Source organism: Gymnoscopelus braueri (genome assembly GCF_963280865.1).
Source record: "Gymnoscopelus braueri genome assembly, chromosome: 8".
NCBI lineage: Eukaryota > Metazoa > Chordata > Actinopteri > Myctophiformes > Myctophidae > Gymnoscopelus > Gymnoscopelus braueri.
The window spans coordinates 26,268,803-26,340,891 of NC_137609.1; the positions used below are offsets into that span (position 1 = coordinate 26,268,803).

At 40.8% G+C, this 72,089-nt stretch overlaps 6 protein-coding genes across 6 annotated transcripts in view; 2 read left to right on the top strand and 4 right to left on the bottom strand.

The window, feature by feature from the left end:
- LOC308090745 (sodium channel regulatory subunit beta-4-like) overlaps window positions 1–91 on the bottom strand; it is an 18,131-nt gene extending 18,040 nt beyond the window's left edge. Inside the window, exon 1 of the mRNA XM_080436009.1 lies at window positions 1–91. This exon is cut by the window's left edge and continues 439 nt beyond it. The gene's annotated coding sequence lies outside the window, so the exon portion shown is untranslated.
- Window positions 92–8,421: 8,330 nt separating this feature from the next.
- LOC308090262 (myelin protein zero-like protein 2) lies at window positions 8,422–15,267 on the bottom strand. The gene is made up of 5 exons (XM_080435339.1): window positions 15,029–15,267; window positions 13,203–13,372; window positions 12,856–13,066; window positions 11,941–12,109; window positions 8,422–9,725 (listed from the first exon to the last, which is right to left on the bottom strand). The coding sequence occupies exons 1-5, from the start codon at window positions 15,069–15,071 to the stop codon at window positions 9,575–9,577; spliced, it is 744 nt and encodes a 247-aa protein (XP_080291465.1). The 5' UTR covers window positions 15,072–15,267; the 3' UTR covers window positions 8,422–9,574.
- Window positions 15,268–25,680: 10,413 nt separating this feature from the next.
- pafah1b2 (platelet-activating factor acetylhydrolase 1b, catalytic subunit 2) lies at window positions 25,681–38,357 on the top strand. The gene is made up of 6 exons (XM_080435340.1): window positions 25,681–25,885; window positions 27,904–27,985; window positions 28,989–29,078; window positions 30,628–30,744; window positions 34,234–34,356; window positions 35,579–38,357. The coding sequence occupies exons 2-6, from the start codon at window positions 27,905–27,907 to the stop codon at window positions 35,858–35,860; spliced, it is 693 nt and encodes a 230-aa protein (XP_080291466.1). The 5' UTR covers window positions 25,681–25,885; window position 27,904; the 3' UTR covers window positions 35,861–38,357.
- Window positions 38,358–43,396: 5,039 nt separating this feature from the next.
- Window positions 43,397–44,553, top strand: apoa1a (apolipoprotein A-Ia; the record flags this gene model as incomplete). Its single annotated transcript, XM_080435338.1, has 3 exons — window positions 43,397–43,439; window positions 43,564–43,708; window positions 43,882–44,553. The coding sequence occupies 3 exons, from the start codon at window positions 43,397–43,399 to the stop codon at window positions 44,468–44,470; spliced, it is 777 nt and encodes a 258-aa protein (XP_080291464.1). The 3' UTR covers window positions 44,471–44,553.
- A 4,007-nt stretch (window positions 44,554–48,560) lies between these two features.
- Window positions 48,561–55,425, bottom strand: LOC308090266 (transgelin-like). The gene is made up of 5 exons (XM_080435344.1): window positions 55,162–55,425; window positions 49,805–49,992; window positions 49,494–49,665; window positions 49,167–49,269; window positions 48,561–49,032 (listed from the first exon to the last, which is right to left on the bottom strand). The coding sequence occupies exons 2-5, from the start codon at window positions 49,982–49,984 to the stop codon at window positions 48,870–48,872; spliced, it is 618 nt and encodes a 205-aa protein (XP_080291470.1). The 5' UTR covers window positions 49,985–49,992; window positions 55,162–55,425; the 3' UTR covers window positions 48,561–48,869.
- Window positions 55,426–71,707: 16,282 nt separating this feature from the next.
- LOC308090260 (gap junction delta-2 protein-like) overlaps window positions 71,708–72,089 on the bottom strand; it is a gene marked incomplete at its 5' end in the record, with an annotated part of 16,385 nt that continues 16,003 nt past the window's right edge. The window contains one exon of the mRNA XM_080435337.1: window positions 71,708–72,089. This exon is cut by the window's right edge and continues 640 nt beyond it. Within this exon, the coding sequence (XP_080291463.1) occupies window positions 71,886–72,089 (204 nt within the window). The 3' untranslated portion in view covers window positions 71,708–71,885.

Here is a 72,089-nt window from a genome sequence, read left to right on the forward strand (position 1 = left end):
AGTAGTTTGAGTGTGCATGTGCAGGCACGCATGTGAGTGCACATGCAGTGATACGCAAACTACATACAGTATGTTGCTTCCTTTCCTCGAATGCAAGACATGTATGGCCGGCTGTGAGCGATGAGTCTCGTGGAGACGTTACAGCAAGCGGTGCAGAGTGCTGAACAGCACGGCAGAGGCTCAATGCGCACAGTCAAGGAGAATCCTGCCAGCCAGCTAGGCAGTGATTTCACTGCAGAGACCGGCACATTGCAGCGCCAAGGTAGGGCAGGAGACAGCCAGAAAGAGAGAGAGAGAGAGAGAGATACAGAGAGAAAGAGAAGAAGAAGAGAGTGAGAGAGAGAGAGAGAGAGAGAGAGAGCGAGAGAGCAAAAGAGGGAGAAAGAGAGAGAGAGAGAGAGAGAGAGAGAGAGAGAGAGAGAGAGAGAGAGACACAGAGAGACAGAGAGAGAGACAGAGAGACAGATAGACAGACAGAGAAAGACAGACAGACAGACAGACAGACAGACAGACAGACAGACAGACAGACAGACAGACAGACAGACAGACAGACAGACAGACAGACAGACAGACAGACAGACAGACAGACAGACAGAGAGAGTACAGCAGCAGGTGACCTTACAGACAGGAGGCGGCCGCTTGTCTTCCTGGACAGCAGAGCCCCAAACGATGCTGACTCTTCCTCCTCCGCATGTCCTTCTGGCTGTCTCTCAACTTTTCCCGTCCCTTTCCTTTGGCTCTGTGCCACCGCTCTCTCCTCCCCCTCTCCTCTTCTCCTCTGCTACCCTCCCGCTCTCTTTCCCCTCGCCCCCAGCCCCTCCGTTTCTCCTCCATCACCCTGTTTCACTCCTCCTCCTCCTCCTCCTCTCTGTGGTCCCCCGCCTCTCGCCTGCCCCTTACAATCGACTCACTGGGGGTGTGTATGCAGACCGAGGCACTTTTGAGTGTTTGTGAGGATCAGAGAAAGTTCTGCAGTGCAGGCTGGGGAAGGGAGGTATAACACAGGCCCAGTGGCCCACAAGACATGCAGTCTCATATTTAAACAGTGCATAAATATGTCGAGTACACTGGTCAAGTCTCAATGTTAGGGCCTTTGTGAAGTCCTGCCACTCATTCTATCAGGTTTTGTAGCACAGCATAGCAGAATTCCACGTAAAGAGGGCAAATTAATCTCTGCTAGTTATTTTCCATATTCTCTCCGATAACTGAACGTGGGAGAACATGTTTCTGTTTCCCTGCAATGTGAATGTGACTTTGAAAGCTGTTCTTCATCACCACTATTCCAATTGCTTCCCTGTCACTCTGCACTTATCCTTCACTGTGATAGATACACGACTTCAGTATCCTGTGACTCTGCATTTCTCTCTCTCTCTCTCTCTCTCTCTCTCTCTCTCTCATCCTCTCCCCTCTCCTCTCGGTTTTTACATTGCTATGGTAGACAGGCAGACAAAGATTGTATCCCTGGCTTTTCCCTGAAAGGTGAGCTATAGCCAGAGTCATATTCTCCTAGCTAAGGGAAATCAACAGCCACAAGCCATAGGCAATCTGAACGTGTGTTTGTGTGTCTAGGTATGTGCAATACTGTATGTGAGACATTTGAGACAGAGGAAGGTCAAACTCAATAATAATCAAATATAATATACTCCCTTGTGATAAGCGTGACACAGCTGGAGGAGACATTAACATAATTACATTTTTGTGGATGACGATGTAACTCATCGTCATCCACAAAAACACTGGCCCATTTCCTTCCCGTTGTGTTGTATCAAAGCATTAGTCAACAAATGCTGACTGTTACTGTCTGTGTTGTTTATCGAACACAAACATAACAAAGGAATTGCTTAGCTCAGTGTTCCTGGAATTTATCAGGTCCATTTAGCTCTGATTAGTTAGGAAACTTTAAAGGAACACTTCACCTCAGTACAACCTTTTCTCCATTTATCAGTCCTCACTATTGCTCAGGATGGTACCATACTATGTCTATTAGGGCAATGCGTCGAGGTGCCCCTGAGCAAGCAGGCAAGCAACCAGAGAAGCCTAGAACCAATGCCTCCGCCTCAGACCTCAGGATTCAGAGAATTCTTTGTCTGCTCCTCAGGCCGTTTTTAAAAATGTTTTTATTCTCGGGGTCCGTAAGCACGTAAGATTACCAAAAATAGCCAATCTACCAAGATTAAAACACGCCACGCTACGTGTTTTGAGCTTGAAGATAGGCTATTTTCCAAACATTTTGAAGAATCTTGAATCTCTTTTGAAAAGAATGTAATAATAAAAAAAAGAATAACAACACAAATCGTCCCTGGCACAAACTCTTTTCAGATGGCAGTCAAATATAAAATGTGGGGGTCCTTGACATGAAAATGTTTGAGAACCACTGTTACACAGAATAGGAGAAGGTAGGGTCCCCTTAGCCCTGGTTCAGAGCGTTAGTGAGTTAGGGAACTCACTAACGCTCTGAACCAGGGCTAGGGTCCCCTATGACTTGCAACTTTAAGAAGCTGAGCCGCTGGTTTAAGCTGACACTTACTGTAGTAGGAGCCAGCTGCCAGCGCCAGCCAGATAAGCATAATTTCACTTCCAATGCAACTACAGTGCTTTTTCTCAGTAATCTATTATTCATAATCATGGGGCAAGTTATTTCCTGCCTCTTATATGTGGGAACCTATGAGCTGGAAGCTGATACAATGGTTTACTAATTTGGAGTACATAGTTTGTTTATTTCTTGTCTTGTTTGGCCTGCATTGCTAGTCATAACTCAAATTGTGAATACATATATAAATGTGACAGAGAACCCAGAATTGGCCATTGGTTAGAATGTAGCAATGAGAGGCCATCAAAACACGCGTTACAATCATGACCTGCTTTAAATGAAAAAAATAACTGTTTGTGTGCTTCCAATGGAAAAAATAAGACTACGGTAATGAATTAAATACCAGACAGTATACATGAAGCTAGATAAACAAAATATAAAGAGTATAGAAACAAAAAACGTGTAAAAAAAAGAGTACAGGAATTAATTAAGTACAAACTAGAAAAAGTGCTCCTCGGAGCACAGGTCTCCGCCAGGTCAGGTAGGTTATTGTGGGCCAGCAATGTCGCCAATCAGGATGGAATATGAAAAATCGGACTGATCCTTCTTGATCACTTGACTATAGAGATAATGTGTATCGATTTGCGTGATGGTTGGATAACATTTGTAGGAGTAAAATCAGCCTCCTGGTGGCGCTTTAATAGGGCAAAGTTAAAAGGGTGGCATTTGTTCCTCAACGTAGTGCGAATGTGCGTGCAAAGTTTCACCGCAATCAGCCGCTGCGTTCATGATTTGCGGCATTTTGTTAAAAATGGGCCACTCCAACAAAATGTTGGAGGTAGTCCAACATTTTAAACACAAAATCATAACTTGCATTTTTGGGCCATTATATATGGAATCATATATAAAAAATAGCCAAAGATATTCAAGATTTTTCAAATGTTTTCAAAAAGTTGCAAAAATAGCAGAGTTACAAGCTCACAACCCGTCGATGTGATGGGTTGTGAGCTTGTAGATCAGCTATTTCCACTATTCGCTATATCGTTATAGGGCTTGAAGGATACTTCACCCAACAAATGACTTATTTTCTATCAATTACACTCGCCATGAAGCCTTGAATTCATGGAGATCTTTTAGTTTTTGTCGCATTCCTAAGCCAATAATTTGATGACCGGGTGGCTGCTTAGTAGGAGATCTTTGAGTCTCCTACCGGATAGACTCCATCAAATAATGGGCCTAGGAATGCGACATAAACAAAAAAATCTCCATGAATTCAAGGCTTCATGGGGTGTGTGTAATTGAAAGAAAATAAGTGATTTTTGGGGTGAACTACTCCTTTAAGTGGTTAACATCCCTGAAAAACGTCCCTGTGTGTGTGTGCGTGCGGGGAGTCTCAGCTTCTGTCAGATGTAAGAAGGGGGGTTCCACAAAAAAAAGGTTGGGAACTACTGTAGTATATAGGCCACATTATATGGTGTGTGTGGTGAACTACTTATAGGCTATAATATGGTGAGTGTTGGGAACTACTGCAGAATAGGCTACATTATATGGTGTGTGGTGAACTACTGCTGAACTACTGCAGTATAGGTGTGTGGTGAACTACTGCAGTATAGGCTACATAATATGACATGTGTTGGGAACTACTGCAGTATAGGTTACATTATATGGTGTGTGGTGAACTACTGCAGTATACATTACTGCAGTATAGGCTACATGGTGTGTGAACTACTGCAGTATACAGTAGGCTACTGTACATTATATGGTGTGTGGTGAACTACTGCAGTATACATTACTGCAGTATAGGCTACATGGTGTGTGGTGAACTACTGCAGTATAGGCTACATTATATGGTGTGTGTGTGTGTGCTGAACTACTGCAGTATAGGCTACATTATATGGTGTGTGTTGGAAACTACTGCAGTACAGGCTACATTATATGGTGTGTGTTGGGAACTACTGCAGTATAGGCTACATTATATGGTGTGTGCTGAACTACTGCAGTATAGGCAACATTATATGGTGTGTGTGGTGAACTACTGCAGTATAGGCTACATTATATGGTGTGTGGTGACCGGTGACAGCAGGCTAAGCAATTCAAACTCGTACGACAAAGTATAAATCAGGCTTACGAAAGGTAGAGGGTGTGGAGCTCTAAGTCAGAGATAGTGTGTGGAGGCTGCCAGTACTTGAGTAAAAGTATTAACACCACAATGTAGAATACTCTGAAACAAGTAAAAGTCCGGTATACAAAATTAACTTGAGTAAAAGTACAAAAGTATTGGTATCAAATTATACTTAAAGTACCAAAAGTAGTACTCATTAGGCAGAATGTCCCATTTCACAAGTTTTCGAAATGTATAGAATTCTTTTGAAAATAGCAGATCTACAAGCTCACAACGTGTCGCATCGTGAACTTGTAGATCGGCTATTGCCAAACAGCCGAAGTATATAAAGTGCTAAAGTGGTTAATGTATGTTTTGTAATAATAATCCAAATCTGCAAAGTAACTAGTAACAAAAGTTTTCAGATAATTGTAGTGGAATAAAAGTACAATATTTGGATCTGAGATGTAGTGGAGTAGAAGTAAAAGTATTGACAACTGGAAATACTCAAGTAAAGTAAAAATAATACCTCAAAATTGTACTTAAGTACAGTAGTACTTGAGTACATGTACTTAGTTACTTTACACCACTGGAGGCTGCAGGCTCACTGCTCTGCTGTCTGTGCTCCTCCACTGGAGTATCATTGCAGCAGTGGTGGGAACTCTTCCAGAACTGCAGGAGAAAAAAAAAAAAGAACAGTGTTTTGCTGCAGAAAGCGGGGGTGCTGCAGACCTCTGCAATATTGGAACTACAGGAGGAGGCTGCTCATCACTACACCACATTCACATACAGACACTGTATCTACACATGTAGTCCTACAGTATGTTGATGTCGTTCACAGACGACATTTAGCCACACCTTTAGTTTTTATAATATGCGCACCAGACAGACACACACACACACACACACACACACACACACACACACACACACACACACACACACACACACACACACACACACACACACACACACACACACACACACACACACACACACACACACACACACACACACACACACACACACACACACACACACACACACGTTGGTATTACTATACTTGTGAGGACATCAACATTTTAGGACAGGGATTTTATGAATGCCATTTTTTTTTAACATTGTGATTTTTAACCCTAACCATAAATAGCTGTAGATCTGCTATTTTCGGTGCACAACATCTGAGTATAAATAAAGGCATAACTCTAACCCCAACCCCTAAATCTAATCTCTGAATGTCTAATCCTAACCCCAGCCGGGATCTTTTCCTAATAATTGTAAGCTTAACTCAAAAAAGAAATAATTTGAACCAGGAAAATTGTCCTCACAATGTCTATTTCTCAAATTCAACTAATTATACTTATGGGGACATTTGGTCCTCACAAGTATGGTAATACAAGTACACATGCACACACAGAGGTGTCATCTGCTACTACTGCAGCAAAACATCTACTGCTCTAATGGGGGAGAGAGATGGGGAAGCGCAAGGGCAGCACATGATTTAATCCAGCATAAATTCATACATGTGCAAACAAACACACACACACACACACACACACACACACACACACACACACACACACACACACACACACACACACACACACACACACACACACACACACACACACACACACACACACACACACACACACAGAGAGTACTACTCTAGCCAATAACATCTAAAATTGAAATGTGGCTTTTTGTAGAAAATCAATATAATATGGTTTACCAGGTGGCCTATTCACTCAAATGTCCGCAGCATGCACAGCAAACACACACTCACGCTCACGCACACGCGCACACACACACACACACACACACCCTTGAACTCTGGCACAAATCCCACTCAAGTGACTCACTGACTCAGTAACTATCAGACAGGATAAAACAAGGCAGGGACATACATTATCAGTAAAGACAGAACAAACTTGAATAAAACATGTCAAAACACCTATTATTTACTTATCATGCTCTCTTGGGCTATTTACTTTTAGAGGTGTAGGCTCTGTGCATAATGTAGTCCCAGGAATAGGAGATGGGTATGCCCCCTTCTGGAAACCCAGCACTACAGTTATGCACAGAGCCTATTCAGACTGACTCCGCTTATTCAACGCACATCTCTACATTCCATGCCACTGTAATACAGAAATACATATTTTTACTTGTAGTGGTTCAAATCAGTGGTGTAAAGTAACCAAGTACATTTACTTAAGTGCTGTACTTAAGTAAAATTTTGAAGTATTTTTTTACTTTACTGGAGTATTTCCAGTTTTCACTACTTTTACTTCTACTCCACTACATCTCAGAAGCAAATATTGCACTTTTACTCCACTACAATTTGAAAACTTTAGTCACTAGTTACTTTGTAGATTTAGATTATTATTACAAAACATACATTAACCACAATTTGAAAATAGTCGATCTACAAGCTCTCTGCAATTTTCAAAAGATTTTTATACATTTGAAAACTTGTGAAATTGGACATTCTGCGTAATGAGTACTTTCTACTTTTGGTATTTTAAGTACATTTTGACTTTTACTTGTAGCAGAGTATTTTTTACATTGAAGTATTGATACTTTTACTTAAGTAAAAAAAATTGTACTTGAGTACTTTTCCACCACTGGTTGAAATAACTTGCATGCTAGAGATGTTTTTATTACGCCAAAGGATCATCTTTGTCTCCCTGATCCAGAGAGTTAATAGAAGGCAGCTTGTGTTTCACCTGAACAAAGTCCTGTTGTGCCAGGCAGGCCTCCACACGTCACAGGGGCAGGCCTCCTCATGTCACAGAGCAGAGACGTCATCACTTCTCCACTGTGATACAGCAAGCACTGCTTCCAATATGTGGTTTCTTTAAAAAAAGAGCAGTTAGCACAAAAGCATGGACAATATGCAGAAAACATTTCTTCTGATGAAGACTGATTAGAAACAAAACAGGGTCAAACACAGTATATATAGATATTGAAATTGAAAGCAATTTGTTAGAGGGATAGACCCCTAACTAAGTTGTTGAGCAGAGTCTCTCAGGTACTTTTGTTTTCACTCAACGTTAAATATCTTTGGATGATGGGGTTTAAGTGGTTAACCCCTAACTGTTCCCTGAGGCGCTGCCCCCGTAGCGCCCACTGCTCCTGATACTTAGGATGGGTTAAATGCAGATACCACATTTCACTGTATATGCAAACATAGTGACAAATATAGCAACTGAGGGCAGACCAATTATTATAGCATATCACATAACGTGGTTAACCTGTTTATTAAAACAAGGTTATAAATGTAGTTGCCAGAGAAATACAACTATCCACCCGTTATGTTCAGCCCCTACAGACTGTGGTGACAGTACCTTAGGCCAACATTTCAGCATCTGTTCATTCATTAACAGGGTTAACAGACTTTCTAATGCAGAATTGGGCACGCAGCCTCTCTCAGAGATACTTATACAGTCCAAGGTTGTCACAACTTTCCCATCAAATGAAGTATTTTGACGCACGCCGTTCGCAGACACAGTTGTGTAATGACCTTGAGTGTACAAATGTTTTTAAATGGTCCCTTAACCCATTTAGACCTGAGGCCCATTCTAAAAACGCCTTCTAAATCCTGAAAAACTTCAAATATTTATTCAAAAATTACAAAACATTTATGTTGCTATATATATACTATATACTGTACATAGCAACAAGAACCACAAAAGGGGTTCCCGTCTTGAAAGGTATAGTTACAAATAATGGTTCCCGCGCTAAATAGGTCCATTTGGTTTCCATTTGTACAATCTGAGTTCCAAATGGATACATTTACACAAAAGGATTTTTATTGTCTAGGAGTGGCTTATGACATGATCGACACAGATACATACGTTCTTGTAATCTAAAAAAGAACAAAAAATACCATTTTTATTAAAAGAAATATGGCATATAAATATATATGTGAAACAGTTAAAAGACAATTTATAAAAACGTAACAATGCTTATTAAGGAAAATATGCACAAAATCTAATAAAATAATTTGCACAATCTATTGGTTTTCTGGTTAATACTACGCTGGTGGACCATTGATGACAATGGATAGGTTCATGGAGGGCATTAGGCAATAACATTTAAAAGGGCTGCACTGATTCTTACATTCTATTTCTACCAAGCCCCCTCACGTACGTGTGTGTATATGTGTGTGTGTGTGTGTGTGTGTGTAGTGTGAGTTGTATAATGTGGAAAATGGGAATATGTGTATTAAAAGAAAAGGAAACAAAAGAAAGAATAAAAACTAACTGTGGTCCACCCTTATTTTTAACTCTATGGGTCCACCTGCCCAGAACGGAAATTCATATTTCCAAATTTGGATCTGTTGAAAATTGACATCAACAAAACATCATAAGTGATGGCAGTGTTCTTGTTATCTCCCATAATAACTGAGACTCGCGTCGACCAGCATTCATAAAACTTTTGAAATCCATTGTCAGTTACATCAACCACTGAACTCTGACATATACAGTACACAGTAGTACATTCACATGCCTGACAAAATTTAAATAATGTTGCTGTCAGGCAGAAACCTTGCATGTCCAAAACTGTTACTTTTCAGGAAGAAAAACATGTGTTCCAAAGTATACAATGTACAGTCGTTTAGTCAAAGCTCTATATTTTTCATTGGTTAAATATTTATAAAACAGACATACAGACTTAACCACTTTCAACCCGGCATCCCTATTTTGGGCATGTCATATTTGCACATTTTCAATAAAAAAGATTATACTAAAGAATTCAAAAGTAGCATAAATAGCATCTATTAGCTCATAAATCGTCGCACAGCAACATGTGAGTTTGTAGATTACACTACATTTGTGTGACACTGTCATATGACAGTCTAGAATAGGGCATTAGTTGTATGTTATAATGAATAGTGATATGACAGGAAAGGTTTATCCCATCAATGGAGTGAACCTGAATCAATTGTCATCATCTCCGCCGTCGTCGTCATCCTCCTCCTCCTCCTCTTCTCCCTCTCCATCTCCACTGCTTGCTTCTGCCTCTTCATCTGAACTTTCAACCTCTATCGCCTTCTCCACTGTTTTCAGATGAATTGCTTCTTCGGGTTTACTGATAAACCCCCACACACAGATGTTAACGGCTATTATTTTCTTAACGATTATTCTATAGATTAATTTTTCAATGAATCGAATACCGGTAATCGATTTATAAAACATTTACATAACAAATCGATGAACTATTTAAGCATTATTTTTCGCACAATGGGATCTTGCAAAAATAAGTTAAAATAGCCGATCTACAAGCTCAAAACATGTTGCATTGCAACACGTAATCTTGTCGATTGGCTAATTTAACAATTTTTTATGTATTTCTTTTTTGTTTACTTTTCACCAATAATATGCCCAAAATAGGGATTGATTACTAATGGATAATTAAATTAAATTATTAATAATCGATTTCTTTTTACAATTGATTAAATCAATTAGTTCGATTAACTCTTGCATCCCTAGACGGATATGCCATCCAAGATGTAATAAATGAACAACAAGACGTTAGTGTTAGTTTACCTCACCAAATGTCCAAAAGCAGAACAGAAAGAGAGAAGAAACCACGGAGAATCCAAAATCCAGACTTCTTGACTTGGAATGAACCCAGACTTAGTGTACAGTATCTTCCCTCCAGACCACCACAAAGAACTGATGCACTGCGTCCATTAGTGGACAAATGATTACTACAATATTACTTCATTTAACATATTCAAAAACTGTCGTAATAAAAAAGATGAGTTCAAGTCACTCTTAACCCATTTAGGGCGGGAACGCCTATTTGTAACTATACCTGATTGTTGCTATGTACAGTATATAGCAACATAATTTTTTAGATTTTCTTGTAAAATGTAGGTCAGGATTTAGAAGGTGTTTTTAGAATCGGCCTCATGTCTAAATGGGTTAATAAAGTCAAAAAGCTTTAATACCAGGCTAGTTCATAATAAAGTATTCTGTGAGTGCCTTGGACTCATCTTTTTTTTTTATAGTATGGATGTTGTTCCACTTTTTTGAACCAAAGAGACCATTCTAACAACTCTTCATCATAGGTCATAGTCACTGGCCTTGATGCGCTAATTTCTTCTTATACTGTATGTTAACAGTTTAAGGTGGGGTTGTCTGTTATATTGAAAAAACTGTTATTTTGGCTGTTTTTGTTTTGTTTTTTTGTGTGTAATGTAAGGAAAAGCTTTGCCTGCACGAGTCCTCTGCACTTAAAACATGTTAAAAAGTATAAGAACCCACAGACACAAGCATATTAGGTAAAAGAATTGACCTGCCTCAATTCACAGCAGAGTTAGAGAGTATTTTGCTTACTTTTAGGGAGAAATTTGCATTCAAATTTGCACCAATTACATACTGTAGAATAGATAGATACATACTATACATTTAAGTCATCCCATAAATGTGAGTAGATTTGCAAACAGATGATGACAAATTGTGTGGTTAAACATAATGCTTTGATATTAACCCTTTGTAGGATTCATTTGTTGCTATGAGAGTGATTCAGTCATTTATAATAAAGGGATGACAAAAGCAGTGGTTCCCAAACGTTTTAGCTCAAGTCCCAAAAGAAAAGATGTCTCCCCAGGACCCAAACGAGTGAAAATAGCAGATCTACAAGCTCACAACTCGTCGCGTCGCGCAGCATTGTAAGCTTGTAGATCGGTTATTTTCACTACTTCTTAGACATTTGTTTTCTAATTAATGATTTTTTTTTAATAATAATAATAATTCAATAGAAAATGTAGGAAACAAAAAAATTAAGGGACTAACCCATAAAAATGCAGTCGCGACCCACAAATGGGTCCCGACCCAGTGTTTGGGAACCAGTGGTCTAAAGAGCCTCTTAATGTACTTGTAGCTCTGCAGCTGTGAATTGAGGTCAGTGAACAAGCTTCAAGAACAGCACTTTTGTTAGAAAACTCCACCCACCATATCCATGTCTGTACACTATGATTTAAAAACAATGATAAAACAATGAAAATCAGTTGTAAGAACAGTAACTCTGCCTACAATCACTAATATCTTTTTGGGAAAAAGGTAAAATATCCAGTGTGCTTAAAAGACCTGCATTCAAAGTAAACAGTAAGTGCACTTTAACCCTAATACTGCTGTAAACTACAAGACTTCAGGGAGGTTCACAATAGAGGGAGGGGGGGGGGGGGGGTAGAAAAAAGGTCACTCCAAACACCCAACCAGTCTTTCCACAAAGTCAACCCCTGCAGACTCCACACCCATCAGTAGAAGAAGGGGGGGAGAAGAGCAGCTGCTCTCACCACACTGTGGGGTCTTTCCAATCCTGCTCCCGTGTATGCATCTCCACATCTGTGTCGGACTGTCTCTTCCTGTAGTACTTCGCCCACACGAATATGCCCAAAAGGATGAGGATTAACCCACAGGCTCCTCCCACCGCTGCTGCCAGGATGCCCAAGTCAGAAAGGGCCACTGCACAGACGCAAAATACAGGCACAATTAGGGCTGAGGAATGTGACTTCAAATAATCATGATTATGTAAAATCTTTGCCTTGGTTACGATTAATGAATGGTTATTTTTTTTACATAGTGACAGTAGCAGAACTATAAACTCAGTGTGTCGTGATGCAACATGTGAGCTTGTAGATCGGTTATTTTCCGCTGTTTTTCCATGCCACTATTGTACAAAGAAGTATAAAACAGGCCAGACCAAGTCGATTTAGTCGATTACAAAAACATCTATTAGAATTATTTCGTGTCGATTTGTTTTCGATAATTTGTTGGTTAATTGCCCAGCCGTAGGTACAATCATAGTAGTGATTTGATGATGGAAAATTATTGACTCATAATATTTGCCTACAGTTGGTTTGGAGTAACTAAAATATTCTATAGATACAATTGCTGTCAATTGGCAGCAGGGGTGCAATGCTCACTGGACGGCCTTGCACGGCGTGCAAGAACCTATTTGACCAGGAGCACGCGCAGGCACACGCATAGATTTAAAACTACTTTAAATTCACACTTAAACAAAGTTTACAAAGGCTCCCGACTCACACCAGGTACATTAACATAGGAATTAGCCTAGATGCATATCAATGGTCCATTGTGTGACCTATAGTGTAGTTGTTAAGCGACGTGCGCGTCACATCATTAAAATACAGTACAAGCACATCCCAAATGAGCATAGCAACACTGATTGGCAGGACTTGCAAAGTGACCTTTGTTGACGACCTTAAGGTTGATCTCTCCATTTTTGCCGTGCACGTCTGGCTTGTTCTGCACCTGGCAGATGTAGGTGCCATTAAAGGTAGGCGGAACCTGATGCAGCGTGATGGAGGCGTCTTGCTTCGCGATGTCCCCTGACCACACGGCATGATCCTTAAAACGCCCCCCTGTGGGAGGATATGGTGTCTCCTGATAGTAGTACACCTAGCATACATGCACAAACAAACACACACACACACACACACACACACATTAACAACGTGCAGATGCAACACAGGCAAAATAGTGTGCTATATTAAAACCATGTGTGGGTTTCATAAAGATCACTGTTGTCACTCACAGACTCCTCTGGTCCTGGGGTAAGGGGATGAAAGGTCCAGGATACAGTCACAGTGTTGGATGAAACAGGGTATTTCGACTTAAAGGTGCATTTCAGTCTGACATTCGTCCCGTTGACTGCTTCCACCTCACTTGTAGTGAAGATCTCTATCCCGTTGACCTGCAGCAGCCCTGTGCAACAAGCCAGTGAGAGAGAATACTTAACATAACATTAACGCCACAGATATGCACACAATAGCAGATATGCACTCTCTCAATGTGGCTCTGTCTGTCTGTCTGTCTGTCTGTCTGTCAGACAGACAGACAGACAGACAGACACAACTATCAGGAGAACATGACCGTAATGTAACTTCTCATTCAAAACAACAGTTCACTCCTTCCTCTGTTTACATAGCGAGGTGAAGGAAAAAAAGCCCACAAAAGTCCTTGACTGTTGGGGGAAGTGCACGGCCTCATATCTCTGGTGTTCACTGATTCTTGTTGTATTTCTAAAACATGTCACTGAAAGTAAAATGGTGCCTAAAACTCAAGTGTTCATGACGTTGTTAAGCTCTTATTGCATTCAGTCCCCCTGAAAAAAGTGTTGGCTCCTGGAAACTAATTTGCCATTACTTTACACCAGGACGATGCAATCTAAAAGGCAGATAGATACAGGTGATGCCTGAGTTCATGAGGAAACATTGGTACTGTATGAATGCAGTTGCACAGCTTAATCATTAATGACAGTATTGAGCCCAGAGGGCGAAATGGAGCCTGAGTTAAGATGTCGACATCAGGAATGGAAATAGTAGATATGTTGTCCAAACAAAGCGTCTTGGAATTTGTACATTCTAAAACACAAAAGAAACATATTATCCTGATCCTATCCATACAATAATAGGTGGTTCAATATCATTCATGGGTTCTTGAGACCATGGTGTTAGTGATTAATGGGTGTTGTGCCACTGTCTGACCACACTGACCCACTGTGAGATCCCAAAGTGACATTCCTGTTATGAGACCACTTCTGAGGGGATTGGAAGACTGAAAGGACTACTGTCAACACACAAGCAGGAATATCCAACCACTCTTAACAAGGTGAAATTAGATTAATCAATGCTATTATTAGCCTAGTCAGTTGCTACTCAAACTGAATAGTGCATATACATACACATGACTTCTCCATATTAACTAAAATATCTGATTTAAAAACAAAATGTTGAACCATTCCCAGTCACATTCCATCTTAGATCTGATAACATCCTGGCAAAAGGCCTATACATTTTTAACACACCAGAAAATCAAGACTCCTTGTTGAGTCCTCAACACCACACCCCGCCCACTGAAATGTAATTCAACAGTATCATTCACTCTAATAGTATGCCTATATAAACAGCTCTTGATCTGAACTTGAAGACTACTCAAGCAGAAGCGAAGCACAACTAGGACAAGAAAACATCCCTTTAGCTACTTTGATATAGATCTATAACTTTAGATAGGCTGTATTGTGTATTATTATTGCAACACATTTGTTTTCCAACAGCTATGAAGTACATCAATCCAAATAAAGACCGTTTAACTATATTAAGAGTTTAATTCGTGTATCTAGAAACTTACATTTAAGGACTTCTCAGCTTACTGAGAATACTACTCGTGGGAGACACCACAGGTCTCTCTCTCTCTCTCTCTCTGCTTGGCGATTGGAAATCATTGGTGTCAGTGTGCTAATAACCTACTGTTGTGTTGATAAACACTTGTTAAACATGAACAGATCCCACTATAGATCTATGATATATGTAATCGCATATACCGATGAAGCACAAGCTGAAGGAAGTTGTTCAGACTCACCTGGCACCAAAAGAACACACATCTGAATCCATATCTGATACATATAGGATTGTTGATTTATTCTGCCCTTTAATACTCCAGCAGGTTAACAAAAAAAACTTCTATTCAAGTCCCGACATGTAAATAGTTTAGAGAGAGAATCATAAACGTGTTTCCGTGCAGAATGGCGAACAATAATCGGAAGTGTGTGGCAGGTTACGCATCTAGTGAAACAGTCACCCTGCCGTACACACCTTTCTGTCCCTGCCCTGTGGGCGGCAGTGTTGCCATGTTTTGTGAGAGAAATAAGCAACCAGGTCTAGGATAAAACAAGCCCAGAAGAAGGCCACAGTGGGAGACCATTGCACAGTGGCTAGCCCTGGTTCAGAGCGTTAGTGAGTTCCCTGGTTAATGGTAATTTCAAATCCTCCAGATCTGTAGAGGGCACTGAGTCCGCTTGTAGATCTGCAATTTTCAAAAACTCTTGCAATAAAATGTGGAATATTTGGATTTTGGGAAAAATTCTAACAACACGAATGCTCCCCTGGCCACAAAACATTTATGAAAATATTTGAGAACCACTGGTTTAAATAATAATGAAAACATTTGGAAGCAAGCCTAAATTAAGTAAGCAAGCTTTAGAAACAAGCCCAAAAAACCGCAGCCCGTAATAACTTCCAATATTTACAAACAACTTTACAGAAAAAGAAGCCCAAAGTCGCTTATAATAAGCCGACATGGCAACACTGATGGGCGGACGTTTAGGGACCTGCATTCTGTAGAACCTGTTTCTGCAGGAGAACCTCACCATGTTTCACATTTTCTAGAGTCTCGACGTTGGCGACGCAGTTTGGAATAATAGTAGTGATCGCATCATTAACGATTTGACTGCTGTATTATTTCCCCATATTAAGCTTAAACGAAGACGAGATAAAGTGTACTTGTCTTGTCGTAGGTAAATGTCAAGCAATCTCGACCCACTAGACTCTTTGCTGTCATCTCGCGGCCACAGTACCGCATTACAAGAATTACATCTAAATGCAGCAGAGGCCCTCAGATTTTGAGAGTTACCCCTGACCCCTACCCAGCAGTGGTGTAAAGTAGGTAGCTAAGTACATTACTTAAGTACTGTACTTAAGTACAATTATGAGGTATGTTTTTGGGCGGTGAAACCGCCCCTATAAGTGAGATTTGGAAAAATGTACATTTTCCTGCGCTGTGATCTGGGCCCAGGAAATTAGTAGAATTATCCTGCGCTGTGATTGGCCAATCACAGCCTATTCAGGACTGTGATTGGCCAGTGTCACATGACACATGTGCATAGCCCTATATAAGCAACCATAACTTGAAAAAACCAAAATTTGGTTTTTTTCAAGTTATGGTTTTGTCCATCATAAAGAGTGTTTCAATAAATGTATTTATCCTTTGTACATGATTGATCGACTCCATTCAGTATTGTGATTAGCTAGCAAGACACCGCCCACTTCACACAGGGTGTGATTTTTTACTTTACTTGAGTATTTCCAATTTTCAGTACTTTTACTTCTACTCCACTTCATCTCAGAGGCAAATATTATACTCCACTCCAATTATTTGAAAACTTAAGTTACTAGTTACTTTGTAGATTTTGATTATTATTACAAAATATACATTAACCACACTTCATCCCTATATACATTTTAGCCGCAAGCAACTCTAGATCAATTTTTTTTATATCTGGAATCTAGAGTTGCAATACTAACCCTTGACAGCCCATACATCCAAACAAAGTCCTATCTGATTGTATTAAACGACGTTAAATTCACTAACATTGCAGCAGTACGGAAAGCTTGAATTATCCTCTTATCTGCAAAGTTTTTTGATAAGATCTCCAAGTGTATCTTCTTAGCTGAGCAAGTTCTTCATCTGATGTCGTCCTTCCTTCAGAATTGGGCAGAATGGGCAAAAAGGTTTGAAAACCACTGCATTAAACACATAATTCCAACTCTGTTGTGACCAAGTTGTCTCTTTTGCAGCACACACGATTTGTACAGGAGTGTAAAGATGCTGAACCAGATGTGCTTTTCGTGGGAGACTAAGATTCAGCTTATGCAGCAGTATGAGGTGAGAGAAGATGGGTCCATTTGGTTACTGGATCTGTATACTCTAATACAAATAGATGAATTATTACCACTGACGTTTTTACTATTTGCCTTTGTGCAACACATCATTTGACTGATCACATGGTGTGTGTGTGTGTGTGTGTGTGTGTGTGTGTGTGTGTGTGTGTGTGTGTGTGTGTGTGTGTGTGTGTGTGTGTGTGTGTGTGTGTGTGTGTGTGTGTGTGTGTGTGTGTGTGTGTGTGTGTGTGTGTGTGTCTGCTTGTGTACTGTGTGAAATGTTCAGAAAGACCGAAGTATGACATCAACAAAACGAGGGAACTCTTCTGAGATGGTGGAAAGAAGGGATATGATTACTTTTGTCATCACTCATTCTCACTAGTCCAGTATCTCTCAAATAGATATGACTTGCATTTGTGCTTTCACAGTATCAGAAGCAGGTTATCATACACACATTTTGTGATGCAACGGTCATGAATGAACATTGTATTATTATTATTATTTTAATACTCTTTTTATTGGAAATTTAGTATACAACTATAAAATATAAAGAAAGAAAAGACAATGAGTTCAAATAAAATATATAACACAAACAAAAAACAGTTATACAAACATACAAACAAAAACAGAACAACAACAGTCACTCTTGTCCTCATACTCTCCCAGCACAAATCGTGCCCTATTTCCCTTACTTCTTCTGTCTCCTTAAACAACAGTATTACGTTTAATTTATCATACAATATGAGAGTTACAAATGTAACCTTTATTTATTTATTATTATAATAAAATAGAAATGATGCATTTAGGCGGATACATTGTACTACACATGAATGCACATCAATCATAAAGCCAAACACAAAAAATATATAGGGATACATCAAATCAAAAAGACAAATAATAATACAAAAATAATCAGCGTGCACTTATTGAAGTGGTCGATGAAGGGTTGCCAGGTCTTGTAAAATTCTTCACTCCCTCTCAATTCAAACTTTTCTAATTGCAAATAGTGCATAACGTCTTTCATAAGTGCAGTATGAGTTGGAACCTGCACTTGCTTCCAAATTCAACAGTATCAGTCTTCGAGCCCGTAGTCACAAATGCTACCATGTTATATTGAAAACTAGACAGTTTGACATTGGGCCCTCTGACTCCCCGTACTGCTGTCAATGGATCTGGGTCAAAAGGTTTTTCACCAATGTCTGACAGTGATTTAAATATATGAAGTATATTTCATGAACATACATACAAATCTAAAATCCATTAGTATTACTTCACTTCACACGTCTACTTTGGCCTATACAGACAGTAGAGTTTATTCAGAGAGGTGGCTGATGGCCCTAGCCGGGTGGGGGGTACAATTAGCATTGCCAATTGGAGAGACAGAAGGTCTAGGCCTGTGTCTCCACCCCCCCCCCCGTTCCTGGCCCATACAGTTGCAAATCGGAAGCAAGTAACCTCACTGACTGGAGTGACGCCTCAATTCATTCTCCAACCATTCATACACACCTCTGGAACATCAAATTAACTACAATATGGCGTTGTTGGCAACTACAAAAGTGCAATAGGATATTTACCAAAACATAGCAAAGTCAGTGGTTCAGATACCACATATATTTTGCCAATATGATGTTAATTTTGTGCAGTGCCAGAACATATGAGCTAAAGTGGCCGGTGACTGGCCACATCTGTTGCAGGATGGATTTACATTTGGATGCATTCTGTTGAGCTTTTCCTTTGACAAATGTAATCTGTGTAATATTTTAAAATGCAGAAGGCCGTGCCAGGCGCATACTGAAGAGGAATGTACTAGTTTTTGGGATGTAGACCATTGTTCATCAGTGATAGACATTCCTAGATCGTTTTCCCAAGCTGTTTTTAAATAATCTAAGGAGGTATTGCTGTCTAAATACAGGAGAGAATTATAAATAATAGAAATACCTCCTTTGATCAGAGGGTCAAACAGAAATATGGATTCCATTGGCGAGTTGGTAGGGATGTTGGGAAATGATGCAGTGGTTTGTGTTAAAAAATGACGTATCTATAAGAATCTGAAAAAATTTGATTGGGGTAAATTCAATTAACCCTGTGCTCCAGACTTCTACTCAGTGTGGCTGTCCTGTCTGTATGAGGCGTTGGTTCTTAGTGGGTTGACGTTCTCTAATTCCATTATTTTTGTTTCATAAATGGTGTTAGAATCGTACAATAATATGGTATGTTTTGGTGTCTTCCTGTCCAAAAGGATTAGGATTAACCAAGCCCCCAGAACCCAGTGGTTTCATTGAAGCCAATTGAACATGCTGGCCATTCATGGTAGTGCAGGCGCGTGCAGGCCTGGGGCCTCAACACATGAACGCGAAAACGGTTTCGACCAATGGGCTCGACTCACGAGCATGCGCACGAGCTTGCGCACGGGGCTGCGCGCTTCTGTGACTGTGACGCAAAACGCGTCACAGAAGTGACGCGTCGAGGCCCCAAATAGGCCTCGCCCACCAAATTTCCAACCCGGAAGAAGCGTTCAAATAGGCACATGCGCTGGGTGAGCAACTCAATGCAAGTGGATGGGAGGAGAATTCGGGTGCCCTCTCTATTATTTTTAACTCTATGGGATTAACCCACAGGCTCCTCCCACCGCTGCTGCCAGGATGCCCAAGTCAGAAAGGGCCGCTGCACAGAAGCAAAATACAGGCACAATTAGGGCTGAGCAATGTGACTTCAAATAATTAATCATGATTATATATAGTTCGTTTTTATATACAGTATACTGTAGTGACGGTAGCAGATCTATAAACTCACAGTGTGCCATGATGCGACATGTTGTGAGCTAGTATATTGGTTATTTTTTACTGTTTTTCCATGCCACCATTGTACAAAGAAGTATAAAACAGGCCATGCCAAGTCGATTTAGTTGATTATAAAAACATCTATTTTGATACGGCAAAATAGAAACAGAAACGGCATTTTGATAGTCCTTACCGTTCGTCCGTAATTGGCTTCCAAAGTTAATGGGAGGGGCCCGTTTTATCAAAAATGCCAAAAATCACGAACAAAACGTCCAATCGATCCCAAATTTGAATCACATGTCGAGGGTGGTTTACTCAACGAATCTCCAAAAGCATTTCCACTTTGATCCATAGGGGGCGCCATAGGGGGCGCCACAAATGCTCAAAATGTAACCTTTTGATGCAAAAACCATATGTTGGGGGGACCAATCCTCTCAAAATGAAACGCAAGTGATCTCAGGAGTTGCGTGACAATGTAATTGGCGCAGCCTCCGACGGTATTCCTCCCAGTGTATTCCTCGAGTCCCGGCCGCAGCGACCCGCGACTCGCGTCGGCGCAACCACACTCTGCAATTGCCCTGAATTGCGACGCGTCTAGTTATGACATTCTGTATAGTAGTGTGTATATCTGTCTGTCTCATCATGATTTGTGTGCATGGGGTTCTCATCTTAAACAAGCTGCGTGCTTAACTGAGTCTTCCAGTTTAGTAGACCTTGTATTGTGAATTTTGTACTTCCATGTACTGTGATTCTCATGTCTTACTAAATAAAAGTACATCAATCAAAGACCGTTTTGGTATTCCCGATGAAGCACACGCTCAAGGAAGTTGTTCAGACTCACCTGGCACCAAATGACCAAAAGAACACACATCTGAATCCATACCAGATACATAGGATTGTTTCTGCCCTTTAATACTCCGGCAGGTAAAAACCTTCTCCTGGCATGTATAGTTTAGAGAGAGAATCATAAACGTGTTTCCGTGCAGAATGGCGAACAATAATCGAAAGTGTGAGTGGCAGATTATGCATTTAGTGAAACAGTCACCTCACCTTTGATCTGTCTCGCGACGTTTAGGCACCTGCATTGATTGATTGATTGATGTAGTTTATTTAGAAAGACATGAGAAGTACATAACAGTACAGTACATAACAGTACATGGAAGTACAAATTCACAATACAAGGTCTACTAAACTGGAAACCCTCATTAAGCATAACGCTTGTTTAAGATGAGAACCCCATGCACACAAATCATGATGAAATATAAGAGGCAGGCAGATATACACATTACTATACAGAATGTCATACAATCAGCTTTCAGGTTACTGGTATGACGAGAGAAAAAAATATATAAATATATACAAAAGAGGAAAATGAAGGAGGGGGGGGGGGGGGTAGGGGGGGTAGGTTAAGACTTAGACAGGGGCCATTTTCGAATTGCAGCCTCCTGAAGGTGTATCTTTAGGGCAGTTTTGAAAGTGAGTAGGGTTTTACACTCCTTTACTCCTTTTGGTAGGGCATTCCACATTTTTGCTGAATAGCATGAGAACGAGTTCATACCCTTAGTTGAGCCAAATCTGGGTTGAACATGATCAGTGGAGCTGCCTCTGGTGTTATGATCATGGACTTCATTAACATTTTGGAAGTATTTTGACAAATACAGGGGGATCCCAATGTTGTGGTGTATCTTGAAGACCAGGCCCATAGCAAGTTGCTGTACTCTGTCCTCAACCCTAAGCCATCCAATCCTAGCAAAATGAGCAGGGGTTAGATGGGTTCTGTGATTGAGGCCAAGAAGTAGCCTTACAAGTTTGTTTTGGGATGTTTGGAGCCTTGTTTTTAAGGCCTTGGAGGTGTTGTGATACCATGAAGTGCATGCATAATCATAATGACCTTGAATGAGGGCCCCTGCAAGAATCTTCAGAGTATTCTTACTGACTAGGCGATCAATCCTCCACAAATAGCGTGTTGTTCGGTTGACATTTTTGATCACTTTTTCGGCGTTTTTGTTACCAGAGAGGTTTGCCTCCAAGATGGAGCCCAGGTAGGTAATTTCATCCTTTCTTTTGATGACATCATCACCCACTTTGATCGTGAAACTCTCTGCCTTGCTAAGGTTAGGACTGGACCCAAAGAGGATGGATTCAGTTTTACCCAGGTGTAATGAAAGTTTGTTATCAGAGAGCCAGATGCAGATCTTGTTGAGTTCGGAGCTGAGAGTTTTCTCAACCTGCAGCCTGTCCGAGCCTGCAGCCTGTCCGACTAGCAGGGCCGAGTCATCTGCGAACAGGAACAGCTTGCAGTCGCAGGCCGATGACATGTCATTCACATATATCAGGAACAGTAAAGGTCCTAGTATACTTCCTTGTGGGACACCACAAGTCACAGGGAGGGGGGGGACTGGATGCCGTTTACTTCCACCACTTGCTCCCTCCCTTCCAGGTAGGATCTCATCCAGTTCACTGACGTATCATCAAAACCTATTGCTTTGAGCTTATTGATCATAATTGGGTGATTGACGGTGTCAAAGGCCTTCTGGAGGTCCAGCATGACCATGCCGCAATATTTGCCCTTGTCGACATCTTGTTTGATAGAGTCGTTCAAATAAAGAAGGCATGTGTCAGTGGAGTGGTTTGTTCTGAAACCAGATTGGAATTTGTAGATTAGATTTTTTTCGGCAAGATACTTATCGACCTGTTCATAGACTATTTTTTCCATGACTTTCGAGATGGAGCTAAGAATAGAAATAGGGCGGTAGTTGCCAGGGTCTAATTTGTTTCCTTTTTTGTACTGAGGGGTCACCCTTGCTTTTTTTAAATCGTTAGGGACCCGTCCCTGTATGATGGAGAGGTTTATTATGTGGGTAATAATTGGAGCAATGGAGGCGAGTCTTTTAGAAATTTGGCGGGGATATTGTCGAGGCCTGTGGCTTTGTGTTGATGAAGAGCACTCAATTTTTTAAACACCTCTTCTGTTTTCACAGGGGAGAGTTTAAAATCATCTTTCCGTACACCCTGTTTTTCGTAAAATGAGTCAACATGCTCTTCACCATAGCACCCAGAGTGAGGGGGTAGTTTTTCAACCAAATCTGAGGTTATGGTCGTGAAGAATATGTTGAGGATTTTACTCACTTCATGTTTGGATGTGATGAGAGTGTCATTCACCTTGAGGCTTATGTTTGTAAACCTGGTTTTCAATTTCTTGCTGCAGCCTAGCAGGTTGTTGAATAGCTTCCAAAGCTCTCGTGGTTTGCTTTTATTTTCCTCAATTTTGTCATCGAGGAAGCTTTTTTCTGCTAATTCGAGCATGCGATTAACCTTGTTTCTTAGCTTGTTTCTTTCTTTTACAAGTTTAGCTACGTGGGATTCGAGACCTTTGTTAAAACACCTGGCGAGTTTGATCCTACCTTTATGAAGCTCAGAACACTTTTTGTTTCTGACCTTCATGGCAGTAAGGATGTCTGAATTCATCCATGGTACCGGGCGGGTTTTGACCCTGATGGTTTTCATGGGAGCCACACTGTCCAAAATTTGAATGAATTTGGTTTTGAAACCAAGCCAAGCTGTAGAACCTGTTTCTGCAGAACCTACTGTTTCTGTACTATTTTCTGGACGTTGGCGACACAGTTTGGAATAATAGTAATGATCACATCATCAACGGTTTGAGGAAACTGCTGTATTATTTCCCCATTTTAAGCTTAAACGGAGACGAGTTCAAATGTAGCCTACTTGTTAAGCAATCTCGACCCACTAGATTATTTGCTGCCATCTCGCGGCCACAATACCGCATTACAAGAATAGCGGATTCTGGATTTAAATGCAGAGGCCCTCAGATTTTGAGGTACCCAGCAGTGGTGGAAAGTAACTAAGTACTTTTACTTAAGTACTGTACTTAAGTACAATTGAGGTATTTTACTTTACTTGAGTATTTCCAATCTTCAGTACTTTTACTTCTATTCCACTACATCTCAGAGGCAAATATTATACTTTTACTCCACTACAACTATTTGAAAACTTAAGTTACGAGTTACTTTGTAGTTTGTAGATTTCGATTATTATTACAAAATATACATTAACCACACTTCATCCCTATTTACATTTCAGCCATTTGAAAATAGCAGATATACAAGCTCACAATGCATCGCGACGCATTGTGAGCTTGTAGATCTGCTACTTTCAAAAGATTTGTATACATTTTATTCATTTGAAAACATGGCAAACGGTCCATTCTGCATAATGTGTACTCTCTACTTTTGATACTTTAAATACATTTTGATCATACTTTTGTACTTTTACTGAAGATTTTTTTTAATTCCAGACTTTTACTTGTTGTAACAGAGTATTTCTACAACATTGCAGTATTGATAGTAGATACTTTTACTTAAGTAAAACATTTTTGTACTTTTTCCACCACTGCTTCCCAGTTAGAACAAAACGCATGTCTTATCTTCAGGGTCTCCCATTAATGAAATGGACTATTGCGAATAGCCAATGATTGTAGTAGTGATTTATGAACAACAAATACTCTCCCGCGGCCATGATCCTTCGCGCGAGTTGCGTCACGTCAAGGGGTTGTAGTTGTAGGACAGGACATCTTTTCCCTTAGGCTCTCTCTGCTCAGTGTTGCCATGTCCGCTTATTATAAGGTCTGACCTTATAAGCTATTTTGGGTTTGTTTTTCTGTAAAGTAGCTTGTAATAATTGGTAGTTACGACTTGCGGGTTGCGTTCTTTTGGGCTGGTTTCTAAAGTGTAGTTGCTTATTTGGGCTTGCTTCCTAATGTATTTTAAACAAGTGGTTCTCAAACATTTTCATGTCAAAGACCCCGGGACCCCAAATGAATATGTATTTGTCCACGGACCTAGCCTGGCTGGCTCCAGTCCTAGCCCTAGAATGTCTGTGATCTTACATACATTTCAAGTATTCCAAATACACAGTCATAGATCTCTCTCGGTCCCCCACTGTGTAGTGCCCATCTGCGCGGCCATAAAAGTGCTCTAAACTCCGTCTGTACTCACCCAATAATTAATTCCTAAGACGTGGAGTCATATTTTGTCCTCTAGTTTCATATCCATGTGAAAGTTCTGCCAGAAAACGTGTGTTTAGTCAAATATCTCCACTTATTCACGAGCTGCACACGGACGAGTTCTGTGCGACGCGAGGGGCCAGGAATGATTGCAGCACTGAATATACGTAACTTCCATAAGGACGCACAAATGTTTGGGACACACAATTGACAGGTGCTTGTGATTGGTGCGGGGTAATGAATCATCACCTGCCAATTGTGTGTCCCAAACATCACATTAATTATTGGGTGAGTACAGACGGAGTTTAGAGCACTTTTATGGCCGCGCAGATGGGCACTACACAGTGGGGGACCGAGAGAGATCTATGACTGTGTATTTGGAATACTTGAAATGTATGTAAGATCACAGACATTCTAGGGCTAGCTCCAGTCCCTGAATTGAGTGAAACGAAATGAAAAATTTGCGTCAGGCTACCACGGACCCCCATCTAAAAATATGTTGTCACCCCTGTACCCGATTGGTGTTGTTAAAATATTCAAAATGTTTCACCTTTTTCCAAGATTTTTGTTGTTGTTAATAATAATAGCAGATCTACAAGCTCACAAGGCGTCGAGCTTGTAGATCGGCTATTTTCAAATATCCGACGCTCATGTGGCCTATAATAATAATAGTCGCTTTCTTGCTTATTTCTCGCGCAAGATCTGGCAACACTGATCTTTTCCCTTTAGGCTCTCTGATGTCAGCTCCGCTCCCCCTGACCCTCCTTTTGTTGTCTCGTCTGCACGGAGAGGAGAGGCTGTTCCTGTCCTTTAGCGACCAGCTAACGTTAACGGTCGAGCATCACCGTTACATCACAGCACCGCTGGGACAGACATCAGGGGAGGGAGTGACCGAGGATCTAAAGTGCTGCCTCTTCCTTGGGCGTATACAGTGTTTGTTCTGAAGCCAGAGGGGACGACAACTACCATCCTGCAGGTATTCTTGACAACTTGAACCATGACACTATAAACTGCTACTATAACTACACAGATGTTAGTTGATGGTCAGCAGAATGCACTCTCCCTCAGTCGTCTGCAGCTTATTTTTTTAACCCTCTGGTCTGCAGTGATTAGCTAGCATAGCAAGCTAAAAGTGTACATAAATGGGTACTGTTGTTACTGCACAGTATGCGACGTTACTGTACTGTCTGTACAGAACCTGCTGGTGTTGTTAAACACGTGCCATCTTGGTGTAACCGTCTGTATTTATGTAACTGTATTTATGTATTTATGTAACAGTAATATTAATTATATTTAACATTCTACATTGTATTTACCCCATCTTTGCCTGCATGGTGCAACGGTTATCTTCACTGTTCAGTCGTACACAAATAAATGGGTGTAATGTTAAAGGATGACTTCACCCATTTTCAACCAGTCTTCATATAATTGGTCAACACTATTACCAATGCTCATTATAATGTGGTACAATTTTTGTCTACTTTGGTCTGTGTCTCAGAGAAGGGCTGTGGACAGTTCAGAAACCCGCCTACCAGTGACATCATCGATAGGGCAAAGTATTGGCGGCCATGTTCTGGTTCCATAGAGACACACGGCCGGAAGCGGAAGGCCTACAAATCCACGCCCACTTTTGACACTCGGGGTCCGTTAGAACGATGAACTGCAGCTCTCAATGCAATCTCTATGAGAGGCATTGTAAAATACCGTCATTTCACAACTACTGAGGCTGTAGCGATTTTTTTTTTGTTCTAATAATCTGTGCCATTTGTTTAATTTGTCGTTTTTAATGTCCCATATCTTTCATCTCGATATACTACCCACAATATACTATAATATACTCCATCAGTATGTCAAAACCGCTAGCATCGGAGATCTAGAGTTTAAGTGATCGCATGGTATATACGTCACGGACGCATCCCTTGAGGTTTTCAATACCCAGAAAACTGGCGAAAGTGGCCGTTTTCAATAGGTTTTGGTCATTATCTCTGGAACAGAAGGTCCAATCTGCTCAGTTCAAAGCTTGTTGGATGCGTGACTTTGAGGACATTAAGCACGCAATGACACATTTTCGGGTTTTTTTTTTTTTTTAGGGGAGGCGAGATCTTAGTTGGGCAGGTGACCGCCTCTCCTGCCTCTACAGTGGGTACGCCACTGGTCGGCGCTCGGCACTCGTAAAGACAGTGATGTTTGTAAATTTGTAGTCCCTGTGTGTCTCTATCGTTCCAGACCCCATTAATTTTCCCCAGAGATTTCCAAAAATATTTATATCAATTATTTTAAGCCTAGAATCAAGCCATCCTGGTAATTCATGACCATAAAACATTTGATTCTGTGAGAATTCTTTTTTTTTCTCACAGTAAGCAGGTGCCTATGATGATGTCACTGGTAGGCGGGTTGCTGAAGTATCCACAGCCCTCCTCTGAGACACAGACGAGTAGAAAAAGTCGCCCTTTAACGTAACCCTGTAGAATCCCATTTACTCAAGTACTGTACTTAAGTACAATTTTGAGGTATTTTGTTACTTTACTGGAGAATTTCCAGTTTTCAGTACTTATACTTCTACTCCACTACATCTCAGAGGAAAATATTGTAGGCTACTTTTACTCCACTACAATTATTTGAAAACGTACTAGTTACTTTGTAGATTTGGATTATTACAAAACATACATTAACCACTTAAACGTTGGACATTTGAAAATAGACGATCTACAAGCTCACAATAGCTTGTAGATCTGCTATTTTCAAAAGATTTTTATACATTTTAGACATATGCTAACTTGTGAAAAGGGACATTCTGCATAATGAGTACTTTCTACTTTTGGTACTATTTTGATACCAATACTTTTGTACTTTTACTCAAGTAAATTTTGAATTCAGGACTTTTACTTGGAACAGAGTATTACTTTATTATAGAGTATTACTACATTGCAGTATTGATACTTTTACTTACTGTAAGTAAAACATTGGAGTACTTTCTCCCCCACTGGTCGTTAGGATGAGTGACGATGACATGAATCCAGCTGCAGTGGCCCAGCCAGTGGAAGACGTGCCAGGAGATGGACGCTGGATGGCACTGGTTGGTAGCTTGAATAGTTTGTCAATAATAAATCTTCACACACAACAACAATTCCCCGTTTCATAAAAAACTAAACAAATTACAATAGAAAACTAACTTAATTTAATTGTGCCGTTTCTAATGTTTAACCACCATAGTCTAAATTTTGTAATGTCCTCTTAGGGATCGATTTAGCTTCTGACAACAGTGTTATCAGTTTGTTTATTATTCAAATAAACTCAATCCTATCAAATTAAAGCTCAGATGTGTGTATATGTTACTCTGTCTGTCTGTCTGTCTGTCTGTCTGTCTGTCTGTCTGTCTGTCTGTATGTATATCTTCCTAAATGAGTGACAGACAGACTAAACATGTAGTATACCAAGTTTATAGTGTGTATCTTGAGCAATATTGTCTTCTAGTTTTCCACTGAAGGGATACAATGGAAAACATTTCATGCTTTCTAATATTCTCCAATTCAGTAAATATGAAAGTGTTTATACTAATTACTAATACATCACCATTATCTTTGTTATGATGATCATCAAATCAAGAAACAAAGTATTGTGAAAGTGTATTGTTGCAAGAGTTTTACCATCATGTGCTGAGATTTAGAAAACCTCACCAAAGGATTTAGGCTCATTTATAATGAAAGTGAAAATACACATTCACAGTACCTATTACAGTTACACATCAGTACTTTGTGTGCACTCATTTCCCAGAACAGAGGCAAATGTTATATATATATATATATATATATATATATATATATATATATATACATATATATATATATATGCATTTAAAATGTCTTATATACTTGGTTATATAATAGCTTTTTTTTATTATTTGACATTACTAAATACATATAAATAATTACAGAGTGATAAAACATGTTAGGCTATTTTGCACAAATAAGAAATACAGGTACCTTGAGATTCTGACTTGCCCTATGGTGTGCCTTTGAAAACCACGGCATTAAACACATAATTTCAACACTGTTGTGACCAAGTTGTCTCTTTTGCAGCATACACGATTTGTACAGGAGTGTAAAGATGCTGAACCAGATGTGCTTTTCGTGGGAGACTCCATGATTCAGCTTATGCAGCAGTATGAGGTGAGAGAAGATGGGTCCATTTGGTTACATCTGTATATACTCTAATACAAATAGATGAATTACCACTGAAGTTTTTACAATTTGCCTTTGTGCAACACATCGTGTGTGTGTGTGTGTGTGTGTGTGTGTGTGTGTGTGTGTGTGTGTGTGTGTGTGTGTGTGTGTGTGTGTGTGTGTGTGTGTGTGTGTGTGTGTGTGTGTGTGTGTGTGTGTGTGTGTGTGTGTGTGTGTGTGTGTGTGTGTGTGTGTGTGTGTGTGTGTGTGTGTGTGTGAGAGAGAGAGAAATGTTCAGAAAGACCAAAGTAATATGACATCAGTACCAAAATGAGGGAACTCTTCTGAGATGGTGTAAAAAAGGGATATGATTACTTTTGTCATCACTTATTCTCACTAGTCCAGTATCTCTCAAATAGATATGACTTGCATTTGTGCTTTCACAGTATCAAGCAGGTTACCATACATACCAGAGCATGTGAGCGGAGTGGAGCGGGGGGAAATGCCGCTCCTCGCTCTAGGGGGCCGTTGTCACGCTCGCTATTCGCTCATGTCTTCCCCCCTCGCTCCGTCGCTCACCTTCATTTGTGCACCAGTCGCTCCGCTCAGACCCGTCGCTCAGCAGTTCTTTTGCTGCGTGTCCGAAACACTTTTTCTTTTGGCACAAATGCGTCCCTATGAGCCTAGATGGACAGCCAGGCCTACTATGTTGCAAAAGACACCATCCAAGTTTCCTTTTTATATTTTAATAAGGCGGTCCTCACTCCGAGTTCCTACCTTTTTTTATAACCCGCTCCTCACTATGTTAAAAATCGTCTCGCTCCGCTCACATGCTCTGAATACATACTACATTTTAGAATTGTGAAGCAACGGTCATGAACATTGTATTATTTAACTAAACTGAGAGTGCATTATAGACAATCATATTGGAAGTTCGCTATCAATTATGTTCTGGCATTGTTTTTGTGCCATATCAGTGTGAATTGCTTCTCATTTCCACCTATGTATTTTAACGTTTAATACCCAAAAAATAAGATCATAGTGAGTGCATGTCTAAGCATTCCAGGTTGTGTGATAGTCTCACGTGGTCAGACGACCCATCACAAGTCAGCATGTCTGGGTTTTGCCTAGCTCTGGTCCATAGCGTTTCGAGTCTTTGCGCACACACCACAGGCTGCGCAGCCTCTCGTCTGTAGTAAAAATAAAAAATACACTTTAGCTACTCACCAAAACAAAGACGGTTTTATGGAGTTGAATGCCTACTCTACTAAGTGGGAACACTCTGAGCCCCCCACCTCACGTCTAAAATACACTTTTTACTACAGACGAGAGGCTGCGCAGCCAGGGTGTGAGGGGAAAGGATCGAAAGTACCATAGCGTTAAGGAGAACTCATTCTAACGCTAGGTTTTGCCAGAGAAAAAAGCCTGGGAAGCTTCTGATTTGTTTTGTTTCATAAATGGTGTTAGAATCATGCAATAATGTGGTATGTGTTGGCGTTAATATTGCAGGCATTCCAATCCAACCCATGTGCAATAAATTCTGCTGTCCATATAGGTCTGGAGAGAGTTATTCTCTCCTCTCCATGCTCTAAACTTTGGCATTGGGGGAGACACCACCTGTAATGTGCTGTGGAGGCTGCAGAATGGAGAGCTGGACAACATTAGGCCCAAGGTGAGAAAGAACACACTGTTCAGTGCAAGAAGGGACAAACTTGTACCAAGGAGAGGTAGAACTTGTGAAACTGAAGAGTTCATAATATTAACTCTAAAAGACCATACCAGCGGTCTGGCATATTTAGCCCATTGACTACCACTCATGGTACAATTTACTTGACAATATTGCTGACCATTCTCCTAAGCATACCGTGGTTTGTTAGATTTTTCAAGAAGCCATTGGTTATGTTGAATAATTTCTTTATTCACTGGTAAGGCCTGACTGACTTTCAATTTACATGTACTATACTGACTGACTAGCATGTGCATGTGATGTGAGGGTGTCCTTCGTCCTTGGTCTGAAATATATTAGACTGAATACGACACTTCATGCTGACCTGGTTCTGTATGACACATTTTTTTACGAGTAGAAGAAGAATCGCACCATTCATAGAAATGTCATTTGGGTAACTTTTATTTAGTTAGGATTAGGAACAGAGAAGCATATGTACGCGGTTCGGCACAGCCGTCCTCAGCGTAGGGTTAGGGTTGTCTACGCTGAGGAAGGCTGTGTGTGCTGCCCATGCCTAACTAATCGTGGTGTAAAGATGAACCTATACGAATCGGTAATGGATTTTATTTTTAACACAAACGACTGCATCAATTAGCAAACCCCTGGATCAATCTACTGTAAATGTACCATGATGGTTTAGTTATAAAATTATGAATCTGTTCACAAAAGCTTTCTAGTTAATTCTACTTTTGTATTAACATTCTTTCTTATTCAGCTTTGACGTTTTTTTTTTTAATGGAGCACTGGGAGGCCGATTTTAAACACCATCAAATCTAAGTTTTGAAGTTGTGGGCGATGAGGAATGTGAATACTTTTTCCAGCCACAGATCTTCAAGGTCTAATATCTGATTTTATACTTAGTTGTGTGCCGGTGTCGCACACAGAAGTCCCGCAGCTGAGGTACAAGATACCAAGTAGATAGTGTTTGCACCATCAAATGCATGCTAGTAGTGATGCGCGGGCCGACCCGTAACCCGCGGGTCGAGTCAGGATTTCAGAGGCAATTATGCGGGCTGCGGGTGAGCGGGTCAGCCGCTCTCACACGCAAAAAAAAGAAGAAAAATCATATGCTCTTGTTTTGTCTTTATTCCTAATAAGAATAAGAATAATAACAATAAAACAGTTTGAATACACTTGGGGTGTATACTTGAAGATTATTTTCTAACCTTGATTTTACAGAATTATAGGTACGACCCGCGGGGTTCAACCGCGGGCGGGTTGAACCATGGGGCGGCAGTGGCTCAGGGGTAGAGTGGCCGGGTAGAGTGAACTGGAAAACCGCAAGGTTCCCAGTTCGATCCCGGGCTGGGGCGCTCCCCTAGAGTTAGTGTCGAAGTGTCCTTGAGCAAGACGCTGAACCCCTAATTGCTCCCGATGAGCAGGTTGGTGCCTTGCATGGTTTCCTCCGCCATCGGTGTATGAATGTGTGTGTGAATGGGTTAATGGCACAATCAATGTAAAGCGCTTCGGATAGAAGCGCTATATAAATGCACCATTTACCATTTACCATAGATTTATATATGGGTTCGCGGGGCGGGTTGAGGGTTGGGTTCCGTGGCGGGGCGGGTCATGAAAAAACCCGACCCGCGCATCACTACATGCTAGTGATGCATATCAAAGTTGAACAAAGTTCTGACTGACATAACAGTCTGGTTATTCATGCACGTTTGAAACTGCAGTTGTCAGCCCTGCATAAGGTAACGCCCCCTTCACTCAACACAATATCCATTATTCAGTGCATTGCAGCCTAATTTATAGTATGTTGCTCGCCAAAAAGAACAGACATAAAAGCTAACAACACATCACATCGAAGCCTTGTTTTAGCTTGTGTATCTGCACTTTTTGGCAAGGGACAAAAATTAATTAAATTAAGCTTAACAGTCCGATTTTGAATGTAATCTATTACATTCCATCTATTCTGTGACCTCTGGTACACTGTTAACTGTCATTGTCTACAGACAGTATTTACTGAATTGGATACTGCACACTGTTTGTGTACTGACTGTATGCATTGAACATTATGTTCACACTGTGCACACACTGTTTACTAGTTTCTGTCAGGACAACTCATAAATAGATAAAGACAACTCATGAAAGATATATTTATTGAATATAAAATTAGCAATATATTTATTATGGTTTGGCGATGAATTGGATCTGCTTTTAGGTACTCTGATAAAGCGCATATCCCAACCATAGGGACTCTGAATCCCCCGTACATAAACAGCAGATCCAAAACGACAGGTGGCAGCTGGGGTGGTGGAGGGTGAGCAGCAATTTTAGCAAGACAGCAGTGACAGCAGCAGCAATAGCATGAGTGCAGCAAAAGCAAGCAGGATGAGAAGTGCAAACTCCCAGCTTAAATAGAGCGGTCAGAGCGGTCTGAGACTGAAATGAGTGTGAGTGTGAGTGGATGTGAACGTGGAGCTGAGGCGGTCCAATGGTAGGCCACCAACAACTGCACTGGGTTCCCTGACAGAACTTGCTCTGCCCATGTCTGTGACAGGCGCGACGCTCATTAATCTAACTTAAATTGTCTATAAAATTGATAACCACTTTTATAGAATTGGCTTATTAAAATGTATAATATAAAGTTAAAGTCAACATTAAACAAAAACTGTTTTGGATTGCATCGTATCGCATTAAATCGCACTGAGTCATTCTGTATTCGAATCGAATCGCACTGAATCATTCTTTTAAAATATCGTATCCCTGAATGGTATCGTATACCATGTATCTACAGTAGATAAGTACTGTATCCTCTTATAAGGATGAGATGCACACCCCTTACTAACTAAATAAGACACCCAAAGGAGATGTGTGAGTGCTGGGGATCCTTCTCCCACTTGGTACCGTACACCCGGTAAAGAAATTACTTGAAGAAATTTGAGTTGTGCTAGCATTCTCTTAAGTTAAACTATATATTGTCCTGAATACAGCTTGTGACTGTAACATAAGGTTCCGCTATTTTTGTGTATAAATATGGTCAGGTCTCATCCGTCTGCCTCAGCAGAGAAGTGCTCGACCTATAATCTGTATGTCTGATGTACTTCTCCCTTGCCAACCTTTACTAAATATCAGTAATGTTCTCATGACTTTGGACAAAATGGAAACAAACGGAAACTCTAAAAAATAAAGCCATTTACGGGAATGGTTTCTTTATGTATGATTTATGACCAAAGCTGTGACAGTGACATGGATTGATACCAGCATGTTCAATTTTAAAGACTGCATTCAGCAGGAATGAACTCGTTCAAATCAAGCCTACCTCAAATGCAGTCAATGGCTATACAAATAAACCTGAGTTTATTAGTTATATCCTCAATAACGGCAACAGGTCTTGGACTGACTAGGAATTATTTCAAGGCGAAGGCTGACCAGTGACCAACAGATTCGAGAGTCATTTAAATGTCTCTTGTTTGTCATCCGGTGCAGGTGGTGGTGCTGTGGGTAGGAACCAACAATCATGCACACACTGCGGAGCAAGTTGCAGGGGGTGTTCTTTCCATTGCAGAGCTACTCACCTCTCGCTTTCCCAAGGCAAAAGTAGTTGTACTGGTAAGTTGAGTTATTTACTTGATGTCATACATATCTGTAGAGTTAAAGGGATGTGAAAGGAAAGTTTGACTCGTAAATTATATACAGTGGCTATAAAAAAGTATTCACACCAATGACGTTTAAATTTTAATGTGCTACAAAGTTAATTGCGGGCACATTTTAATGTGCTACAAAGTTAATTGCGGGCACACCTACATTTCAACAAATTGTTTTTGAGGCAAGACCAGGCAAGTTTATTTATATAGCACCTGTCAACATGGCAATTCAAAATAGTTTACATAAGTGGTTGGATGTGTGTGAGTGGATGTGCGTGTTGTGTTTGTTTGTCCTTTGTAAAAGGAAATTTTAATACAAAAAATCACACCCTGTGTGAAGTGGGCGGTGTCTTGCTAGCTAATCACAATACTGAATGGAGTCAACCAATCATGTACAAAAGATAAATACATTTATTGAAACACTCTTTATGATGGACGAAACCATAACTTGAAAAAAATTGTTTTTTTTCAAGTTATGGTTTCTTATATAGGGCTATGCACATGTGTCATGTGACACTGGCCAATCACAGTCCTGAATAGATTGTGATTGGCCAATCACGGTGCAGGATAATTGTACAAATTTCCAAACCTCACTTTTAGGGGCGGTTTCACTGCCCAAGATATTTGTACATTTTTCCAAATCTCACTTATAGGGGTGGTTTCACCGCCCAAAAATTGGAGTGGAAAAGTGGAAAAATACGAATAAAATTACAATGCAGAAGAAATAATAAAAATTATCTCAGTAAAAGGCAGTGGCAAACAAAAAGGTCTACAACAAGCTCACAAGCTTGTATATATGCTATTTTTGCTACTCTAGAAAATAAGTGAAATATTTGTATTTTATGGATACCAGGGTCAATGCGGTTAACATCATCGGAACCATTCTATGGTGCCAAGACCTCTTTAACAAGGTGACAGCAGGGTGTGCAGTAGCTGGTCCCCAGAGACAGCAAGCACATTGAGAGTCCAACAATCAATCACATAAATACTTTGTGTAAAATAATCATACTCCCAATATGATCCCACGGCCATTTGCATGCTTCTCAACTGCTGATGTTAGTTCTGTCTGTTACATTTATGTTAATTGTGGTAAAATTACACATCCACATCAGTCGTCATGGTTGCCAGGTTATTTCCTCCATATTTACTAACCTAGCCTTCATCCAGTAATCCATAATTAATTTCAGGGTTTGCTGCCAAGGGGGGAGCTGCCCAACCCACTGCGAGAAAAGAATGCTGCTGTGAACGGGTTTCTCCGTTCCTGGCTGCCACGACTGCACCAGGCTCAGTTCCTGGATGTAGGAGCATGGTTTGTGCACTCTGACGGAGCCATCAGCACCAGGGACATGTTTGACTTCCTGCACCTGACACAAGCGGGCTACCGTACCATATCCAAGCCTCTCTGCGACCTTCTGCTGCAGGTACTGGAGGAGACGCCCGAGGAGAAGAGAAGGCCTTCGCTGGTTTGAGGGACTGTAGCCGAGGAAGACACTCAGCCAGAGGCATGCCTCACCTACTGCTGTGGAGGAAGGTGCAGGGAGGCATGCCCCTGGCTTCTCGAGGGGGAAAGGGCTTGCTCATAAGAGGGGGCCGTGATGAAGACAGAGAGAAGAGAGAACAGGCCCCCTGGTATGGGTGAGCCCACACAGAGGAGAGTGGGAACGCATGCATGTGTATAGAGTCAGGGTATGGCGTGAAGAGGTGCACAAAAGAAAGAGACTACATTACTGATTTAGAGCCTGTGACTGCAGTAGTAGCACTAGTGCAAGAGGACAGTCTGAAACACTGTCAAATATGCTGAGACAATGGAAGACTACAATGACACACGTGCATATAAATAATACACAGTCCTTGGGACAGAGGGAGAGCTATTCATAGACCCTATGTAGATGTACTTAACATGTATAGCCTCCTGTCATTTGTGAAGACAATTAGATAAAAGTTCCTTTCTCATGTACAGCATTAGCACAATGTAGCAAATGAAAAAGCAAAATACTGTTAACACAAACCTTTATTCAAATCCACATTTATCAAAGTCCACTTTCTTTTACGACACATGACCAGTGAAAGAAGTGGACTGCAGAAAATATGGAACAGTGGGTAGCATGTATAAAGACTTAAATAAGTGTACAATGTGGTGTAATGCACAAATTCATTACAAATGCACAATCATGCATTAAAGTAATTGTCAAGGAAAACCACATAACCGAATTGACCATAATCGGTGTATTTTATAGGTACAAGGTAGTCCAATACTGGCCACTCAAACACCTTGCATTTTTGAAAGTTTGAGGCTATTGTTTCAGTCTAAGAAGACAGGGTCAACTAGCTTTCATCTAGAAATGGATTTCATGCTACAAATGCCTTGCATGTTAACCAAATCCTCATAATTAAAGAGTTGCATACATATTTTCTTTAGATGTATACAGGATCAGTCAGAACAACCAGGTTTAATCCCCGAAGTTGTTAACATGGTAGTTAACGTAGTTGTTCTTCAAAACTCTGCAGCCACCATGTTTGTGTAAACCCTAAGCACTTAGAGCAACAGGGCATATCCTACATCAGGTAGCTAAAGATGGTGCCACCTTTACAAGTTCTTCTCTTCCACTTATTATCTGTTGAGCGTGACTCACATAGTCAAAGGCTCCCCTTTGACAATGTGTTTGCTGCCTCCCATCACCAAGTTGTGATGCTGAGGCTGCGTGTGCATTTGGGGTTCAGCAGTGCACCAGTTATGTTTCAACAATTAAAATACAAATGATAGACAAAGATATGATTTATTGTTTTCTGATCGCCAGTGACGTACCTTTAAAATACATAATTGTGTCTTTGACATTTTTGTCAACAAGACAAAATGCAAGCCGTTACAGTAAATTCGGCTTGCATTCCCATCAGTTTGAAATACTAATATATCCTAATATAGTATAATGTTAAACAGAAAGCAGCTTAAGGAGTTTCCATTACAGGCACTTTCCCAGTCCTTCATACATTCAGTAGATATTTTAATCCAATAATCTTTCTTGCATACCTAAGCACCTGCTCTTCCTGTCTGTTTCCCACTTAATGACCCTCTCCGTGATAGATGGGTTTCCGCGCGACGTCATCACAGAGCAGAGTGTGCAATCTGCGCATGCGGGAGGTAGAACGACCCGGAAGTGCCATTCACTCTATTGTTATTTTCGGGATTTAGATAGGCATAATGCTGCTATTATAGGCATAATAGGCATAATGCTGCTATTATATACAGACAGATACAACTTCCGACAAATCATTTTTATTGAGTAAAGAAGATATTACAAACTGCATCATTTAATCTACTTTCATTAAACCCGGTGAAGACCATTTATTTTATCAATGTACAATGGCCAGGGCTGCTGCGGGTAATAGCGCCCTCTACAGGCTCTTCCCTCCACTGCGCGCGCATCATCCTCTCATGTTTACTAACGGGAAACCCATCTATACGTCATGCGTCTAGTAGTTGATTCCCATGCAGCCCTGCCCTCAAAGCACTTGCGTTTTGAGTACATAACGTTGGTGTATATTTTTTAATGTGAAAGTAGCATAATGCTTCGCTACAGACAGAGATCTATATTGTCAATGTCACAGTAAATGTTACCACAGGTCATAGTGAAAAGAAATTGTTTGTGAGCTTATACTTGTTTCTTTTTTTGTTTTTCTTTCCCCTCCCCCCTATGGCAGTCTTACTTTGTGTAAAATAACTGTTACAGTGTATGTGTGTGTGTGCCTTAAGTGTTGCTGGAAAAGGTGTGTGTGTGCCACTTTTAAGGAAGTGACCATTTGTATATAATACATGTTGAAGCTTGAGTAGATGACTGTGGGTTCTGAGTGATAGTATTTGTGTGGGAGTTCAGATAGTGGGAGTCTGTATGTGGTGCAATATTTGCACTTTTTTTGTTCTTAAGTGCAACTAAGGTAAAGCATTCCAATAAAACATGTGGTAATTTATTGGGGGTAAACCCTTATTTCATTAATTTCACAGATGAAACTAGAAAACTGCGATCCTCGGAGCGCAGACCCTCACCAGGCCTGGTTGCCTACACAGGGCTGTGTTGTGACCTGTTATAGCGCCACCTTGAAGCTGATTTGAAACATTTGGGGTGGCAGTTCTTCCTTAGCCTACTGGGAGTGTGTGCAAAGTTTCACTCCAATTGGACACTGTTTTCATGACTTATGGCATTTTGGGCAAAACCGACCCGTCCCGCAACCTTTGAAAGCGGGATGTCTGAAAAATCTGACAGATATGTCTTGATCACATGACTACAGAGATGATGTGCACAGATTTGTGTGAGTTTTGGACAAAATCTGTAGGAGTGGTACAGTATATCAGCCTCATGGTGGTGAACATCATCATCAGGTCTCTTGCTCGGCGGCGGGAATGACGCCATGCGTAGAGCCAATCAGCTTCACCAATCTTCTCCACTTGGGTCGGTCCAGTGCTAGGGGCTCAGCTTCAGCCAGCGACAAGCCCATTTGGTGTAGGTCCCTGGTGAGGGCATCAATCCATCGAGTGCGGGAGGCACTGCGGGGGCGTTTCCAGCCGGCGGCTTTTGGATCGCAGTGGAGGATGGCGTGTGTAGGTTGTTTCCCGGGGGGAGTCTTTTGATGTGGCAGTACCAGCGCATCAGACGCTCTGCTGCCAGACGAGATGCGGGGGGCTGTTGGGTTCGTTACCGCAGCTTGATGTTGGAGAGCCTATCTTGCCATTTTATCCCCTCTATTGAGCGCAGCGCTCGGGTGTCAAAGCCATCGACTCTTGTCAGCCAGGGTCTGCTCCATAGAGAAGGATGGATAGGACTGAGGTGTTGTAAATCCTTAATTTGGTCTCTCTCGATATGGAGTGGTATCTCCACAGCGGCTTCCAGAGTGTTTTCATGACACTGGCTGCAAGGGCATGTTTCCGATTTATTTCTGGTGATATAATGCCATTGTTAGTGATGATGGACCAGACCAATTTGAAAAATGGGTTCTTCCTTGACCTCGGAGTCTGCGTGTAAAAGTTTCACTGTGATCGGTCCAGCTGTGCCTGTGACTAGCAGCTAACAGACAAATGGACTGACAGACTCACAGGAGTGAAAACATGTAAACATCCCTGATCCCTCGCCTTCTGGCATGGTGGGGGTAATTAATCTCTAGGGGGGATTAAAGAATAGAATGTAAAAAAAAGAAAGGAAGATTGAGCATTGGATAATCTCTCACCAAGAGAGGGAGCCATTTCATCATGAAAACTTAACACCGATAAAGGCTTCCTGATTGTTCCACCAGTTCCTTCTCCACATGGAGATGGCCAGTAAATGTGTGCTATTTGGTAGTAGCATATTTTACCTTTCTGAATGTAAGAATGTAAGAGTAATGCTTACTCACAAGCACAATTTCAAAGTAACCAACAACTTCAAAGTCTTCCATAGGCTTCTAGTTCTATATTATTATTATATAGTTCTATATTATTATATTATATATTAATGTGTAGCTAACATTTAGTAAATAAGTACTAGTAACCACAGCACATTACACTCATAATGCAACCATCATCAGCAGTCAATGATGGTGGCCAAATGGTTCATTTATGTGGCTTTTGTACTGTAAATGGAAAGTTATGTAAACATGACAGTTATAATGAGGTAGTATAGTCAAAATGTATGCTAACAAGTTCACATTGTTACAAATGTATTGCAGTCTGTGAACCCTCGGTAGATGGGCCAAGATACTTGAAATGTTCTATTCAGGCTCTGTACCTATCAAAGGGGAATCGGATCTAAATTTAGTTACTTAGGAAAATGATATGTTATCCTACAACTGCCCAATTTTCACCAGCTTGATGAATTTGAGTTAAAAAGAAAGGGGCGATCCGCAGAGCGCATATCTCTGCCAGGATATACGCATATATCATGAACCAATCAACCCCAAATTGGAATCGTATGTTGAACGGCCCCTATAGAGCGCACCGCCAAGTGCTTTCTCTTCTCCAATATGGTGTGCCACAAATGCAAAAAGGTGAACTGCATGTCGTAGAAATGCTATTTTCCCCTGCAGCTTCCTCGCGTCCTGCCAGCTGCAACCCAGAACGTACACAGCCCTGGGTTGGCCACCCAACCTGGCGAAGTGCTCCGACTCCGAGGAGTGCCCTTTTCTAGTTGAAAATGTTCTGCACTTACAAGTAAAGTAAACTTTGAGTTGTTGAAAATATTAAGAACTATGGAAAAACAAGAATTATGGAGGAAAAACACTTGACTACATACTTGCCAACAGCTAGTAGACTTACATTCAAAGGATTTTAGATTCTCACTCAGTCAACCTAAGTTTCTTCACTGTAGGGGAGAATAAAAAGTTTGGTTGAACCCCAGTGACCCAATTCTGGGGGGAACATTCGCAAAATATAGCAGATCTACAAGCTCACAATGCTTCGCAGAATTTGGTGTAGATGGAAAAAAGCGGTCCAAGTACAGTTGTAACTCATGTCCGTTTTGTTGATAATAGAGGGTTTATGTGGTTAAATGGAAGAGACAAATGGAAAGGTTAATGAGAACATCTAGGTTTTGTTGGTTTCTAGCCCAGTTAAGTGTTACATCATCATGTTTATGATTGCACTTAAGTTTTAAAGAGATTCATGTTGCAACAGGCAACTGCTTTTTGTTTCATGCTGTGTTTTTACAGCCCATGCTATACTGTATCAGCCCAATTTGCCAGCTTGTAGACATTTGGTAGTGAAAAGATAGAAAATGCTTGCATTCCATCTGGCTATGATGTGCTAGAACCTACCAAAGGTCACATTTTACATAAGCCTGGAGGGTCAGGGTTTGCAACACGTTGCCTAATTAGTATGTTGCTTGGGTTACAACATACAATGAAGTGTTGGCATCTATCTCATATCTTATCTGCAGCCTGAGGTTGCACAGTATCTAATAACACTGCACAACATTAGAAAGGGAACCTAAACGGGTCATATGCTATGCTCACTGACCTCCTTTTGTTGTTGGCTCCACACGCACTATCATGTGTTTGACTGATTGGCTTATCAAAAGAAAAATACACCACTGAGAAGCTGAGAGTGGATGTCCAGTTTTTTTGTCCAGTTTTGCTTTCTTTTTTTTTTTTTTACTATTATTAGTAAAGACCTACAGTAATGTTGTAAGGAATATTGTGGAAGTCACTACCTTGGTTGTCTTTGGTCCTGTCTCCAATCTAAATAATAACACAACATACAGGTTATGGTTCAGAGTCAACATTTAGACATTGGAGTGTTTATTATGGTTGAAGCACTTTCACCATAGTCTATGTACAGTATATGAGAGCTTTGTTTTGGTATGAACAGTATCTTTGAGATGTTATCGATGCATCAGCAACATGACCCATACATTCCTGTTGGTGCGAGTGATATCGAGATAATATTTATGGTTACGTTGACACTATCGGTTTCACTGAACTATGTTAACCCTCTGCCAAAAGGCTCTACATTATGCTTGAAAGCTGTTTTACATCAACAATGGCTGATTCCAAACTCCTGCTGTGCATCTACATCTGTGCAGCTGCAACAGTAGAATACTACAGTATATCCGTAACCTCTCACCTCAGCAGTAGTATCTTGCTTTTTGGGGGAATCATTCAGTCTCTATCTATAGATACAAGGCAGACTTACAGTGGTGGAAAAAGTTCTGACATTTTTTACTTAAGTAAAAGTATCAATACCACAATCTAGAAATACTCAGTTACAAGTCTGGTATTTAAAATGTACTTGAGAAAAAGTACAAAAGTATTGGCATCAAAATATACTTAAAGTACCAAAAGGAAAAGTACTCATTATGCAGAATGTCCCATTTCACAAGTTCAATATGTATACAAATATTTTGAAAATTGCCGATCTACAAGCTCACAACGCATCGCGCCGCGTTGTGATCTTGTAGATCGGCTATTTTCAAATAGCCTAAGTATAAAATACACCAGTAAAGTAAAAAATACCTCAAAATTGTACTTAAGTACAGTACTTGAGTACTTGGTTACTTTCCACCACTGCAGACTTATTCTACAGTTTTACCTAATCCTCAAATTCTTTGATCACCCTGTCATCAGTTGCTAAAAAGAAATTGATCAATGTGTTGATTCTACCTGAAGCTCAGTCAAGCTCAGTCAAGTAATTTGGTGATCACTGTAAATTCTCCTGATAAAAGTGTTCTATTTGTTGGTGAGTTAACCCCAACGGAGAACATGTATTTAAAATGGAAGACGAAATGATGACACATCTCTATTCTGTATTAACCGTTTTTAAGGCCATGCACTAACTTACATAGGTATACGTCTTTAATTTAGGTCAAAAGATAAACTATTGTTGAGTCATTCTAATCTTGCAAGTCAATAACATTTGTCCAGCTAACTAAAACAAATATTCACAGATATTCAGGATTTGGCACATATACTGTATCCTCCTATGTAAAACGCAACTGTTTTAGTTACTAGATTATTTTAGATACTATATTATAAATGTACCACTTGCAAGGATGACGCGTTTGGTTGTGTCATCTGTTAAAATGGACTTTGGTAAGATTATTGAGGGTGTGTGCAGTTGGTATTTACAACTTAAGATAAAGCTCCACACATCTGCAGTGTCCTAGCCTCAGTCATAATAATTCTGAAACCTGCCTATTTCCTCAGTTAATGACCCTTGATCTAGTCCTGACAAGGTGCTGAGGGGCTGAGGTCCACCTTTAGGGCAACACATCCACACTCACGGACCTATAAAAGACATCCAGCCTCGTGGATCGTCCTCAATCTCACAGAGCAGCAACCCCCCAGGTAAGACACAGCCACAGAGAGAAGATGCTTAACATGGTGGTCGATTGAAAAATACTTTGGAGGAATTAAAGCTGCAGTTGCATGAAAGACAGTTTCCAAAGATGTTTTTTAGCTACGTGATTTAATGTATGAATTCAAGTTCTGATGTCAGAAATAGAATCATTTTAATGCCTGTTCATTGTCATTCTCAGGGATTCATCATGAAACTTCTGGCTTGTGCATTGACCCTCTTGTTCGCTGTTGGTTAGTAATCATTTAATCCACTTCTATTACTCCTACTTCAGTGTCAAAGCGTCTTGTGCGGTTTCTGCCTGTCCTTTACAGTAGCTCAATTCTCTGCCTTTTGTATGATGCCATCTCCATGCAGGCTCCCAGGCCTCAGATGTACAGAGTGATGCTCCCTCCCAGCTTGAGCACGTCCAGGCTGCTGTCATGATGTACCTGAACCAGGTGAAGGACAGTGCCCAGGGGGCCTTGGACCACCTCGATGGAACCGAGTATGCTGAGTACAAGTAAGAGACTAATATGGTTCAGCAATCTTTCATGCAGAATTCTTTATTTTTTCATTATTATCTTATTTATTTGTTTGTCTTTTTAAGACCAATCTCCTGTTTGTGACATTGTGTTTTTATATCTTCCCTGTACCTACCTTCCATCCTTTCTCTTCCATCTCTCTCTCTCTCAGGGTGAAGCTGTCTCAGAGCATGGACAAGCTTCAAGAGTATGCCCAGACCCTGACCCCTTACAGCGAGACCTTCTCAACCCAGTTCTTGGAGTCCACCAAGCAAATGCGCGAGAGGGTAATGGCTGACGTCGAGGACCTGCGCACTCAGCTCGAGCCCAAGCGTCAGGAGCTTCATGAGGTTCTGGTGAGGCACACCGAAGAATACCGCGCTAAGCTGGAGCCCGTCATCCAGGAGTATATGACCCAGAGCCAGAAAGAAGTGGATTCTCTGAGAGCTAAGCTGCAGCCGGTCATGGATGAGATGCGCGTCAAGATGGAGGCTAACGTGGAGGAAACCAAGACCAAGCTTGTGCCAATGATCGAGGCTGTCCGCGCCAAGCTGACCAATCGTCTGGAGGAGCTGAAGAACATGGCCACTCCCTATGTTGAGGAGTACAAGGAGCAGCTGACCAAGGCTGTCGGAGAGGTTAAGGACAAAATCACTCCACATACCCAGGACATGCAGACCAAGCTGGAGCCCTACATGGAGGACCTGAAGACCAGGTTCATGTCCCTCTACGAGACCATCAGCAAGGCCGTCCAGGCCTAAGCTGACCGCTGCAAAACCACTCCACTCCATTCAGCTAATGCACACAAACAAGAAGCCAGTTGATGCTAGTGATGAAACCCTGCTGAGGCACATAATAACTGCTCCATTCAGTGGCTACATGAATATCAGAATGAAGTCACATGTCACCTCCTGCCATACCTCTGATATACTGTATCTGTTGATGCTTTGTATACATTTTGGTTTACAATTCTCTGCTTTACACATGACAAACAGCAAATAAAACATCTCAGAAATACAGTGATGTTATTGTTTTGAAGACACCGGAATACAATATTTTATATACATATTGTCTGTTCTTAAAATGTGTGGAATGTGGAATATTTGAGTAATAGAACTGTGTGTGTGTGTGTGTGTGTGTGTGTGTGTGGGGGGGGGGGGGTGGATTGATGGATGGATGGATGGATGGATGTACATGTATCATCTGAAGACTAAGGATGCAATTCCTAGCAGGACAATTGCCAGTGCTGTCCTTACTAAATAGAAAGTAGCCTATACAAGAAAGAAAGAAACAACATTTCCTTCATTAAAGACAATTTGATCACTTATGTGGAAGATGCATAATGCAAACAAGCCAGGGTCTAATGCAGGCGTGGCTTCCTTGTGCAATCTATAGCTATGGATACTGGCAAGTTACAACTTACTATTAGTGTGTCATGGCGTCATCAATATGTCATTCTTGTAAACATGGAGAACAGACATACTGACCTCCAAGTATGGCTCCAGACTGGCCATAGACTGGTGCGATGGTGGATCTGAGGTTATAAATTCACAGATATAATTTTATGCTGATCAGTGTAGTGGTTTGCGAGATTAGCCGTGGACAGACACACACACATTTTGGAGACATAGGGAGACTGGGGACAAAAGTAACAGGGGGCAAATTCTAATTAGAAATAAGCTAGAGGGGTGAGACTTCTTTTGCACATGCTCAGTAGGGTCCTCTCTCTGCCTATGGAAGGATAGAATGATCATTTCATCTCAGCAGAAGTTTTCAACAAAAAACTGATTTTGAGGTGTAAACGTAAATTTTTGAGTGTACGGTATTCTCCTTCTGCTGTCTAAAGATAAGATGTCAGCTAATTTAAATTTAGATGAATTGTATCTCTATGTTATTGGTCACAAATTAACGCCAGCAGCCTGTTTCTACTAGAATATGGGATTTTATCATGGTTGCCCCATCGGGGGCAATTGTAACACAGTGACCGGGGTCAATTGTAACAATGTGTTTTCAATGCAAGCAGATTTTTTTGTCTGGGATTACATACTTTTATGTTATTAAATAAACATATTTCACTAAATGTCACTACATTTCAAAGTAAAAATACATTTAAATAAAAAATAGACACATTTGAGAAAAACAAATTGAAAAAAACAATAATTTGAATAAAAATACAAAATAATTGTAATTATGTATATAAAACATTCGTAAGTAAAAATGTTAAATTATAAAAAATACATATTACTTAGTGATGTGCTTTTATTTGAGATAAAGTGTGTTAATATCACTTATTTTTACAGTGTTACAATTGCCCCAACCACTGTTACAACTGCCGCCGTCACGGGGGCAATTGTAACACTGTGACTCATTGCATTCAAATTAATATTTCAGTCTTGTCCTTATTAGTGAAAGCTTAATTTTTTTTATTATTAATTAGGGCACATATACTGTATATGTTTCTTATAGCAAAAGATGACTAGGATATTTCAAGTAGTCTGTGAATTATGAAGGCAAATACAAAAAGTGTTACGTGTTGTTTGTCCCTGGTCTCCCTACATACAGGGGATGAATGCAAGCAAACTGGGCACTTTTGCGGGTTGTGCCTGTGGAGAATTTGGGAATTTTTCCAAAGTTCTCAACCTAAGGTGTGGACTGAATGGTGGTGCACTGAACTGAAACAGACACACAACTTTGGGGGACATACTGGCACTAGGCACTGTGACGTTCATCCAACTGAACAGTCTTTCACCCATTCAGAGGAACGAATGAGTGATTAGAAATGGGTTTTAAAATTAAAACAGGCAATGGGTCCAGTTATAAAAAGTACAGTTAAATTTTTTTACGAAGACAACTCCTGGGCATGTCTTTATGTCTCTCTATTCTTGAGATATGTCATCTTGACCAAATAGCTTATGATCTCGTCATAGAAGCCTACTGATCATTTGCATCAATTTTCATGAAGCTCCACACATCCGTTTGTTTGATTCTCGAGTTATTTTGTTTACAGATAGACTAAGCGATTACAGCACATTGAGTACACCGTGCCATGTGTTGCTGTGGGCTGGCTAATTAGATTTTAAGGCCACAGAGGGTAGAAGTCCAGATGAGCTCCATCTCAGCGCCCTTTCACATGTGGCTTTAGGTATGCACTGCCTGTAGTGCTTTTATCAGGCTCTGGATGGAGCCAACAGGGAACATAGCAGTTATTGACTGCAATTTACCATTTTCAACTTCATCCGGACTGGGTGCCCCCTTCAATGCCCTTATCTCCTTACAGTTCTGAATATTTGAATTAATGTGGCATATTCCATTAATTACTGTGACATACAGTTACAGTATACATAGTATGTGTACAGTGTATTCAGTAATTACTAAATTAATGATATATGACCACAAAGGATGTTAATATCCTTTGAATTAAGCTACCCAAACATTATATTCACATTAGGTTGGACTGGTTACATGTTGCATATCAATATCAAATAAAACAAAGTCCACTGCCAGTCTATTTTTCACACTGTACATCTTGTACTCAGAAATATGAAGTTTGCATCAAAAGCAACGCCCCCAATGGTTATACGCAGGGAGCGGGAACACTCACCCATTACGGATTAATTTGTACACTCAGAGTTGATTGATTTACTGTTTCTACAGTAAGTAACAGAAGGAGAGAGGGAGGGAGTCCTTACGTATACATTATTATGCCCTCCCTCTGCCACGATCAGTCCTTTTTTGGAAATGTGCTCTGATTTCCCCAAGCTCTAAGTACCATGTTAAACATCTGTTAACCTACACTCCTTCCATCAGGAGATCTATTTGCACGGCTCCCCCGTCTGCCTGTTCCCTTTTCTTTATAATAACTTTCTGTCACCAGAACCTTCCTTCCTCCGCCTGCTATTTTTGTTGCACACTTCTCTTCCTGCTTTTCTTCTGTGTTCCCTGGCCTGTTTCTATGTCACCTCATGCTGAACAGCTTAGTCAGAGCTCAGGCACAAACACAAGAGTAAACAAAAAGTCTCCCAGATAAAGAGAGAGAAACTCCACTCCACTGAACCCTGCTTGTTTCTGTTGTTCCATGCAACCAGCCAAACCCAGCCAGGGAAAATCCAGCCAGGCAATTTCCCCACCCTTCGTCCTCCCCCGCCCCTCTTTTTTGTCTTTCCCCTCCCTCCCTACCTCCCTCCATTTCTTTCTCTCTCTCTCTCTCTCTCTCTCTGTTGGGAAATGTTCCAATTTTTCTTGCAGCAGTCCTCTCTTTTATATTACATATCCATAACTCCATTAATGTGGACTGCAGTAAGGCGCCAGGAAAGACCCCAAAACTTCAACTCTGTCTCGAACAGTCTCTTCAAAAGTACAAAGGGTGCATTTCAGTCTACATTGTGAATTCCACACAAGTATTATCTGTAGATTCTTAAAAAAGAATACAAAAAAATCTTACACAATCACATTTCCAATGGTCTCGTTTTGATGCGAAGAACAAGAGGCTTCTTTAAAATTAATTGAACTTTATTTCAGAATCATTAATTCTCAATCAATTTAAGATGTTTATAAAAAATACTGAGCTTTGGAAAAAATGCCAAACATATTTATTTGACATGTGGACTTAGCAACATTTCACGACAGCTTACCAAATATGCTAGTAGAAACTATTCTAAAACCATCACCCACATTATTGCATAACGCGTGTTATTGCCAGCAACATGTGTATTTAAAATGGAATGTATTTAAATGGAATGTATTTAAATGGAACGTTTTTTGTTGTTGTTGCTGAACTGAACTGAAATGAATTGTCTTTGTGTGTGTGTGTGTGTGTGTGTGTGTGTGTGTGTGTGTGTGTGTGTGTGTGTGTGTGTGTGTGTGTGTGTGTGTGTGTGTGTGTGTGTGTGTGTGTGTGTGTGTGTGTGTGTGTGTGTGTGTGTGTGTGTGTGTGTGTGTGTGTGTGTGTGTGGCATATGAAATGTGAGCAAAAGTGTATTTTGTTGCTAATGTGTGTACATTTTCTATTCCTTGGTCCCCCAGTTTGGTCCAGTTTGTTCACATTTCTTGTCTTTGGTCGAGTGAATAGACAGACAGTTCTCCATCATCAGTGACTGGTCTATAGAGGGGAGATGTATGAGTGTCACAGGTTTGGGACCAGAGGGTTGCAGGCTGCCTGGCTCAAGGGTTGTTGTTAGGGTTGTTGAGGATCTGCCTGGGTCTCCCGTACCCGGTCATACCTGCCTGAGATGCCCCCTTATTTGTTCCCATCTGCAGGCCAATGACACATTTGCCCTCATTCAGTTGTTCATCTGAGAATTCCCTCTTGTTCTCTTGTGACTTCCTGCACACAAACACACAAATAGACCAAAATCAAGTTCCTCAAGTGCACTGACATATTTATGGTGGGACAGCAGAGAGGGACAGACAGAGGGAATAGTTAAGTGCTAGGAGGAGGGAGAAAAGTTCAAAACTCACTTGTGGAACAAGTTGGGATCACCACGGTAATTCCCATCGTCCTTGGTGACAGCTATACTCCCCAGAGCCATCAGAGTCCTCTGGACCGCGGCCAGATCTTTCCCTGTCACACAGACATCGGTCTCGTATTAACAGAGTGCCCCCCAAGGAAGAGAACAATAACTTTTTCTAATACTGCGGCTGACTGCAATTCGATAATATGCTAGTGTAATGAGCAAATATTTCATATGTGGCACAGTCTGACAAATTAGCGTGACAAATGCTGATATTACATTTGGCCACAGTGTATTGCTACAGATGGGGCTCTAATGTGTGTCACTGTCTTACCCTCCCAGAGGTCAACTGTTTGGAACAAGTCAGCCTTGGTGACGCCGTATTTCTCTGCAGCATTGAGGAACTGGGAGATTTGCTCCATCTGCTTGAATGCCATGGTGGAGCTCTGGACCTTCCTGATTGGCTTACTATCCCCATATAGACTGTTTATAAGTTCAGACAGAAGCTAGAGACAGAGGGGCAGGAGTAAATGAGTTTAATTAGACAAGCAGTTGGAGAAACAGATTCCCGTAAACATATCATAAACACACATACGATCACAGACATGCAACCTCCGATGGGACAGTGAAACAGATGGCACTTACACAGCCATCCTTAAGCCAGTTCTGGAACTCGGTCTTGCCAGCTTCAGGCCTGGCCGCTCCAGAGCCACACTGAGCTATGATCCAGTCAGCCAGCCTCTCCTCCAGATCCTGGTCGTACTTCTTATCGATCTTGCTTTGTACCTCACGGCTCAGACCATAGGATGGACCTTTGTTTGCCATGGCTGATCCTGTTGGAAGGGGAGAGTTAGCAAACTTTAAGCAAACTTTAAGCAAACTTTGCAAACTCCCTATCTGTGTTTGCCATTATTCAGCGAAGATATTTAATACAACATCATTCACTTTTAGGTTCCTGCCCTGCACACACCCACAGTACTGGCCCGCATTCAAGACAAATATGATTCTTCAGATTTCTCTCTGTGCTCTAAAGTGCCTGGTGTTCTATAGTGCTGTGTGTCTCAGCATGTCCTTATCTCATTCTCTGTGGACGGCATCGGGCTGTGCATAAATTCAGATGATATGACATGCACAGGCTCCTTCATGACTACCCAGTAAACAACAGCAAACAAAGTGCATCCACATGCTCACATTAACCCTGTGTGGGTCAAAACCATGGACTAACACTGTGATATATCACTTAGAACAGGGGTAGGCAACTTTGATGATGGAAAGGGTCACTATATTTCCACACTCACTCCAGAGGGCCACATTGCACATACTGTCAGGCCATTCTGTCACACAAAAAAAATCAGGATCCCAATTAAGAAATAGCAAAAATAGCCGATCTACAAACTCAAAACGTGTCGCACTACGACGCGTTTTGAGCTTGTAGATCTGCTATTTTTGCTATGTAACTTTATGAACTTAAATACAAATACATTGGACATAAAAAAGACACTAGAATTTTAATACTAGTCATTAAGCTACTAATATAGACTGAAGTAACTCAAGCGGGTCATGTTTGCAATTGTAACAGCTGAAATCAATAATATATCAGTATTCCGATAATAACCTGCGGGCCGCATTAAGTGAAGGTGGGGGCCGCATGTGGCCCCCGGGCCGCCAGTTGCCCATGTATCTCGTTTCAAGGATTTTTCATGGAAAAATGAAAGTGATTTCTCTGAGTCGTTCGGCCTGGTTGCTCAATCTCTCTTATTAATACTGCAGGAACTAACTTCCTGCCGGCCTCTACAGACCCAACCCACTCCTTGCATCCTGTTTGCACATTGAGCTGTCACTTCCTTCCTTCCTCCCTCACAGAGGTAAGCTATGTGTATACACTACTATACTAAAGCAAGATAACCAGATGGCACACTGCTGTGTGATCCAACCATCCCTGCAAAAGCAACATAACACTAGCATACAGTAGAGGAAGTGTGGTGAATGACTAATGTATAATGCCTGTAAAGCTCAGACTGTATTTGGTCTTTTAAATCAAAGTGATACAATATCTCCATAGTAAATGGAAGATGATGTATGAAGATGTTTAACAGTCAATAGTAAAACAAAACAGAATCTAATAACGGTGTCGCTTCCATGTGGATTTCAGACTTCAAATGGTCAGCTATTCAGTCATTCATGAATTATGACATACCAGTATCTATAACATATGACTCGAAACACACACACACACACAGACACACACAGACCCTCTTCTAGACGCCGTAAAAAGGGCACTTCAGTGGTTATAGGGGTATGCGAAGGAGGGGATTGTTCTCTGTCTGCCAAGATATGCCACAGACAGAGCAACCATTGTAAATACCATTGCCAAGTACAAATTCTGCTCTCACCATCATTTCCAATGTCTCTTTCTCAATTAAAGAGTGTTTTCCCTTTGGGGTGTCCCGTCTGACACACCCAAGAAACAACAACACAGGCTTCATGCAGGGACACATCATCTCCGCATGGATGCCTTTGAATGGATAATGAGGGATATGAGGTCTGAAGGGTTAGTCTATTAGATTACCTCTGTCCTTAACCCATATCCAGACCTGTGTACTGTATACAGGCTCCACACGCAAACTGCTAATTAGGGGGTTACAAGATTAGACCATGCCTATACGACTCTTTGATTAAGAATACCCTACAATTGCACTGTGTGTGTGTGTGTGTGTGTGTGTGTGTGTGTGTGTGTGTGTGTGTGTGTGTGTGTGTGTGTGTGTGTGTGTGTGTGTGTGTGCGTGTGCGTGTGTGTGTGTGTGTGTGTGTGTTTTGTGTGTGTTAGGAGATATGGGCCGGTACAGGACAGGTCAGTACAAGTTGAGTCGGCAGTAAAGCGGCCTTGTGTTTAGAAAGACCACGTCATTATCACAAGGTCAATGGTCTGATCCCCACAACAGCTTGTGTCTATCAACTGGTATGTCTATTGTTCAAGTGTCCTGGAATAAAACAACGTGGTGCAAGCCACCGGGGGGAACAAGTTGCAGCTGGTAATCTTGGCAACAGCGTGTCAAGCATCATTTGACGTGTCCCCAATCTTGAGAGTACAAACAATCTAGCAGGTCCCTCTTGCCAGTTTGATATTAATCTGTAAATATGCAAAATGAGCATTAAAAGAGATCTAGCATCCATATAAGTGTTACTTCAGTAAAGTAGTCCAAAGTTTTAACAGTAACTAAACAATACTTTTGTGATTTTACCTTAAAGGTGTTGTAAGTGATATTGTTTTGTTAATACAAGTGTTAAATAGCTCTACTGTATATTCTGATAGCAGGCATTGCTAGTATAGAGTGTTTGTCCAATAACAGGGGTCTCCCTGTCTCTCCATCTCTTTAGTCAACCGGCCAGGATACCAATTGTCTTCCAATGAGTAGGCAGAACTCATACAGGATACAAGATAAACAAGTAAAACAAGTGATGAAACAAATATATGAGCAGACATTCCAGACAATATTTGGAACTGGAACACAAGCTGAAATGATCTTTGTGGGGTTCTCTCTTCTGATTTGATGAAATGTGTAACCCACATTTACTAAAGAGCTGGAGAGATGGGGAGGAGACCCCTGTTACTGAACAATCTATACAATGATTACTATCAGAATATAGAGCTTTAACTTTTTGACCAAAATATCACTTCACCTTTAAATATTTGTTTTCTTATTTGGTAAAGATAACCATTGCAGTTTTAACTACAATAGTGTATATAGCATTACCTGTATAGGTAATTATAGGTCATGTAGGTCTGTGTGTTGCTACATTTATCTCCAACTACAGCATCTATTATCATGTTATAGTTCTAACCATGGAACGATGCTTACAAGGCTATCATTCTAACAAAAAAAGTTGTATTAACAATTACAACCATGAATCACACTTCTTTATTTTATGTAATTATTATTATATGAATTCTTAATAATATAACAATATAACATGATTATGATGATGATTTCCTATTTATTTAGCTACGGTATATACAGGCTGAGTAACCTACCTCATGCTTTGCAATGCCCTACTTTGTATTCATACAAAAACATATAAGTAGGGAGGTGCCCTGTACCACCACAAATTACCTCTTTGTGGGAAGGTTGCTGATGTCATTAACTTCCTCCACCCAAATTTTCCCTGCCAATTATATCAATATTTTAGCCAATTAGAGTTGCCAATTATTTTCTTTTTAATTGCAGTCTCCTGCAAACAATATGGGACTCACAAAGAAAACAGTCTAACAAACGTTAAGTTCTGAGAAAGCTTTTAGAAATGTTCTTCCAATTAACAAAGCCATTGTAATGTTGACATTAGGGAATGTCAAAGATAACATGTCTAAGCTGTTTAATTATTTTGTTGTAGTGTACCGGCCCATATCTCTCTATAGCATCCAGTGGCAGCTGCTACAGGGACCAGCCCAGCTCTATCTGTATACTCTGCACTGTGTGTACAAGTGGAGCCAAATGGGTCCCTTCTCTCAGAGTTAAATTACACAGGATTTTACAGTGTGTTTTTGATATCACATACGAGAGTAAGAGTGTAATGCAGAATGTAAAGTGCTTTGGATAAAGGTTCTGTATAAATGCGCCATTTACTGTTTTACAGAGACATAAACCTGTGAATTCACAAATAGAGACATAAACCTATGTTCTGACAAGTAGATATAGTGTACCTATACAGAGACATTAACCTATGTTCTGACAAGTAGATATAGTGTACCTACAGAGAAATAAACCTATGTTCTGACAAGTAGATATAGTGCACACCTACAGAGACATAAACCTATTTTCTGACAAGTAGATATAGTGTACCTACAGAGACATTAACCTATGTTCTGACAAGTAGATATAGTGCACACCTACAGAGACATAAACCTATGTTCTGGCAAGTAGATATAGTGTACCTACAGAGAAATAAACCTATGTTCTGGCAAGTAGATATAGTGTACCTACAGAGAAATAAACCTATGTTCTGACAAGTAGATATAGTGCACACCTACAGAGACATAAACCTATTTTCTGACAAGAAGATATAGTGTACCTACAGAGACATTAACCTATGTTCTGACAAGTAGATATAGTGCACACCTACAGAGACATAAACCTATGTCCTGACAAGTAGATATAGTGTACCTACAGAGACATAAACCTATGTCCTGACAAGTAGATATAGTGTACCTACAGAGACATAAACCTATGTTCTGACAAGTAGATATACACCTACAGAGACATAATAAACCTCTGACAAGCAGACACATACAGCTAAATGTTTAATTGAACTCTTTGGTGTAAAATTTACTTGTATTACGCTCAAGTCTCAAGAGTTAAACTAACACTGGATTTCAGTGTACCAACATACATGTACAGTAGGTCCCACAATCCCTAAAGCATGGACAATTTTACTACTACAGTTATGCTTTACAGCAGCCTAGTGCGTAGTGTATGTCATATTAGGAGTGGCCATATATTACACAACTACAACCCGTTGACACGGCTTGTCTCTAATAAGAGATTTATAATGGCCTGTTCGTGCCAACTTAACATGGAACTATAAAGTTTGCTGGGCCTTGGGATTTTCTACTGTGCATACAAAGCCGAAGCATGTTGAGATCAGTAGATAAGGAACAAGATTTGATAAGGCATGACCTGATTGACACGTGGTTCCATTCAGGGGTGAACAGGAACTCAATGGATGTAGAGAAAATGGTATGTACTGATGAAAAGGCTTATGAAGTGTATGCTTTGCGTAATTAGATTCAAGTCATGCAACATTTGAATAGAGCAATGCGTGAGAAAGAGTGTGTGAGGGCATACATACTATAGACTAAGACTTCTACATCCAAAATATGTGCTAAAGTAGATACTCCCCACAAAATAGAAAAATACAACATTTTGACAACTGCTGACAAACCAGAAAACAGTTTGGAAATGGAGAAAGTTATTAGGGCGGAGCAAAGTAGAGGACTATGTACTTACAGTGGTTGAATTCGGTAGCTGCTGACTGAGGTGAATGCAGGTGGTTTCAGTCCTGTCTGTGTTGCAGTTTCCTCAAAAAGCGGTCAATCTCCTCTCCGTTACAACACAGTTACAGACTACAGTATTCTGAGAGGGAGTGTCTATGTTACAACACAGTTACAGACTGCACTGAGGGAGTGTCTATGTTACGAAAAAGTATAAAATAGCAAACACACTATTCAGAAATGACTTCACCACATTCAAGAGAAAAAGAGAGAGAGAGAGAGAGAGAGAGAGAGAAAGACAGATACGCCTATATCATTCTCTGGCCCAGCCCCTTTTATCTGCTTCTCTTTTTTCCCCTAACACACACTCAAATTGTACCTCCTTATTTAGGAGAACGGCAGGGAGAAAAGAAGATCATGTGACCAAAGACTTTGGTGTGGTCCCTGAAAAGAATTCTCCACATTGCTCCCTCCACCACCGCTCAACAGACTGGACGAGGAAGTGAAGGAGGAGTAAAGTTAGTCATAAACTACTAAAGCCCACTAGCCCAGAGCACTATGGGGAGGAAATGGTGGTAATTAGAGAGCATTGAATCTCTTGTACAAGATGATTTATTGCTTCAATATGAATTTATGCTGGCTGCGGTCTTTTGAAATCTTCTCAAAAACTGAAACCCCCAACCAGCCGTGGAATGTCACTTCACCCAATCACAGAGGAAGAATACTGCGAGGCAAACCGAAGCAGAGGAAACATGTCATAACACGTCATGACACTTTGCTTTAAGGTTGTCAGTGAAAATGTAAATACCGAGAGCATTCCTGAGTCATGTGTTTTGGTTTACTCTCCTCCTGCTTTGTTTTTACTTCACCTCTTGAGTGCGAAAGACATACATATACATCCCCCACATTCTTAAGGAGACGTATGACATCATTTTAGGACACACCCTTGCCTTGGAGGCAAGTAAATGAAACGTGCAAATCGTGACATGGGAGGTCTCAGAGATTAAACGCTGACATGGGTTGTGACAACATTGTGAGGCACTGGCAACCTGTGAAGTCATCGCCCAAGCCCATGGGTCACTTAAATCAACGTCTTGAGCTTGTTGGCTCATATTAACCCATCTGTCAGTCTCCTTGTTCCTGTCACGTGTTTTATGTCAGTGGTTAAACTCCAGGATACCCAACGGCACGTACTCCTCTAGCAACCTCCCTAAAATCAGAAGCAGTAACCTAACTCCTACACTGGGTCCATGGTCAACCGCCAATCAGGATTTATTTCCCCCTCTCACAACAATTTGTCAAATGCAAGAGGTAAAAAGGTTTGTGGTTAGAAAAGTAATATATATTCCGATCTATCAAATAATCATTGCTATAAAGTGTTTGTTCGGTAACAGGGGTCTCACCATCCCTCCACCTTTAGTAAACAGAGAACGTTTCAGGCGGTTTACAAATTCCATCCAATCAGGAGAGAACCACACAAATATTGTTTATTGGCTTGTGTTTCAATTCAAAATGTGTCTGCCTATTTATTTGTTTAATCACATCTGATTTCACTTGTTTATCCTGTAGGCCTATCCTGTGTGAGTTCTCTCTCCTGATTGGACGAAATTGGTATCCCTATGTATTTATTTGCTAAAGAAAGAAATATCACTTGGAGCACCTTTAAAGCATAATTACTACCACACAGGAAGTGAAATATAAATAGGTTTTACATTAGGTTAAATTTGTGGTTTATTTAAGCATTTATAGATTAGGCCTACTTACCAGTTAAAACCTACGAATATACTTAGTTGACTGTGTTCCCACAGGGGTCTATTTGCTCCTTTTTTGATCTGCTATTTTCACAGACATGCCCAGAACAGTGATGCTAGGCGTCTTGTGGTTAAAGCATTGAATGATGGAAACAGAAGAATGTCCAGGTAGGTGAGAAAGAAGTGGACTGTTTACATGGCAAACCTTATCCAGCTAACATGTAAATGGTCAAAATACACACTGTGTGATAAATTCCACATAAGGAAGAGCTTTAAGAAAGGGGACAGATAGAGCAATCTTTTTTTTGTTCCATTGCACATTTCTACACTACTGATATTAATTTATTCTTGCTGATACAGCATTGACTGATGCAATGACAATTATCATCAATCTAGAATAGATGAGCGATCTCCCACAGGTCAAGGATAATGTTTGTTTATTTTCTCAGTAATAATGTCGTTTCTCTTAATTGGAACAAGATTTTGTGATGTTTTTTTTCTCTCCCCTTTGAGATGAGACCAAAACTATGATACTACTGTAGTAATAGTACTTCACAATCAGCTTATACAAATAGAGTATTTAATATATATAAAATACATAAGTAATTGCATTACTTATTCTATAGAATAAGAATCTTCTGATGTGCTACTGTACAAAGAGCTCATAGAAGGTTAATATTTCTGTCATAGTGCATCGAGTACAGAGGGGACCCAACCAAAGGAGTCATATTGCGGGTATATTTTCTTTGTTTGAGCCAGAATTTTTGAAATTCCTCAGTATCCTCCAGGCACAGTGAGTCACAAGAACTAGTGACTGCACTCTAGCAACATCTAAAGACTGAAGCGGTTAGTGGTAGCATATCGAGAGCAGATGGCATCCAACCATGCAGTAGTGCAGGCTTTGAAAGAACCAGTGAATTGTCCCTAGTGACTAGGGACAATTCACTGGTTCTTTCAAAGCTAGGGCCTAGTCAGTCTGGATAATATAATTTTTGTTAGCTACTGACATGATCTCCATCTATCAGCACAGCGGCAGCAAGAAGCGATTCAGCAACCTCTGCAAACATCTGCAATAATCAATCATCAAACTGCTCCCCCAAGCATGTCATGATGCAAAGCAGCAAATAACCTTTCTCTAGGGTAACAGTTTTATTGAGTGTAGGCCTACTGTGCATGACTGTTGATGTGTTGATCTTTCAACTTTCACTTAAACTTTAGATGACTAACACACCTACTGCAAATTACGCAAGTAGCTTTAAATGTGATGAATGATTAATAGGCTTAGTGATTTTCATAAAACGACAAATAATTTACAAAAGTTAGTGTTTGAGTCATACATCTACTTTATAATAGGCTATAACAAGGAAAAGAAAGTTCAAAGCAACCAGTGTCTTGAATCTGCATATAACAATACTTTACACTTAGTTTCAAATTGCATGCAATGCATAATGTTCTTAAAATGTAGTTCTACTTGTACTTACCAGTATCTTGGTAGCTATAATGGTGAAGTTGAGATGGAGGAACTGCATGCATAGGCTACCAACTGTTTAGAAGTGAAAAATAAGATAAACCACATTTAGACCAATTACTTTCAAACTCTTGCAGTAAACATCTCACACAATCTACAAGTTCCAGTTATAATAATATGAATGAATAAAAATGTGAACATTTGGGGATTTTGTTGAATACGTAATATAAAGTAAGCCTAGCTGTATAAAATTATAATCAGTAATATATTTACGTATAGACCCCCTTACACAGACGACGTCACACTGATAAGAACCAGTATGCACGCAACCAGTATGCGCGCAATGAAACCAGGTCTCGCTAGGACGCGCCTCACTAGCCAACACACAAGAGGGGGTTGGGGGGTGTACTGAAACCAGCGCACCCCAAAACAACAGGTTGGGAATTGATTGCGTGAAACAATCACCTGGCTGTGCGTCCAGTCTCAATGTTAGTAAACAGATAATTGGTCTGAGAACGGGCTGACAGAACACATGGCTTTACTGGGCGCCATCTTCGTTCATCCTCCAGGCTCCAGCCAGAAAACGCAGAGCTATAACTTGTGATTTGAGGAGCCGGTTTGGAGGGCTGACAAACACAAGACTTGGATGCACTAATGATGACAGAGCACACAGCTCGAGGAGTCGAGCTGTGTGATGTGAACTCTTTTATGATGCTGCTACAGTATAATCGTTTTTTTCTGGCAAATGGCGATTGCAAGTAAATTGCAGTAAGGTCTCAAGAAGAACCATTAACAACCATGAAGAAAGGACACATTAGCTTAGCCTGCTAGCATGCATACAATATTACATCATGTGACAAACAACTAATGTAATGGTACCAGCAGGAGAGACGACAGGCCCAGCAGCAGGAGAGAGACAACAGACAGGCCATGGTACCAGCAGAAGATTGACTACAGGCAGAGGTGTAAAGTAACTTAAGTATATTTACTCAAGTACTGTACTTAAGTGCAATTTTGAGGTATTTCTACTTTACTGTATTTCCAATTTTCAACACTTTTACTTCTACTCCATTGCATCTCAGAGGCAAATATTGTACTTACTCCATTACAATTATTTTAAACCTTTGTAGATTTAGATTATTATTTCAAAACATGCATCAGCCCTATACATTTCGGCCATTTAAAAATAGCCGATCTACAAGCTCACAATGCCTTGCAATGCAACCCATTGAGAGCTTGTAGATCTGCTATTCTAAAATGATTTTTATACATTTCATATTTGAAAACTTTTGAAATGGGACATTCTGCCTAATGAGTACTTCCTACTTTTGGTACTTTAAGTACATTTTGATACCAATACTTTTGTACTTTTTACTCAAGTAAATTTTGAATTCCAGACTTTTACTTAACTTACGTAACAGAGTATTTCTATGTTGCAGTATTGATACTTTTACTTAAATAAAAAATGTGAGTACTTTTTCCACCACTGACAGGCCACAGGTGAGTTTCTAAAAGTGTTACATTTTGAGATAGGCTGTATTGTTTGGGCCACATTGAGAGAGTCATTATTATTAGTAATAGGTCTACTCAGCATATGATGTTAGCCAAGCTAGCAAATATATTTCACTCTTTTATGCATTTTATTTTCCCCTTATGTTATGCTGTTGCTCAGAGAAGCTATTTGGAGGAAATTTACAAATACAAATAAAAACATGGATAGGCCTACACAACGACAATCTCACGATAAAATGTTGAGTTGTACTTATAAAATCAATATCAGATTAGAACATTTCATGATTAACCTTATTTGTTGCGCATTGTCACACGTTTCAAGTCATCTACCCTCCTCTCAGAGAGGAGAGAGCAAGAGAATTTGAGAGTATGTGTGTGTGTGCGCGCACGTGCATGCTTGCTTGCTTAAGGGTGTATCAGTGTGTCTGTGATACTGTGCATGCAGCTCTGCAAGGGGAAGAGGCTCTGCTAGGGGAAGAGAGGCTCTGCAAGGGAGCCAAGCCCTCTCATGTTCTGCAGCTTGAGTTGGTTGCACAGGAGTCAGGACTGATGGATGTCAGCCGGCCCGGCTTGTATATTTTTTGAAACATTTTAACAACACAAATCTTGTATGTGTGTGTGTGTGTGGGGGGGGGGGGGGGGTTTCCAATCACTTGTTTTTTGACACACTGTATAAGCCATCTAAACAGCGGCTTGCATCGCTTCTGGCTCGGCAGTATCGCAAGATTTGGTTGTCAGGCTGTCAATTATGGACAGTCTAGCGATACTTTGACACGTTCAGAAGCTTACTTTGTGCTCTTTAGATACCTCAATAAGATGTACACTAGGGGTGGGACGATATGGGTATCTCACGATACGATATCTGTGGCGATATTAAGCCCTCGATAACAATAATATCACGATATTCGATATATTGCGATATCATGATATATTGCATGAAATTTCACCAACGATATATCACGATAGTCCTTGTATTCAATTCATAAACACATAAAATAGCATCAAACAGTTCAACATCATCATCACACATACAGAGTAAAAAAAAACGTTTTTTTTATATCGATATTTTTCGGCAGTATATCGATTATTTATCGCGGGAGGAAGTATCGCGATATATCGCGATATCGATATATCATCCCACCCCTAATGTACACATCTAAAAACAACACAGCCGAAAACAATGTGTGATATATCTTCTTTTATTATCCTGGGCCGAGTATTTCACAAAGGTCGCAGTCATTCAGAATCAGAAATAGTGTTTGTTCTAAGCTGGTCCACCTGGCCCTCATTGACTCCAATGTATTTCACAGCTGCAGTTTGCCTCCCAGTTCGACGAATCTGCTGGCTGGAATTGCTGGATACGACAGCGAAGATGACCGTAGCTTCTTTTTATTTACCTTGGGTGCAATCAGGAAATAAGATTTGCCTTGCACTTAATGTATGCAGCCTCTGTGTATTGATTTGGTGAGGCAGATGTGTACTTGTGGGGGATGGGCAGGGAGCTGCTGGACTAAGAGGGGAAAAGAACATTTCTCTCAGCCAGCAGCCCATGGACAGGCCTGTGTGTGTGTGTACTGAATACTTTATTGTGTGTCTTACCAAGGATGAGGCCCAGGAGCAGAGATTAACCTGAGTGCCCTTCATAGCAGGTGTAGAGAGGAGAACAGACTGCCTCAGCAGGGGGGGTCATGGTTTCGTTTCTCCTATATGCTGGAGGGTGTATCTCTGTAAAATGTGCTGGGTGTGCTCTTCTATTGACCATATTCCCACAGCGGCCATTTTGCTCTTATGTCATACACTGGGGTGGGAAACCCTACCCCGTCGGGGGGTGCACGTAGGATATCCTTCCTCTGTCCTCTTTCCACTATAAAGTCAACCTCTCATTTTATCAGATGATGTAGATGTAGTCAAATGAGGCTTTGCTTTCTTTTGGAATTTACAGTGGTCAGCTTACTGGAGTGATGGTAGAATGGCTCGTTGGGAAATATCTGCATAATTTTTGTATGAATGTGACAAATGGGGGTGTACCGGTATTCACGTCCTTGTCATAATTGTTTTAGTTTGTTATGTGTGGGCCACTGGGGCGGATATGAGAGGTTTTAAGGCATGGTAGTATTTATCTACAGGTATAATCTTGACTGAATCAGTCAAGAGTAATAATATCATTAGATGTCCCTGGCCTCAGAGTCTGTGTGGGAGCTTTACTGGACATCTTGGGAATGTCGTTGAGTCAGGACGATGGAGTCCAACTGAAAGGCTGCCAGTTCATGTTATCTCTGGCCGTGCAGGGAGCTGGCCTATTAACAGAATGCACTAAACTTGCCAATGGCTCTTTCCTCTGGCTCTAAATCACAATCTGAGGAGATCGTGCACCTGTGAGGGAGGGCAGACATCTCCTGTGGTCCCCACACGCAGGTAGAGGAGGAAATGACAGATTGATGTCACCCGTACTCACTTAGTTTTTTTACATTAAAAAAAAAAAATCAAAAGTAGCCGATCTACAAGATCACAACACGTCCACATTGATGGTACAATTATATTATTTTACAATTAAACATGAAATTCTCATAATACACTGTTCAGATAAAAATCTTTAGGGTGGGGTGATGATGGCTCAGATTATCATCCTTCTCTAATACAATAAATGTGATTAGAAGGCAAATGTCAAACAGCCGGTTTGGTGTTAATTCTTTAAAGTTATAGGGGAGCACAGTTTTATGTGTAGCCTATATGTGTGTCCATTTAAAATATTCAACTTTTCACAAATATTTTAATTTTGCTTTGGAGAGATTGCTCTAGCCTGGAAACCAAACGAATCTGCCTGGCCATGCCAGGCTAGGGTTGCTCTGAAAAATAGATAACTGAAATAGTACCACCACTGGGAGGCGCCCTAGCAAAACATCGAGTGGAAAAGTGGCAAATTGAAGATGTGGAGAATAGTTAAAAACTGGAAAGAACCGCTGTCCACAATGAATATGTTTAACTAGAGACTAAGGCTATCTAGGAAAAGACTCAATAGGATGACCTCTTGCACCCTTGTTTTACTGTGGGTTTTCATTAAAACCTCTGATGTGCTTTAAAGACAATTACATGGCTCATGTTCTCCTGTAATACTAATCATGCCAGGACATGCTGCAGAGAGACTGGCTCCAGAGAGCTGGATGCAAGCCGGGGGGTGGGGGGAGGTGTTTAGAGGGTAGTAGCCCCCTCTGATGGACAAAAGAGAGGTGCAGCATTGTGCCTGCATGAGTGTGGTGTCAAAGGAGATGCACAATGTACTGGAGGCTGCGCTAGGTTGTACACACGCACACACTCGTGCACACACACACGCACGAGCACACACACACACACACACACACACACACACACACACACACACACACACACACACACACACACACACACACACACACAAAAACACACATCCCCGAGTATGATGTAAGAGCAAAATGGCCGCCCTTGAACACTAGCATCCATATTCTGGTTGTATTAGTATTCGTTGACCAAGTATAGAGGGTCTAGTGTAAGTGGTTACTTAAAGGAAGTTTTATCTTACATTATGTTGAATTTCAGCATGATGTTACTTTAGCAGCTGAGACAGCGGTACAGGATCAGAGAGAGTAGAAAGGCAGCAGAGTTGGCTGCTGTTTGTATATCAACATGTCAAAATAAATACTGAAAGTATCAAATCGTCCTGAGCGCTGTGTTTATAGAGATTTGTCTTTGTGGTGAAATGTGATCACCAGTGGTTTGAACTTGGAGAAAAACGGGAAGTTGAATCCCCAAGTTACTGCTTTGATGTCCCTGTTCCTGTCTCACATCATTATCCTTACACACTCCCAGTAAAGAAACCTAAAGAGGGGTTGTGCATTTATAGCGATTTTGCATTTTTTTGGGTGAAATGTTTTTCTAATATTCCTCTGCAATATTCCCACTGGCAAACTTGTTCTCTACCTCAAAGACATTCCTACTGCAGTGCTGATACTAATGAGGGTTAATGCATTCCTTAATCCACCTCAGTGGAAATTATTTGAGCTGAAGCCAACATATGGCACTTCAGCTGGGCCGGACCTGGCTGCCCAGCCATATCTATCAGTCAACAGATACTCTTGCCTGTTTTAAAATGGATAGCTTGGCAGGCAAGTCAGAGTGCCACCTCGTTAAATCTGTGTTGTATTATGAGGATTTCTCTGCTCTTTTCTGTCGTGCCAGCTTCATAATCGTGTTGCATTAATCTCCCTTCATTTGAGATGAGCACAGTGCGCTGAAATTCTCTTGTGACTCCACACTGGGATAAACAATTGCTTTACATGCTTTAATGCATGACGTTAGCATTACTCTACTGGCTTTTGTTTTTGTGCATGCATGTGCATTGTTACGTGTGCACACATAGTGGGAGAATGTGCATTAAGCCATAGCAGGGTTTGAAATCATTATCTGTACCTATGGAAAGATTACTGTGCTCCTGCGAGCCACAGCCGACATAAAACATACTGTACAGCTCTGCAGAATTCTACTGGTGCAGAAAATAGGTTTGAGAGACCCACTGTAGCACAATACGTGTTTTCACAATGCTAAGGACCCTGCACGCAATAACATGTTAAGTCAATGAGAGGGAAGGGGAGAGAGGGGTGGGAAGGTTGAACTGCAATATTGATTTACTGCACCAATAAATCCACATACTGTAGTTTTGGCCGAGTCTTTGGATCTTGTTTGCATGTGTTACAACAGAGCTATATCCATGAAATGTGGGTTTCAATTTAAAAAAGGAAATACAAAGTTATTAATCTGCAATAAGTTAAACGTATTGCAGCTTAATTAATTAATATGGATATATTTAGATACAGTACAATGTGTAGAGTTGTAAATTGTTGTTAATCAAGGACACATTAAAAAAAGCAACACATTTAATGGTCATGCAAGTTGTTTCTACCAGTAATGTAAGATTGTTTATTACTGTATGTGAACTATTTGATATGTGTGCAACTAAAGTGTGCGTGCGTGCGTGCGTGCGTGCGTGCGTGCGTGCGTGCGTGCGTGCGTGCGTGCGTGCGTGCGTGCGTGCGTGCGTGGCGTGCATGGCGTGCGTGCATGGCGTGCGTGCGTGCGTGCGTGCGTGCGTAGGTATGTATGTATGTGTGCCAGCTCACAATTCAATATTATTACAGATAGTACGTTTTAAATGATATTGCTATTACTTCAGGAACAACTAACAAAATCAGATATTATTTTGGTTTCTTGCATTTTATAAGACTATTATTTGAGCTGCATAGTTATTGTAATGAGACTGACTGTAGGCGTATGTATGTCACTCTGTCTGCCCATTTGTACACCAGAGGATACTGAAAACCCCAAGACAAACTGTGGCTGAAAGACATTACTATACATGTCTAAAGCGCCATTCACACGTCCAGACTGAAGAACGATAATGTTATGTAACCAGTGCATTAAACACGCACTGCACAGTCCACACGGAGGGAGAGAGGGGGATGGAGAGATCTCCGCCTCCGTGGGAGGTGAGCCTACCTGCGGTAATGCCAGCTAGCGTTAGCTATTCATAATTGTCTCCTCATCTCCGTTAATAAAAAATACTTTCTGAGGGTCAGTGAGACCGACTGCATGTCAGATGTCCTTCTGATGGATTTTGAAGGCTGTCAATGTTTGTGTCAATCATTCCTAAAACCGCACTGAAAGTGATCCAAACGATATCATCCACGACTATAGTTTCCGTTATAGTTGTGGCGTGGACGCTGCCATCCATTTGAGTTGAGCGATTTTTTAGACGACATATTTATAGGTATCGTGATCATTATCGAGTTTGGTGTGAATGGACCTGTAGTTGCCTTGTTAAGACATAAATTACCGTCATTTCCTCAATTAAATTGCATCGTCTGATCAACCTCAAATTTGAGTCATATATATTGAAGGGCTTCTAAACAACGCTGTCGCAGTGACAAAAGCGATTTCACCTCAATCCATAGGGGGGACAAAATGAGAAAACTTTCACCGTTTGTTGCAGAAAATGTTTTGGGGCCATCCAGCCTGGTGTAGATATGTGCTCCACGGTGCACGCCATTCTCATCTTGTAATTTGTTCATATAAATTCTGTTATATTATTCCGGTTATCACACCACTCAGTGGGAGGTAACACCATATCTGGTAGTAGCCTGTGGTGATGACAAATACATTGAGTGTAATTTTTCTCCAGACAGGGCTTCCCAAACATTTTCATCTTGAAAATAGCAGATCTACAAGCTGTTGTAGAACTTTTTTGAACGAATTTTTTATTTATTTCAGATTATCTTTTCTTTACGAAATTTCTGAAAGTCTTTTGGACAAATTAGATTAGTTTTTTCTACAAACATACCAAAAACCTGAACATTTACGATGTTTGGGAAGCGCTGGTCTGGACTTTGAGTGAGGATGAAGTTAAAGTAGTGCTGTACTGTAGGCCAGTGGTTCTCAAAGTGGGGTCCGGGGACCCCCGGGGTTCCTTGAGGATAGATATCTTTATTAAAGATATCTGTTTACCCTGAGGATGTTCCAGGGGGTCCCCAACAAAATAATGTAATATTACATCAAATGTAATCCTAATTTATGCTGCACATTTACAAGCTGTCCACTGCTACAAGCTGTACAACGTCGTGAGCTTGTAGATCGGCTCTCTTTTTTTCATTTTGACAAATACTAATAATTTTGATCGCTAATCTTCACTGGCCTATGGTACTACAGTCCCTGGCACGAAATATGTTCAGATGGGTGTATCCGGCCAAATAGATTGGGGGTCCTTGACATGGAAAAGTTTCAGAAGCACTGCTGTAGACCTGATGGTTTTGGAGTGGCAGCAATAGAAGTGCTGCAGTGCTGTGTGTCTCTGCAGGCTGTCAGTATACTGTAGTCTCTGTGGTGCTTAACATCATTACCACCCTGCTGTCACCACAGCAACCAGTCAGCCACATCCTCAGCAATGCTTTTGTTTTGGTTATTTATTGATGATGCTGTGTGTGTGTGTGTGTGTGTGTGTGTGTGTGTGTGTGTGTGTGTGTGTGTGTGTGTGTGTGTGTGTGTGTGTGTGTGTGTGTGTGTGTGTGTGTGTGTGTGTGTGTGTGTGTGTGTGTGTGTGTGTGTGTGTGTGTGTGAGAGAGAGCGTGCGCGCGTTTGTGTGTGTGCGTGCGTGCGTGCGTGCGTGCATGCGTGCACATACAGTACCTGTACTTGCCTCTTCATTTAGGGCTGGGCAGTAAATCAATATACTGTAATATTGATATCGTGATATGAGACTATATATCTGGGATTTTGCATGTCATAATATTGTTGTGACAACAATATTATGTGACAATATTATTGTTACATTGATATTATCATCACAAAATGTGGGTATTTGGTCAAAAATATTGTGATTTATGATTTTGTTTATATCGCCCAGCCCTACTCATGAAATTTACAATTTAAGCATTTAGCAGATGCTCTTAATCCAGAGTCAAGGTAAACACAAGGTAATACATCAAATGCATGGAAATAGTAGGATCATAGGTAAAATCATCAGTCTTAACAGTATAATATCAACAAAAAAGAATATGTACATTGAAACTATACACACTATAGGATGCCAGGTCTACAAATAAACCTGGCATCTGTCTACATACAGTAACATGCTATCTATGCGCATGCAAGAGTGTGTTTGTTGTTAAGAATGTATATCACACTCATGCCTGACTCAATCACTGCTATCCACATGTCAATAAGTACAGAGCATGGCCTTTAAGTGAATGAATAACCCTAAATTCATTACTCTACATCCTATCAGGCATCAACTTTATTACACAAGCATCCCTCAGCCCACCCCCTCTATTCCCCCCTTTGCTTTCAGTGTCCCCCCAGGACTAAAGCCACACGCTGCGTCTTCTGACTGAAGGTTTAATACCACTAAAAGGTTCACCACCCCCACACCACTCTCCTCCCCAGTAACCTCTCTTGTGGCTCTTTTGGGTCTGTGATCACTGCTGTTTTCATCTCCTTCAGTACAGAAAACCCAACCCAAGGCAGAGAAACCATAGCATTATCATTAGATCATTCAAAGATAATGAACTTCAAAAGGTTTGGTGTTTGATTTTCATAGATATTTATGTAAAGTAAACCCCATTGTTCTATTGTGAAGGAGAAAAATTAGACGTTAACACTTTCCCGGTGTGTTACAGTATGTGGTCCACCCTATGCAAAATGACATGCTTCAACGCATTGAACCTAGGCTGCCGTTGATTTTACAGCTCTCTGCACACAACATGCACGGGGAAGTGTTGTGTCTGATTTTCACGTGTCCTCCTCACAATAGAACGCTAGGAATCACGTCAAATAGTTCCCCGAAGTTGCCCTTCAACCCATTTAGACCTGAGGCCGATTCTAAAAATGCTGTCTAAATCCTAGCCTTTTGGAAAAATGTAAATTTTTTATTCAAATTATTATTATTGAATCATGTTGCTATATATTGTTGTTGTCGGGTGGAAACCTTGTCCAAAACAGTTTTGGAAAGCCTTTTTTTTATTATTATTTTAAAAAATGATTTAAATTAGTGAAAATAGCCGATCTACGCGAGGCGTTGTGTGCTTGTAGATCTGCTATTTTCACTACTTTTGTGCGACACTCTTGTGTGATGAAGTAGGGCTTTAATTCACGAGAAAACATACAAATTTAAAACTTGGAGATACAAGGTTTCTGCCCGACAGTGACAATATATAGTAACAACTAAAATGACAGAGAGGCATTCCCGGATTGAACGGTATAACAACGTATAGGCTTTCCAGGTCTAAATGGTTTAAGCAAACGCCTGCTCTCTAGTGATCAAATGATGTTTATGGAGACTGACAAGAAGACACAGGGCAACATGCTGGTTGATCAGATGATGTGATCGGCAACGGCGCATTAAAATGATCCGCAAGTTCTCCGCAACGTGCTGAAAGTTGGCCTCCTGGCCGGGGAGTACTTCCTGTATGGTGTACAACGTGCCGGGGTTGTTCGCAAACGCTTAATTTATGCTCCATCGCACAACAGTTTCGCCCGCCGAAAAGAAATGCTTTTCATCGCCGCAGCACCGCATTAGTCATGGATCACTGCATTAGTCATGGATTCTGTATGGTCAGCAGCTTCACATTGTCATATTATATGGCTGAGCTTGTGAAATATTCAGAATATACCAACACCTCCTAGCCTCCCAGAGATGTACTGTATCACTACACACAATGTTAAATAATTAACCTGTATCCAGGTTTTGAATCTGTGTAGCTAAAAGCCCTGGATTCTAGACTATTCATGTACCGTGTTTTTTTGGTGATGGACTCACACATGGTTGCGTAATGGAAGCATTTCATGACATAAGTTTGAATATGAGAATATATAGTGGACTCAATGCCCCCCCCCCCCCACCCACCCCTGTCAAGTGAGGACACAGACATATGGAAAGCTACTTGTTTTCATTTCTGTACAGCTGGCTGCCCTGAGGGTGTCTCCAACAGACAGTGACAGATTAACATCTAGCATCCCTTCTCAGCCTTGTCTCTGCCGGTAAGACCATGAAACCTTTGGCCTGTTGCCCATCCTTTGTGCCCATACCTTCTCAGGTAAGCACCTTCTTCATGGTGGGGCCATAAGCCTCCGTCAAACTTTATGATATGAAAGGCAGAAGCACCTTGTGATTTGTGCTTGGGCTTGGGCTTGCGTCTTGAGAGATGTACGGCCTCGTACACAGTTAAAACACGCGACGCATGCTTTACGCGTGCCTCAGGGGGGGGGGGGGTGAAGCCATTTCAATTCATTCCCTATGGAAGTCACGTGGTTTTGATGCGCTGACTTGTCGCATGGCTTCATGGCTTCACCCCTCCTTCCCTGCGACAAGTCAGCGCATCAAAACCACGTGACTTCCATAGGGAATGAATTGAAACGGCTTCACCCCCCCATGAAGCATGCGTAAATCATGCGTCGAGTGTTTTAACTGTGTGTACGAGGCCTAAGTATTCTGGTTGTGTTTTGTTATTTGTGCGTGTCACATAATGGACTGTGGGGCTATGCCAAGAAACCGATTATGGATGTTTAATTGTTTAAATTTTCCCCGAATTATCATTATTTATATTAACTTTTGGATCAAAAAGGTCAAAGATCAAGGTCAAAGTCTGACTGTTTGGGATTTTCATACAGTTGGGTGGGACTGATCAATAGACTGCCCCGAAAAGATTACTTTTTGGGTCAAAAAGTCAAATGTTGAGGCCACAATTGAGAGACATACTGTTGGGAGATTTTGTTGCAGAGGGTTTGCACCCCCTGGTGCATTTGTTTAATTATTATTATTGCTTCCTTGGGGAAATCCAGCTGGGGCGAGGCGGTTTACGTTCATGTTTGGTACAGCAGAAATGATCCCACCATTTGCATAATAATTTATTCACATATTTTTTTAACATAGTTATTATTATTGCTTCAATTTCGGAGCCTTTCAGGTATTCATTCCCCATATTCCCACAACAGGGTGCTATGTTCATATCTCATATATCATTTTTCATCTTAATGCATGCTGAGTATTACATTTCACAGGAGCAGGATGCAAATAAATAAAACAGTCTCTTTTTAAGTTACATGTCATGACATAATCTATCCATTCTATTAATTCTTCAGTAACATGCCTTTTTCAAAGTCCATAGGGGAAAACACGTTTTGGAACATACAGTCTCCATTAGAGGACAAAGGCTTAACAAAGAGCACATTAATAATATATATTGTTAAAGCTGGCAATCTATGAGTAATTTCCATCACCAAATCCTCCACTCCTACCCCAGGTAAAACTCACCTATACCTCATAGGGAAAAGGCTAAATGTAATTACTACATTATCTATTTACAGTAACTTGGAAATATGGCACCAAATTTGGTTGTGAAGAAAAACACTTGTGGTTACACTTGAGAATATCTTTGAGAATAATACTTCTGTTTCTCGTATAAATGGAAAAAGTACAATATTTTCATTGTTCCATTCATTCCTTTGGATGGCGATCACACTCACAAGCCAAAGTAAAAACTCTAGCACACTGCTTTAGTGTGTTCAATGGCTTCTAAGTGTAAATGGCATGCCACTTAAGCTTTGGGAGTGCTGTGGTGCATGACACACAGTTGAACCCAAATCAAATTCAATGTATGAAGTGTTCTGTCATAGCATAGGTTTTTGTCTTAGCACTGCTTGCTTGCAGATGCTTCAGAGCATTTCGTCCTCAGTCTGACCACCGCCTAATGCTTCACAGAACACAGTGAGATGCGAATATGTATATGTCAAGTCTGGCACAGGGACAGTAAATCAGTTCATAATCATAATTCTGTTTTATGACAATAAATAGTTTTAGAGTTCTCTTTACGTTTTACCTACGGTATTCAAGTTTCATATAGGTTGATAAAAAGGCGCATATCCCTTAGATGTCCTCTGAATGAACTTACCCCCAGATTATGAACAGTCAGAAAGAAAATGTTCATTCCCTCAGCAGCTCAAATCAGCATTCTGTTTTCTGACTCAAGTCAGACACGTCTTATTTTCCCATCCACACATGCGCATGCATGCACACGCTTAAGCACTTGCATATGCACACATACTTGGAAAATGAAGGGATTATTTTTGACCTCCAGCAAAGGCAAATGATAAAAAGACTTAAGTTACTTCTTCCTCCTATCCTGACAGTTTTTCAATATCCATAATCACTTCACAACAGATCTATTGTGAACTCCTTGAAGGCACCTAGTGTCACCTAGGCAGGGTAGAACTCCCCATGACCATTGTAAGTTATGCTTTGTTACAGTAACATGGTTGCCCTTGACAAGGGTTCTTTTTCTTTCTCGAAGAGTCAAGAGACTCTGAGAACTGAATAATGTTGCAGTGTTTGCAGTTAAAGTTTGTGCCCTTATGAATGGGGGCTCTGGGCCCGGGAAAAACTCTTCTCCAAAGGTCAAAAGGTCCAGGAGCCCCAAGGCAGAGGAGCCTCTGTCAGACGTAGGCTGACTCACTAGACTGGGTCCTGCCCAGGTTAGGAGCCTGGGACAGGTGTGACACGTCCTTCTTGCGTGGTTCACAGATAGACTTCCTGCGTGCCTGCACCCCTTGGACGGCTGTTTTTATCTTCCTCCAGCCGAGGTGGTTGAGCTCTGCAAGGTTGAGCAGCACACATATGCCGCTCACAGCAAACATGAA

Excerpts from the sequence above, each read along its gene's own strand:
- LOC308090262 (XM_080435339.1), bottom strand. The coding sequence starts at position 15,071 with ATGTATCAGATATGGATTCAGATGTGTGTTCTTTTGGTGCCAG. Across the intron at positions 12,110-12,855 it reads CCTTAAGGTCGTCAACAAAG|TGGCCCTTTCTGACTTGGGC; the intron begins GTCACTTTGCAA and ends GCGTCTGTGCAG. Across the intron at positions 9,726-11,940 it reads TGGAAAGACCCCACAGTGTG|TAAACCCGAAGAAGCAATTC; the intron begins GTGAGAGCAGCT and ends GGGGTTTATCAG.
- pafah1b2 (XM_080435340.1), top strand. The coding sequence starts at position 27,905 with ATGAGTGACGATGACATGAATCCAGCTGCAGTGGCCCAGCCAGTGGAA. Across the intron at positions 27,986-28,988 it reads ATGGACGCTGGATGGCACTG|CATACACGATTTGTACAGGA; the intron begins GTTGGTAGCTTG and ends TCTCTTTTGCAG. Across the intron at positions 30,745-34,233 it reads TGGACAACATTAGGCCCAAG|GTGGTGGTGCTGTGGGTAGG; the intron begins GTGAGAAAGAAC and ends CATCCGGTGCAG.
- LOC308090266 (XM_080435344.1), bottom strand. The coding sequence starts at position 49,984 with ATGGCAAACAAAGGTCCATCCTATGGTCTGAGCCGTGAGGTACAAAGC. Across the intron at positions 49,666-49,804 it reads ACTGGCTTAAGGATGGCTGT|CTTCTGTCTGAACTTATAAA; the intron begins GTAAGTGCCATC and ends CTCTGTCTCTAG. Across the intron at positions 49,033-49,166 it reads GATCCCAACTTGTTCCACAA|GAAGTCACAAGAGAACAAGA; the intron begins GTGAGTTTTGAA and ends GTTTGTGTGCAG.